Raw genomic sequence first — 72089 nt, forward strand, 5'->3', positions numbered from 1 at the left:
TGGTGGGTTGTCGACGGTGGAAGAATACTCATCGTCGCGCGCGCCATCGACTCTGGACGGTGCACACGTTGAAGCAGGACACCCGCGGGGATCTCCCCAGTGACCGCGTCACGGAGCCACGACGATGGAAGGCCCCGCCACCGCCATCATCTTCCGCCTGGCCGTCGCCCCCCCCCCCCCCCCCCCCCCCCGCGCCCCGTCAACAAAGACGAGAGTGCGGCGGTAGCCGAAGCCTTAGATTCGGTTAGGAGGGAGGAAGGGGGTCGGGAGGAGATCGGATTGAGAGGGAGCTATTTGAAAACTTGTGTTCATCTCTATTATATGTGCTTATCATGCACAATGTAGTCTCCTATCATGGGTGTTTAGAAGCATGAGTTGAAACAGTTGAATAGGTAACCCACAAACTAGATCAAACTCTATCTAAAATTATCCAATTCGGCCAACTAATTAGGAAAGCAGGAGCAAAACATCTTGCACGGAAAAAGCATGTGAAAACAGCAACAATTCAGTGCTTATTATAACTTTTATTTCTAGCTCGGAACCTCTCGAGGGTGAGTGACCTCTCTTGTTTAGCGTCGTCGAGTCGTATACCCTCGAGAACCACGGTGAGCCCCAGGATGAAAGCATGGTCGACGCCTTCGTTGACACAGATGTTATACTTAATCGGACACAAGACCATCCCCCCAGCTTTCCATATAAGCAACGGCGGCGGCGGTGAGGGTGACGATGCGGTTAGTCCAAGGGTACCAAGGGCGGAAGCTGACGAAATCGCTGCGCCTCTCACGACGATGAAGAAGAGCAGGCAGGGCCGGGCCCGTAAAATTCGAGGCCCTATGCTCGACTCTCAAACGGGCCTATCGCGCCTTTCAAAAAAATAGGACTATAATAATCGAGACGACAATCTCTTACATAACTCATGTCTAAGGTTGAATTAAATCCTTCATTCTTTGTTGTTCTTACCCTTTTGGAAATCAGAAATACTTTCTAACCTGATTTATATCTTCAAATACTAAATAACATCTAGGGTAGTTGATGGACGTACAAAAGACAAAAAGAAAATGAATGGAACTTATACATATCAAATAGAAATAAAAGTAGCTACCGACTTACCAGCAAGTTATTTTCAGCTCAGACGTATAACATTGGCAAGGTATGTAGTTGGACGACTGGAGAAACGTAGTTTCGCTAGATGTAATTACCTTCAAATACTCAAAGGCACTGGGGTCAATTGACCCCAGCGACCATACTACAACTTCATCCCTCCTTGAGGCCCTACCTACCGGCGTAATGGCGCAGACCTCCGGTCGCTTCTGAGCACGTCCTCATGCTCTCCTTTCGGATACCGGCGTAATTGCTAAATCCCTCATCGCCAGTTTCTTTTCCTCCTCTCCCATGATGACACCAACGACCACCTCGACGCTGCGAGGCTGCCTGACCGCGCCATCGCCCCTCGCCTACGCCCTGCCGTCCCCGATTTCGTTGACCCTCACCGACGCCGGACCTCCTCGCGCGCCCTCCTTCCCGTCGCCGCGTGTCCTTAAGCCCGCTCCTCGTCGTCGCTGGCCTCCACAGCTCCATTCCCACGCCCCCCAGTGAGCTCCCCATTTCCCAAGCCCCCCTGCTGCCACTACTCCGGCCATGCTCGCCCCTGCTGCGACTGCTCCGGCCATGGTCTCCTGCTACGACTACTTTGTTTTTTGTTGCATAATGAGATGAGATGATATGAGATGAGATGAATAGATAGATGATTTTTTGTTGCATAATGAGATGAGATGAGATGAGATGTATGAAATGTGCTCAGTTTTTTTAGATGTGCTCTGTTTTCTTTCGATAGAGAAACAAATGTTAAATTTTGCATACGCATGATGAGTTTTGAAGTGAATATGTGAAGCTCCCATTTTGAGAGATGAGATGTTTTGTGGAAATGTGCTCTATTTTTGAATTGAAAATATGAAGGTAGTATTTTTGTTAAATTAAAATGTGAAGCAAGTCTTTTTGTGAAATGAAAATGTGAAGCTACGTTTGACAAATGCTTGGGCTTATTATTAGGGACCATGAGGCGTAAGACCTGCAAGGTCTGCCAAAATTCATGTCTCGACAGTCTTGAAACAACAGTGTAGTTCGGGGTATTTTTAAGAAAGGGATTTCAAAAATCAGTGGTAATGGTCTTTAACTTGAATTTGTATTGAATTATGATGATTTGTTTAACTATTTTACTGACTTTATTGTTGACCATTAACTGTTGCACTATGTGTTCCATGCAACATAAGGGAGGACTTCAACAATTCATATGGTAATGTGTTGTACTTTGTGGATGGTGAGGAGCGTGGATTCGAATTGGATCTGCGTAAAGGAAAGAATAAAACCATCATATATGGTGATGGATGGGAGCAGTACAATGAACAATTTTAAAGGAGGAGAACTCGTAGCTTTTTTCCTTAATAGGATATGTGAATAGGTTAAGGACATTATGTGTCCAAAGCAATGATGATGACGATGACCAAGATGACATCGTCAGCCAAGATGACCAAGATGAAGATGAGGATATCCAAGAAGAAAATGAGGACAACCAAGATGAAGAGGAGGGCATCGAAGATGAAGATGATGGTCCTATCCTTTCTGTATTTTTTATCGAAGGATGAAGAAGCTTACTCGGGGATGATAAAGCTAGTGTGAAAGAAATGTTACCATCCTCTTCGGCGTTCTTGGGGAAGCCCTTTGTGCCCCTCTGTGCACCGTCTAACAAAAACAAACATGATGGAAAAAGTTATGGTGAGATGTTTTATATTCTTTCAGCTCTTTTTGGTCATAACCAAGTATGGTGAGATGCCTAACATTCTGTGCTCTCTATTTTCTCGTGGGGTCTTCAGAAGTTACCTTTCAAGATGTTTTCCGGAGTGGACATCCCCGCCATCATCACTGCTGGAGTAATCCATGGACCAAGAGGGCCTGTCACGAACGTCCAATACAAGACAAACGACGACGGGCGCATATCATTCCACAAGGCCGGCTGGCAGGAGTTCATCAAGGGAAAGAGAGAACTAAGGGTGGATGTGTTGGAAATATGCCCTAGAGGCAATAATAAATTAGTTATTCTTATATTTCTTTGTTCATGATAATCGTTTATTATCCATGCTATAATTGTATTGATTGGAAACACAATACTTGTGTGGATACATAGACAAAACACTGTCCCTAGTAAGCCTCTAGTTGACTAGCTCGTTGATCAAAGATGACCAAGGTTTCCTGGCGATAGGCAAGTGTTGTTACTTGATAACGGGATCACATCATTAGGAGAATCATGTGATGGACTAGACCCAAACTAATAGACGTAGCATCTTGATCGTGTCATTTTGTTGCTACTGTTTTCTGCGTGTCAAGTATTTGTTCCTATGACCATGAGATCATATAACTCACTGACACCGGAGGAATGCTTTGTGTGTATCAAACGTCGCAATGTAACTGGGTGACTATAAAGATGCTCTACAGGTATCTCCGAAGGTGTTAGTTGAGTTAGTATGGATCGAGACAGGGATTTGTCACTCCGTGTGACGGAGAGGTATCTCGGGGCCCACTCGGTAATACAACATCACACACAAGCCTTGCAAGCAATGTGACTTAGTGTAAGTTGCGGGATCTTTTATTACGGAACGAGTAAGGAGACTTGCCGGTAAACGAGATTGAAATAGGTATGCGGATACTGACGATCGAATCTCGGGCAAGTAACATACCGAAGGACAAAGGGAATGACATACGGGATTATATGAATCCTTGGCACTGAGGTTCAAACGATAAGATCTTCGTAGAATATGTAGGATCCAATATGGGCATCCAGGTCCCGCTATTGGATATCGACCGAGGAGTCTCTCGGGTCATGTCTACATAGTTCTCGAACCCGCAGGATCTGCATACTTAAGGTTCGACGTTGTTTTATGCGTATTTGAGTTATATGGTTGGTTACCGAATGTTGTTCGGAGTCCCGGATGAGATCACGGACGTCACGAGGGTTTCCGGAATGGTCCGGAAACGAAGATTGATATATAGGATGACCTCATTTGATTACCGGAAGGTTTTCGGAGTTACCGGGAATGTACCGGGAATGACGAATGGGTTCCGGGAGTTAACCGGGGGGGGGGGGCAACCCACCCCGGGGAAGCCCATAGGCCTTGGGGGTGGCACACCAGCCCTTAGTGGGCTGGTGGGACAGCCCAAGAAGGCCCTATGCGCCATAGGAAGAAAATCAAAGAGAAAAGAAAAAAAGGAGGAGGTGGGAAAGGAAAGAAGGACTCCACCCACCAAACCAAGTAGGACTCGGTTTGGGGGGGGAGACCTTCCCCCTTTGGCTCGGCCGACCCCCTTGGGGCTCCTTGAGCCCCAAGGCAAGGCCCCCCCTCTCCCACCTATATATACAGAGGTTTTAGGGCTGATTTGAGACGACTTTTCCACGACAGCCCGACCACATACCTCCACGGTTTTTCCTCTAGATCGCGTTTCTGCGGAGCTCGGGTGGAGCCCTTCTGAGACAAGGTCATCACCAACCTCTGGAGCGCCGTCACGCTGCCGGAGAAGTTTTCTACCTCTCCGTCTCTCTTGCTGGATCAAGAAGGCCGAGATCATCGTCGAGCTGTACGTGTGCTGAACGCGGAGGTGTCGTCCGTTCGGCACTAGATCGTGGGACTGATCGCGGGATAGTTCGCGGGGCGGATCGAGGGACGTGAGGACGTTCCACTACATCAACCGCGTTCACTAACGCTTCTGCTGTACGGTCTACAAGGGTACGTAGATCACTCATCCCCTCTCGTAGATGAACATCACCATAATAGGTCTTCGTGCGCGTAGGAAATTTTTTGTTTCCCATGCGATGTTCCCCAACAGTGGCATCATGAGCTAGGTTCATGCGTAGATGTCTTCTCGAGTAGAACACAAAAGTTTTTGTGGGCGGTGATGTGCGTTTTGCTGCCCTCCTTAGTCTTTTCTTGATTCCGCGGTATTGTTGGATTGAAGCGGCTTGGACCGACATTACTCGTACGCTTACGAGAGACTGGTTTCATCGCTACGAGTAACCCCGTTGCTCAAAGATGACTGGCAAGTGTCAGTTTCTCCAACTTTAGTTGAATCGGATTTGACCGAGGAGGTCCTTGGATGAGGTTAAATAGCAACTCATATATCTCCGTTGTGGTGTTTGCGTAAGTAAGATGCGATCCTACTAGATACCCATGGTCACCACGTAAAACATGCAACAACAATTAGAGGACGTCTAACTTGTTTTTGCAGGGTATGCTTGTGATGTGATATGGCCAACGATGTGATGTGATATATTGGATGTATGAGATGATCATGTTGTAATAGTTAATATCGACTTGCACGTCGATGGTACGGCAACCGGCAGGAGCCATAGGGTTGTCTTTAAACTAACATTTGTGCTTGCAGATGCGTTTACTATATTGCTAGGATGTAGCTTTAGTAGTAATAGCATGAGTAGCACGACAACCCCGATGGCGACATGTTGATGGAGATCATGATGATGGAGATCATGGTGTGACGCTGGTGACAAGAAGATCGTGCCGGTGCTTTGGTGATGGAGATCAAGAAGCACATGATGATGGCCATATCATGTCACTTATGAATTGCATGTGATGTTAATCCTTTATGCACCTTATCTTGCTTAGAACGACGGTAGCATTATGAGGTGATCTCTCACTAAAATTTCAAGACGAAATTGTGTTCTCCCCGACTGTGCACCGTTGCGACAGTTCTTCGTTTCGAGACACCATGTGATGATCGGGTGTGATAGACTCAACGTTCACATACAACGGGTGCAAAACAGTTGCACACGCGGAACACTCGGGTTAAGCTTGACGAGCCTAGCATGTGCAGACATGGCCTCGGAACACATGATACCGAAAGGTCGAGCATGAATCGTATAGTTGATATGATTAGCATAGAGATGCTTACCACTGAAACTATTCTCGACTCACGTGATGATCGGACTTGAGATAGTGGATTTGGATCATGTACCACTCAAATGACTAGAGAGATGTACTTTTTGAGTGAGAGTTCTTAAGTAATATGATTAACTGAACTAATTGTCATGAACATAGTCTAATGGTCTTTGCGAATTACGATGTAGCTTGCGCTATAGCTCTACTGTTTTTATATGTTCCTAGAGAAAATTTAGTTGAAAGTTGATAGTAGCAAACTTTGCAGAGGATTGTCCTCGTTGCTGCGCAGAAGGCTTATGTCCTTAATGCACCACTCGGTGTGCTGCACCTCGAGCGTCATCTGTAGATGCTGTGAACATCCAACATACACGTTTCTGATGACTACACGATAGTTTAGTGCAAAATACTTAATGGCTTAGAAGCAAGGTGCCGAAGACATTTTGAAACGTCACGGAACATAAGTGATGTTCTAAAGAGATGAAATTGTGATTTCATGCTTGTGACCTTGTTAAGAGGTACGAGACCTCCGACAAGATTCTTTGTCCACAAAGTAAAGGACAAAAACTCAATCGTTGAGCGTGTGCTCAGATTGTCTGAGTACGACAATCGCTTGAATCAAGTGGGAGTTAATCTTCCAGATGAGATAGTGATGGTTCTCCAAAGTCACTGCCACCAAGCTATGAGAGCTTCGTGATGAACTATAACATATCAAGGATAGATACAATGATCCTTGAGCAATTCGCGATGTTTGACACTGCGAAAGTAGAAATCAAGAAGGAGCATCAATAGTTGATGGTTAGTAAAACCACTAAGTTTCAAGAAAGGCAAGGGCTAGAAGGGATACTTCGTGAAACGGCAAAACAATTGCTGCACTAATGAAGAGACCCAAGATTAAACCCAAACCCGAGACTAAGTGCTTCTGTAATGAGGGGAACAGTCACTGAGGCGGAGCAACTCTAGATACTTGGTAGATAAGAAGGCTGGGAAAAGTCGAAAGAAGTATATTTGATATACATGATGTTGATGTGTACTTTACTAGTACTCCTAGTAGCACGAGGGTATTGGATACCGGTTCGGTTGCTAAGTGATTAGTAACACGAAATGAAAGCTACGACATAAACGAAGACTAGTTAAAGGCGAGGTGACGATACGTGTTGGAAGTGTTTCCAAGGTTGATATGATCAAACGTCGCACGCTCCCTCTATCATCGGGATTGGTGGTGAAACCCAAATAATTGTTATTTGGTGTTTGCGTTGAGCATGAACATGATTGGATCGTGTTTGTTGCAATACGATTATTCATTTAAAGAGAATAATGGTTACTCTATTTGCTTGAATAATCACCTTCAATGGTTTATTGAATCTCGATTGTAGTGTTACACATGTTCATGATATTGGTGCCAAAAGATACGAGGTAATGATGTTAGTACCACTTACTTGTGGCACTGCCGCTTGAGTCATGTTGGTATAAATTGCATGAAGAGGCTCCATGCTGATGGATCTTTATACTCACTTGATTTTGAATCACTAGTGACATGCAAATCATACCACATGAGCAAGGCCTTGTTTTCATTGAGATGAAATAAGATAGTAACTTGTTGGAAGTGATACATTTTGATGTATGCAGTCCAATGGGTGCTGAGGCACGCAATGGATGTCATTATGTTCTTACTTCAATGATGATTTGAGTAGATACAAGAGTATTTACTTAACGAATCACAAGTCTGGAATATTAAAAAGTTCAATTCTGTTTCAGGAGTGAAGTTCGTCGTAACAAGAGGATAAACTGTCTAGGATATGATCATAGGAATGAATATCTGAGTTACGAGTTTTGGTACGCAGTTAAGACAATGTGGAAATTGTTTCGCAGTTCATGCCACCTGGGACATCATAGTGTGATGATGTGTCTGAACGTCATAGCCACGCACTATTTGGTATGGTGCATGCTATTATGTCTCTTATCGAATTACCACTATCGTTTATGGGTAATGCATTAGAGACAACCGCATTCACTTTAAATAGGGCACCGCATATTTCCGTTGAGATGACACAATATAGACTGAGGTTTAGAGAAATCTAAACTGTCGTTTCTTGAAAGTTTGGGGCTTCGACACTTATGTGAAAAAGTTTCAGTCTGATAAGCTCGAACCCAAAGCGGATAAATGCATCTTCATAGGATATCCAAAACAGTTGGGTACATCTGCTATCTCAGATCTGAAAGCAAAGTGTTTGTTTCTAGAAACGGATCCTTTCTCGAGGAAAGGTTTCTCTCGAAAGAATTGAGTGGGAGGGTTGTGGAACTTGATGAGGTTATTGAACCATCACTTGAACCAGTGTGTAGCAGTGCGCAGGAAGTTGTTCCTGTGGCGCCTACACCAATTGAAGTGAAAGCTGATGATGGTGATCATCGAGCATCGGATCAAGTTACTACAAACCTCGTAGGTTGACAAGGTCACGTACTACTGCACAGTGGTACGGTAACCCTGCCTTGGAGGTCATGTTGTTGAGAAACAGTGAACCTACGAGTTATGGAGAAGCAATGGTGGGCCCGGATTCCGACAAATGGCTTGAGGGAGAGAGGATCCATATATAAAACAAAGTGTAGACTTTGGAGGAACTACTTGATGGTAGTAACACTATTGAGTAAAGATGGATCTTTGTAAGGAAGACAGACGACGACGGTGATAAGTCACTATTAAGAAAAGCTCGACTTGTCGCAAAGATGTTTCTGACAAGATCAAACAGTTGACTATGATGAGACTTTCTCACTCGTAGCGATGCTAAAAGTCTGTTGGAATTATGTTAGTAGTTGCTGCATTATTTATGAAATATTGCACATAGGATGTCAAAACATTGTTTCCTCAACGGTTTCCTTGAGCAAACATTGTATGTGATACAACCAGAAGGTTTTGTCGATCCTAAAGATACTAACAAGTATGCAAGCTCCAGTGATCCTTCAATGGACTGGTGCAAGCATCTCGGAGTTGGAATATACACTTTGATGAGGTGATCAAAGATTTTGGGTTTGTACAAGGTTTATGAGAAACTTGTATTTCCAAAGAAGTGAGTGGGAGCACTATAGAATTTCTGATAAGTATATGTGGTTGACATATTGTGGATCAGAAGTAATGTAGAATTTCTGTAAAGCATACAAGGTTGTTTGAAAGGAGTTTTCAAAGGAATACCTGGATTGCGCTACTTGAACGTTGAGCATCAAAGATCTATGAAGATAGATCGAAAATGCTTAATAGAAGTTTCAACAAGATGCATGCCTTGACAAGTTTTTGAAGGAATTCGAAATAGACCAGCAAAGAAGGAGTTCTTGATTATGTTGTAAGGTGTGAATTTGAGTAAGACTCAAAACCCGACCACGGCAGAATAAAGAGAATAGACGAAGGTCGTCTTCTATGCCTTAGCCGTAGACTCTAAAGTATGCCATGCTGAGTACCGCACCTGATGTGTGCCTTGAAGCAAGTCTGTTAAGAGGTACACAGAGTGATCCAGGATTGAATCAATGATCAGCGGTCAAAGTTATCCTTAGTAACTAAATAGACTAAGGAATCTTTCTCGATTATGGAGGTGGTTAAAGAGTTCGTCGTAAAGGGTTACGTCGATGCAAGCTTTGACACTAATTCGAATAACTATGAGTAGTGAAACGGATTCGTATAGTAGAGTAGATATTTGGAGTATTTCCGAATGGCACGTAGTAGCAGCATCTATAAGATGACATAAAGATTTGTAAAGAACGCACGGATCTGAAAGTTTAAGAACCGTTGACTAAAACCTCTCTCACGAGTAAGACGTGATCAGACCCCATAACTGTATGGGTGTTGGATTCGTTAGAATCACATGGTGATGTGAACTAGATTATTGACTCTAGTGCAAGTGGGAGACTGTTGGAAATATGCCCTAGAGGCAATAATAAATTAGTTATTCTTATATTTCTTTGTTCATGATAATCGTTTATTATCCATGCTATAATTGTATTGATTGGAAACACAATACTTGTGTGGATACATAGACAAAACACTGTCCCTAGTAAGCCTCTAGTTGACTAGCTCGTTGATCAAAGATGACCAAGGTTTCCTGGCGATAGGCAAGTGTTGTTACTTGATAACGGGATCACATCATTAGGAGAATCATGTGATGGACTAGACCCAAACTAATAGACGTAGCATCTTGATCGTGTCATTTTGTTGCTACTGTTTTCTGCGTGTCAAGTATTTGTTCCTATGACCATGAGATCATATAACTCACTGACACCGGAGGAATGCTTTGTGTGTATCAAACGTCGCAACGTAACTGGGTGACTATAAAGATGCTCTACAGGTATCTCTGAAGGTGTTAGTTGAGTTAGTATGGATCGAGACTGGGATTTGTCACTCCGTGTGACGGAGAGGTATCTCGGGGCCCACTCGGTAATACAACATCACACACAAGCCTTGCAAGCAATGTGACTTAGTGTAAGTTGCGCGATCTTGTATTACGGAACGAGTAAAGAGACTTGCCGGTAAACGAGATTGAAATAGGTATGCGGATACTGACGATCGAATCTCGGGCAAGTAACATACCGAAGGACAAAGGGAATGACATACGGGATTATATGAATCCTTGGCACTGAGGTTCAAACGATAAGATCTTCGTAGAATATGTAGGATCCAATATGGGCATCCAGGTCCCGCTATTGGATATTGACCGAGGAGTCTCTCGGGTCATGTCTACATTGTTCTCGAACCCGTAGGGTCTGCACACTTAAGGTTCGACGTTGTTTTATGCGTATTTGAGTTATATGGTTGGTTATAGAATGTTGTTCGGAGTCCCGGATGAGATCACGGACGTCACGAGGGTTTCCGGAATGGTCCGGAAACGAAGATTGATATATAGGATGACCTCATTTGATTACCGGAAGGTTTTCGGAGTTACCGGGAATGACGAATGGGTTCCGGGAGTTCACCCGGGGGGGGGGGGGGGGCAACCCACCCCGGGGAAGCCCATAGGCCTTGGGGGTGGCACACCAGCCCTTAGTGGGCTGGTGGGACAGCCCAAGAAGGCCCTATGCGCCATAGGAAGAAAATCAAAGAGAAAAAAAAAGAGGAGGTGGGAAAGGAAAGAAGGACTCCACCCACCAAACCAAGTAGAACTCGGTTTGGGGGGGGGGAGACCTTCCCCCTTTGGCTCGGCCGACCCCTTGGGGCTCCTTGAGCCCCAAGGCAAGGCCCCCCCTCTCCCACCTATATATACGGAGGTTTTAGGGCTGATTTGAGACGACTTTTCCACGGCAGCCCGACCACATACCTCCACGGTTTTTCCTCTAGATCGCGTTTCTGCGGAGCTCGGGCGGAGCCCTGCTGAGACAAGGTCATCACCAACTCCCGGAGCGCCGTCGCGCTGCCGGAGAACTCTTCTACCTCTCCGTCTCTCTTGCTGGATCAAGAAGGCCGAGATCATCGTCGAGCTGTACGTGTGCTGAACGCGGAGGTGTCGTCCGTTCGGCACTAGATCGTGGGACTGATCGCGGGATAGTTCGCGGGGCGGATCGAGGGACGTGAGGACGTTCCACTACATCAACCGCGTTCACTAACGCTTCTGCTGTACGGTCTACAAGGGTACGTAGATCACTCATCCCCTCTCGTAGATGGACATCACCATGATAGGTCTTCGTGCGCGTAGGAAAATTTTTGTTTCCCATGCGACGTTCCCCAACAGGATGCCCTTGTGGTAATCATTATAAGGAAGAGCAACCGCAAGGTCTATCAGATGATGGTTGTTGTTGACCATGTTTAGGACTATCAGTTGAAGAACAGTTAGTTAATTAATTAGTATGTTAAGATGAATGTGATACATTGATGTTATTTGTTTCTTAAGTTGAACAACTTTCAAGTGATATTGATGGTTCTTATTATACATTGATCATGACGTTGTTGTGTAATGGTTTCTTCATTGCTATATGTAGTATCTAGCGTCGAGTTGAATGAAAAGCATGAAATAAAATGGTAAACACAGAAATAAAAGGGGGAAACACAATATGAAAAATCCCAGAGCCTAGCAGCCGCTGAGGCGTGGCTGCATTTTAGTCCCGGTCGTTGTTACAAATCGGGACTAAAGGTCCTCCTGTCAGGCGTCCCACGGTGGCCACGTGGATCTCCTTTAGTCCTGTTTCGTAACCAAACCGGGACTAAAAGTATTGGGCATTAGTTCCGATCGTTTTGTCCTGGTTGTAGAACTGGAACTATAGGCTCTTTGGAACCTGGATTGATGCCATGTTTTTCACTAGTGTCTACATATCGGGAAAGGGTGGATTGGCATAGAGATAAGGCAGTAGTCAGTCGGACAATGAGAAGCAATCACGTGGCTGTGATGAAGTGTGGTAGGTCCGGGGACGACACAATGGATTGCAGGGGAGGGGTGGAAGTCATAGCAAAGGAGGATGTCATGGGAGTGTGGGCGGCGGTGGAAGGGGGTGCACACCCTAGAATGTCCCTGGCACCAAGATTTTGGTGGATGCAGGGAGCGCTATATTGCCTTCCTCAACGTCCAAAATATGAAGGCAAATAAAATGGGGCGATGAAATGCGGATGCCGATTCTACTAGACCTGCTTTCGACCAAAATCATCATGCGATTGGTTATTATGGTGGTCAAGCCGATGTAGCCACACCGCTAGAGTTGCTCTTGGTGAACACATTGCCCCTGTTTGTTGTGGTCCAACTGTTTGAATACCAGTGGTGGCTCAGATACGATTAGCTCTTGGGTAATTTTGAAACTCACCATGCAGACCACCGATGTGGTGGAGGTGAACCATATAATGCTTTTATTTTTTGATATATTATATAAAGGTTGTTTGAATTAATTCATTGGAGGGATGACATTAATTTGACCACAAGCTAAGATAAGCCCACATCCCACGGCAGTAATGCAAATCCACTTACGTTCTGTCACGCAATATCGTGCAAATCTTGCATACTGGTTAAACTTTACACATTGGCATCGTAATCCCAAGCTTGGAATTAAGTACTACTCATCAATCATGTGAACTTAAGAAAACTCCATACCTCCAAAATGAACACCTAAAAGGTCATGAGACTTCTATTAATCTCCACATAACTCCAATGTTTTAGAGAATTCAGACGTGTGGATAGATCAGACCAGAAGCTGATGGCTCTCCCAGATATATACTCCCCAGCTTAGCTTCTGGTCTGATCATACTCCAATGTTTTAGAGTATGATCGATTTCTTCCTAGAACCAAGTGACGCGACGGTGACTAATTAAAGGACACCTAAAAGCCACTTTTATGTACCTTTGTTGTGAGATACATATCCTTCACAAATTGCTTGTACGCTGTCTTTTGGCCTAAATGCACCTGTTAAATATCCACCCAACACCCATGCACAATGTACTTCCCATTCATTCTCTCAAATCTAAGCAAAAAGTCAGACGAACCACAACCACCGCCATGGCAACCACCCTCACCACCGACCTCCGCCTCTCCATCGCGCACCAAACCCGATTCGGCCTCCGCCTCGCCTCCGCCATCTCCTCCGACCCCGAGTCTGCTGCCACCAACGTTGCTTTCTCCCCGGTCTCGCTCCACGTCGCGCTCAGCCTCGTTGCTGCCGGCGCAAGGGGTGCCACCCGCGACCAGCTCGTAGCTGTACTCGGGGGCGGTGGTGCAGGAGAGGCCGAGGCACTCCAATCACTTGCCGAGCAGGTGGTGCAGTTCGTGCTCGCCGACGCGTCCATCAACTCCGGCCCGCGCATCGCCTTCGCCAACGGTGTTTTCGTCGACGCGTCGCTCTCGCTCAAGCCATCCTTCCAGGAGCTCGCCGTGTGCAACTACAAATCTGAGGTCCAGTCCGTGGACTTCAAGACTAAGGTAATCCCGTTCCTGCTAGTTCTTGACACGACAGCAGGGTTCTTCATGAGTGAATTATTTTTGCTACCCTAGTAGCATATTTATTTACTTTTGCTTTTACGTGGCGGCATGCCATTGTTACTTTGGAGGTAGTAGTTCGTAGTGTTCCGGCAAATAAAAAGTAGTAGTTCGTAGTGGGACGTGGGATTTTCTCAGCCCGATCTGAAACGATCGAGCTCGGGTAACATTGAGAAAAGTTCTAAGATTTTGCAAAATTTCATCATGAAATCTAATTTTTGGATGGCGGCATGCCATTGTTATTCTGGAAGTGCTAGTTAGTAATGCTGATCCAATGGAGAGAGATGGATATATATCCATTGGCAATCCCAAAATCTTTTAACCATACTAGACTATGCCCCCGCGCATTGTGGTGGAACCTTGTTAAAAAAAATAAATACATGGTAGAAAACTAAAATTAATGCAAAAAAATATAAAACTTCCTTACGTGATTTAATTTCCTGTGAAAAAATAATGCATGAGGTGGTATGCTTTGCATCAAGAGGTTAATGAAAAAAGTAACTTATGACTTCATGCATGACTTGATGATGTGGCATTGTTGCATGGAGAAAAAAAATTAACTAATGGGTTGTAGCTGTTTAAGAATAGAGGATTCTAGACTTGTGATTCACTGTATAATTTCGTGCAAATGTTTCTAACAATATTTGGTTGGATAAAGTTATGAAGATATAACGATCTTGATCTCTTTGTTTTGCTGGTAAGAACTAGTATTACTCAAGGAGCGTCCAAATTACTGTCTGTCTTACACAAATCAACTGCCTCTGGGGGACCAGCTGATCCCAAGAAGGAAGCTGTGCTATTCTAAAATCTAGCAAACATAGTTAAAATATCACTACCAAAATTCTGGCCACGATAAACATGAGCAATACAAGTCGTACGAAGAGACCTCAAATGCTTAATTTCACCAACCAAGGATGCAAAGACAGATATGTCAATGTTTTTACCCAAGATATAGCCATCTTGATCTATTTAGGTTCAATTAGGAAGGTATGATTATCTGTAATGATCTGTTTAGGGGCCATTATGAAGATCTAAGATCATGATATTTTAGATCGAAATATAAAGATCAAACAACAGTCATCTTTTTATAGGTATACCTATAGGGTTCTAATGAACATGGTATGTTTAGTTACAGATTTATAAATGTCTAAAATTTGTGATCCATTAATAATCAAAGGATCAACTAAGTCAATAATCGGACCATTCTGGAATATCTACTCACAAAAAGATCTCTCTTTTTCAGTTGAATTGTGCTTCTAATTTAGTATATAATAGAAGTTTTGCGCCGAGGTGCGTATCAAGTCATTATGAATGCCTAGGGCATTCCAAATTTGTGAGTGCGTTTAAATGTTCTACCCGTTTTGAAGTAGGGTGCATTTCATGATCTCTCATGATGAGAAGTTGTGTCATTCCTAATATGGTTTTCATTGACATCATGGGATTCTGGTCTTGTACGAAAGCGTATACAAATAATAAACTAATGGCTATAATAGTGGAAAGATTAGTATCCGTATTAGGGGGGGTGCTTGTAGATGTTGCCATCACCAGTTAAACAAATATGTTTGTGTGAATGGTCTTTATACCAACAGTCGCGTGTATAAAAAAAAAATCTACCTTTAGACCTATTTTATCACACAATATTATAATTCTTTACTTTTATCATTCTCAAAACTGCAACTCACTGAGAGCAGCGTTTCTGCTCTCGGTCTCATCTTCACGAAAAAAATCAAATCAAATTTTAGAAAATTTCAAAAAAAATCCAATTTTGTGTGGTAGAAATTTGATGTGTGAGGAATGCTTCAAATTTCAACTTATTTGGATATCTGAGAAGCTCTCAGCAAAAAAGACAAATCGGGTCTGTAAAAAAGGTTTACTCTTCGTGAGTTTTCTGACCCGATTTGTCTTTTTTGCCGAGAGCTCCAAATAAGTTGAAATTTCGAGTGGACGTCACGCATCAAAATATCTACCACAAAAAAAATGGAGAGTTTTGAATTTTTTTAGTATTTGTTTTTACTTTTTTGTCACCGGGAGCAGATGAGCCTCGGAGCAGACTTGGACTTTCGCAACTCACTTATGTATTCTGGTTTCGTTAGTTTTGCTAAGTGCTAATATATTTTGCCATGGTCCAGGCTCCTGAAGCTGCTAGTCAAGTGAATTCCTGGGTAAAGAATGTCACCGCAGGTCTCATCGAAGAGATTCTCCCCGCGGGGTCTATTGACAATACAACTAGACTAGTTCTTGGTAATGCACTTTACTTCAAAGGACTTTGGACCAAGAAGTTTGATGAATCTAAGACAAAGTATGACGATTTCCACCTTCTTAATGGGAGCACTGTTCAAACACCATTCATGTCTAGTACAAATAAGCAGTACCTTTCATCTTCGGATGGCTTGAAGGTACTTAAGCTTCCATACCAACATGGTGGGGACAACAGGCAGTTCTCCATGTACATTCTTCTTCCTGAAGCACATGACGGTCTCTCAAGATTGGCACAAAAGTTGAGCACTGAACCAGATTTTTTGGAGAACCGTATCCCAACGAAGGAGGTTGAAGTCGGACAGTTCATGCTCCCAAAGTTCAAGACATCTTTTGGATTTGAAGCAAACAAATTACTCGAAACTTTGGGTCTTCAGCTGCCATTCAGTTTGGAGGCCAATCTTTCGGAGATGGTGAATTCTCCCAAGGGCCTATACATCTCATCTGTTTTCCACAAAACGTTTGTTGAAGTAGACGAAGAAGGAACTAAGGCAGCAGCAGCAACCGGCGATGTGATTGTAGAACGGTCACTACCCATAAGGATGGATTTCGTTGCTAATCACCCTTTCCTCTTCCTTATTCGAGAAGACATCGCCGGTGTAGTGCTCTTCATTGGTCATGTTGCCAATCCTGTCGTGTCTTCATAGTATGTTTACCCTAAATCAGTGTCTTGTAAGTTAATTACCTAAACTGTTACATGTAAGTGATGGGTTTCAACATTCAATAATGCCGCCGGTATAATAAATTAAATAAATTGTTTTTAAGAAATGTCTTGATTGTTGTGTGCAAGGTTTGCACAAGGGAAATGATCCATGATTGATGTGGAGCTTTATGCATTGAGATACTTAATACATGAGGTAAGCATACTTATCAAATGGTTCTTGATGAAGTATGAAAACTATTTTTGCATAATTAGGGAGGTCAATCTAAGCTGGTTAGAAAATCATTGATTTGAGCATGGTCGGGATCCTGCTGTTGGCCCCACGAGGATACTACCAAACTGAAAGTGATAGTCTTTGAAAGTTTTTTTCCCTTGCCCCCGCATCGCTCCCCCGTGTGCGACCCGGGCGGCGGAGCCACATCCGCCCTCCCGCACCCTTCTCTGCCTTCCACCGCAGCCGCCGGGGCAAAAGCCCCTCGCGATGTCTGGCGGCGGGGCGCCTTCTCCCCTTTCCCCTCGGTGGTGGTTGGCGCAGGGCAACCAGACTAGGGCAAAGGCGTCAGGCGGACGCGGGGCCCGACGGCGCGTCGGCGGCGGCTCCTGACGGCGGTGTAGGGCAGGTGCTGCGCCGCGGTGGTGGGGCGTAGGCTCGCGGCGCGGCGGCTGCTTGGCGGCCCGCTGTGGCACCGAGTGGGGGGGCTCCCCTGCGGTGGCGTGGGCGTGGATCCGGCCCGGATCTGGCCCTGCAAGTGCGGCCTTGGCCCCCCTGTGCGGCCGGCGGTGAGGCGTTGGGTGGCTGCCTGTGGGTCGTGGTGGCTGCCCTGGTGGCCTCTGCTGCAGATCCGCCGGTGGCGCGGCGGCGGCCAAGGTGGGGCGTGCATAGGCAGGTTCCGGTGGTATCTTGACGGCGGAACTGCCTAGGCGGCGCGGGCCGCGGGCGGCGTGGGTGGTGGCTGGGGTCCGGCTTCGGGCACTCAGCGATTGCGGTTGGTCCCCTCCGTCGCGGGCGCGCGGCGGTGGTGCAGCTAGGCAGATGGCGGTCCGGCGCCTTGGTGGAGGTTGCCGGCGGTGAGCGTGGTCGTGGTGCTTCCACTTGGCGGCGGGCCGGACAGGTCATGTTGCCGCGGCTTTGATGCTTTTTGTGCGGAGGTGAGGAGGAGCGGCATGGACTAGGGGCCGTGTCGCAGACGGCGTGCTTTCTGCAACGCAAAGGTGGGAGCTTTACGAGCATATGCAGTCCCAGCTGGGTCTGTGGCTACGGGCCTGGTTTGCTCCTGCTATTGCGTCCGGTCGGTTACTGTCATTGACGGTGGAGGTTGGGACCTCCCGCGTGCCGACGGTGGTGTTGCCCCCTAGTCCCGGCTCCTCTTCTTTGTCGTGCAGGCCCCTCCTCGCGTTGTTGTGGTGAGACGGCGTGGGAAGCTTCAAGTTCGTGTTGGCGCGGGGTGGTGGTCGGTTTGGTGGCGGGTTCCAATGCGCCTGAGGTGGAGGTTGGGATCAGGAGAAATCCTTGTCGGCCTGGTCGACACCGTCGCAGTGGCGCCTGCGGGTGCCGCCAAACCTCCCTGGAGGGCATCGGGGCTAGCCTTCCTTTCCCCTCGCCGCGTACCGGGGGAGACCCTTAGCAGCAGCGTCATCATCTTCGCGTCCCTTCTTGAAGGTGTTGATTGGTCTCGGAGTCTAGGAGTTTGGTGGGTGTTCATCGGTGGGCGCAGCGGTCACAAGGCTTCTCCGTTTTCGTTGATCCGTCGTTGTCGGTATTTGTTTTTGTTACACTTTGTCTATTGTTTCTTTTAGGCGAGCATGTGCTGTTTCTGCCCCAGCACCTACCGTTGGATGTTTCGGAGTTGGTTGCTTTGTAATACAAAGCGGGAAACCCTTTTTCGATAGGATACTACCAAACTGGGTATAGAGAAGGTACTAAGTTTATAGTAAAAAATGGTAAGTTGGGAAAGAGCTGGGATGCAAATTCAAACTCATATGAAAAATGCCATTGTTGATGTTCAGCCACCAAACATACTAGAAGAATTTCTAAGTTGGTGAAAGATGCGATGTAATCTTCCCATGAATTCTTGAAACTGATGGGTCGGGGAACTACTAGTCCTACTGTAAACTTCCATTGATGTCACCGGATATCTACGTTATTAACTTCTACTCCCTCCGTTTCAAAAAATTTTGTCTTAGATTTGTTTAGATATGAATGTATCTAGTAAAGTTTTAGTATTTAGATACATCCATTTCTAGATAAAGCTAAGACAAAAAAAATTGGACGGAGGGAGTACACAACTAGCGGCAAGTTTTTTTTGATAACACACAAGCTTTATAGATCATGGCATAATGTCCATACATATAGTTTCCCGGATGCATTCCGAGGATACACCACGCCAAACACGACATTCTAGCTGATTACATGATCTAGCCAATAAATGTGCAGCAACATTTTGTTCCCTACGCACATGAAATATAGAATAACTCATGAAGGAACCTCTAAGTTGCTTGATATCCTGAATCACAGGACCACATAAAGATCGATCCTGGCTCAGCGAATTGATGCGCTGGATAACCGTCAAACAATCTGAACCAAGAATAACCTCCTGAAACCCTTCACCCAAAGCACATAGCAAACCTCTCTGAATTGCAATGGCCTCTGCTAGCTCTGGAAGTATCACATTAGGAACACCAATACCATAACAAGTAATGCAAGAACCAGAATGATCTCGCATCACCACACCTGCTCCCATGCTCCTGTCATGTGAGAAAAGGGCAGCATCAACGTTTATCATCACCCTACCTGCCGGCGGCGGAACCCAAGATGCTGTTGTAGAGGGTTCACGCCTATGGTTGGTGGAGGAAATGAACAAATGCTCCACAATCATATCAACATAAGCTTTAATTTTCAGAGCAAGACTAGAAGGATGCTGAGTAATATTTTCTTCACAGAGTTTGTTTCTAGCATCCCAAATATGCCAACACGTGACTGCAAGGACTGTCGCAGCAATATCATCACAACGAGCCAAAAAATCAAAAATCCATATTTTGCAGCTTGTGAAACCTTTCCGACCAAGATGCAGATTGAAGTAATGTTTAACAGCATTCCAAACAGCTTGTGCATAAGGGCAAAAAAAGCAATGCATGCTCTACGTGCTCATCTACAGAACAGTGGACACAAACCTTAGAAGCAGGAATATGTCGCCGTTGTAATTGCATTCTGGTTGGCAAACAATCATGAGCAAACCTCCAAATAGTTATCAACATCTTCCCTGGTGTCTTGATCGCCCATAATCTGTTCCATGAAATAGCATCACCACGAAGATTAGAAGACATACCCCGGCCCGAAACATTGCGGGATGCAACCATCTTTGTCATCCTGGCAAGATGATAAGCAGATCGAACCGAATATGTAGCAGAACGGGTGTGCGGCCACGATACAAAATCAGGATCTCCAAATCGGCTGATGGGAACTTGAAGAATTTGATCCGCGATTGGTTCCTCAAAAACTGATCGGACAAGGGGAATGTTCCAAGAACAACCATCAACAGCGAATAATGAATTCACCCTCTAGCCAACCGAAAGAGGAGCTAACAACCGCAAAAACTGAGATTTAACACCAGGTATCCAATGATCCTCCTGGATCTTAATGGTAGCACTGTTACCCACACCCCAGCGGACACCTCTCTTAACTAGTTCCATGCCATGAAGAATACTCCGCCAAGTATAGGAAGCAGACCGTGGGCATTTAGCATCCCAAAAATCTGAATTTGGAAAATATCGTCCCTTAAGAACACGAGCACATAGGGAATTTGGGTCAGTGAGTAGCCGCCAACACTGTTTTCCTAACATAGCTTGATTAAACAAATTCATATCCCTAAACCCAAGACCACCCATAGCTTTCGGACAGGTCAACCAATCCCATGATCGCCAATGCATCTTCCTTTTACCATCAGCAAAGCCCCACCACTAATCAGCAATGATTCTCCTCATTTGCTCGCAAGTGCCGACAGGAAGATGGAAACAACTCATAACGTATGTAGCAATCGCTTGAATCACTGATTTTAAAAGAATTTCCACACCTTTTCTAGACAAAGGTCGGTCAAACATACCGTTGATACGCTTCCACATCGATCATACAAATATTTGAAAGTCAGAGAAGTTGTTCTCCCCACCTCAATAGGCATGCCAAGATATGATTCTTGTAATGACTCATTGAAAACGCCAAGAATATGTTTCACCTCATCCTTGATCACCTCGGGGCAACCATTACCAAAGAAAATAGATGATTTTTCTAAATTAATCTTTTGTCCAGAACCCTGACAATAAAGAGAAAGTGTATTCTTCAAAGCTTCCACACTCCTCCTATCACTTCTTGCAAAGAAAATGCTGTCATCTGCAAACAGTAAATGGGAAATAGCATAACCAAGTCGACCATTTTTAATGCCATGTAGCACACCTTGGTTCTCCTGTCGTTTGAGCAAACATGACAGTCCCTCAGTACAAAGAAGAAAGAGATAGGGGCTGATTGGATCACCTTGACGAATACCCCGAGTTGGCACCACAGTGTTGGAAATATGCCCTAGAGGCAATAATAAATTAGTTATTATTATATTTCTTTGTTCATGATAATCGTTTATTATCCATGCTATAATTTTATTGATTGGAAACACAGTGCATGTGTGGATACATAGACAAAACACTGTCCCTAGTAAGCCTCTAGTTGACTAGCTCGTTGATCAAAGATGGTCAAGGTTTCCTGACCATAGACAAGTGTTGTCAGTTGATAACGGGATCACATCATTAGGAGAATCATGTGATGGACTAGACCCAAACTAATAGACGTAGCATGTTGATCGTGTCATTTTGTTGCTACTGTTTTCTGCGTGTCAAGTATTTGTTCCTATGACCATGAGATCATATAACTCACTGACACCGGAGGAATGCTTTGTGTGTATCAAACGTCGCAACGTAACTGGGTGACTATAAAGATGCTCTACAGGTATCTCCGAAGGTGTTCGTTGAGCTAGTATGGATTGAGACTGGGATTTGTCACTCCGTGTGACGGAGAGGTATCTCGGGGCCCACTCGGTAATACAACATCACACACAAGCCTTGCAAGCAATGTGACTTAGTGTAAGTTGCGGGATCTTGTATTACAGAACGAGTAAAGAGACTTGCCGGTAAACGAGATTGAAATAGGTATGCGGATACTGACGATCGAATCTCAGGCAAGTAACATACCGAAGGACAAAGGGAATGACATACGGGATTATATGAATCCTTGGCACTGAGGTTCAAACGATAAGATCTTCGTAGAATATGTAGGATCCAATATGAGCATCCAGGTCCCGCTATTGGATATTGACCGAGGAGTCTCTCGGGTCATGTCTACATAGTTCTCGAACCCGCAGGGTCTGCACACTTAAGGTTCGACACTGTTTTATGCGTATTTGAGTTATATGGTTGGTTACCGAATGTTGTTCGGAGTCTCGGATGAGATCACGGACGTCACGGGGGTTTCTGGAATGGTCCGGAAACAAATATTGATATATAGGATGACCTCATTTGGTTCCCGGAAGGTTTTCATGCATTACCGGAAAAGTTTCGGGCTCATCGTTAGTGTACTGGGAGTGCCGGGAGGGGTGCCGGGGACCATCAGGAGGGGTGTCACGCCCCAAGGGGCCTCATGGGCTATGGCAAGAGATAAACCAGCACCTAGTGGGCTGAAATAAGTTCCCACTAAGGCCCATAAGGTTTGAGAAGGAAAAAACACAAGGTGGAAAGAGTTTCCAAGTGGGAAGGTGGAATCCTACTCCAAGTAGGATTGGAGTAGGACTCCTCCACCTCCAATTTCGGCCAAACCTTTAGGTTTTGAGGCTGCCTCCTCCCCTCCCTCCCTCCTATATATAGTGGGGTTTTAGGGCTGATTTGAGACAACTTTTTCAAGGCAGCCCGACCACATACCTCCACGGTTTTACCTCTAGATCGCGTTTCTGCGAAGCTCGGGCGGAGCCCTGCTGAGATTAGATCACCACCAACCTCCGGAGCGCCGTCACGCTGCCGGAGAACTCATCTACCTCTCCGTCTCTCTTGCTGGATCAAGAAGGCCGAGATCATCGTCAAGCTGTACGTGTGCTGAACGCGGAGGTGCCGTCCGTTCGGCAATAGATCGTGGGACGGATCGCGGGACGGTTCGTGGGACAGTTCGCGGGGAGGATCGAGGGACGTGAGGACGTGCCACTACATCAACCGCGTTCACTAACGCTTCTGTTGTGCGATCTACAAGGGTACGTAGATCGGAAATCCCCTCTCGTAGATGGACATCACCATGATAGGTCTTCGTGCGCGTAGGAAAATTTTTGTTTCCCATGCGACGTTTCGCAACAGTGGCATCATGAGCTAGGTTCATGCGTAGATGTAATCTCGAGTAGAACACAAAAGTTGTTGTGGGCGGTGATGTGCGTTTTGCTGCCCTCCTTAGTCTTTTCTTCATTCCGCGGTATTGTTGGATCGAAGCGGCTCGGACCGACATTACTCGTACGCTTACGAGAGACTGGTTTCATCGCTACGAGTAACTCCGTTGCTCAAAGATGACCGGCGAGTGTCGGTTTTTCCAACTTTAGTTGAATCGGATTTGACCAAGGAGGTCCTTGGATGAGGTTAAACAACAATTCATATATCTCCGTTGTGGTGTTTGCGTAAGTAAGATGCGATCCTACTAGATACCCATGGTCACCACGTAAAACATGCAACAACAATTAGAGGACGTCTAACTTGTTTTTGCAGGGTATGCTTGTGATGTGATATGGCCAACGATGTGATGTGATATATTGGATGTATGAGATGATCATGTTGTAATAGTTAATATCGACTTGCACGTCGATGGTACGGCAACCGGCAGGAGCCATAGGGTTGTCTTTAAACTAACGTTTGTGCTTGCAGATGTGTTTACTATATTGCTAGGATGTAGCTTTAGTAGTAATAGCATGAGTAGCACGACAACCACGATGGCGACACGTTGATGGAGATCATGGTGTGACGCCGGTGACAAGAAGATCGTGCCGGTGCTTTGGTGATGGAGATCAAGAAGCACATGATGATGGCCATATCATGTCACTTATGAATTGCATGTGACGTTAATCCTTTATGCACCTTATCTTGCTTAGAACGACAGTAGCATTATGAGGTGATCTCTCACTAAAATTTCAAGACGAAGTTGTGTTCTCCCCGACTGTGCACCGTTGCGACAGTTCTTCGTTTCGAGACACCACGTGATGATCGGATGTGATAGACTCAACGTTCACATACAACGGGTGTAAAACAATTGCACACGCGGAACACTCGGGTTAAGCTTGACGAGCCTAGCATGTGCAGACATGGCCTCGGAACACATGAGACCGAAAGGTCGAGCATGAATCGTATAGTTGATATGATTAGCATAGAGATGCTTACCACTGAAACTATTGTCGACTCACGTGATGATCGGACTTGAGATAGTGGATTTGGATCATGTACCACTTAAATGACTAGAGAGATGTACTTTTTGAGTGGGAGTTCTTAAGTAATATGATTAATTGAACTAATTGTCATGAACATAGTCTAATGGTCTTTGCGAATTACGATGTAGCTTGCGCTATAGCTCTACTGTTTTTATATGTTCCTAGAGAAAATTTAGTTGAAAGTTTATGGTAGCAAACTTTGCAGATTGAGTCTGTAAAACCGAGGATTGTCCATTTTGCTGCGTAGAAGGCTTATGTCCTTAATGCACCACTCGCTGTGCTGCACCTCGAGCGTCGTCTGTAGATGTTGTGAACATCCGACATACATGTTTCTGATGACTACACGATAGTTCAGTGCAAAATACTTAATGGCTTAGAAGCAAGGCGCCGAAGACGTTTTGAAACGTCACGAAACAGAAGAGATGTTCTAAAGAGATGAAATTGTGATTTCATGCTTGTGCCCTTGTTAAGAGGTATGAGACCTCCGACAAGATTCTTTTTCCACGAAGTAAAGGAGAAAATCTCAATCGTTGAGTGTGTGCTCAGATTATCTGAGTACGACAATCGCTTGAATCAAGTGGGAGTTGATCTTCCAGATAAGATAGTGATGGTTCTCCAAAGTCACTGCCACCAAGCTGTGAGAGCTTCGTGATGAACTATAACATATCAAGGATAGATACAATGATCCTTGAGCGATTCGCGTTGTTTGACACTACGAAAGTAGAAATCAAGAAGGAGCATCAATAGTTGATGGTTAGTAAAACCACTAAGTTTCGATAAAGGCAAGGGCTAGAAGGGATACTTCGTGAAACGGCAAAGCAGTTGCTGCACTAATGAAGAGACCCCAGATTAAACCCAAGCCCGGGACTAAGTGCTTCTGTTATGAGGGGAACGGTCACTGAGGCGGAGCAACTCTAGATACTTGGTAGATAAGAAGGCTGGCAAAAGTCGAAAGAAGTATATTTGATATACATGATGTTGATGTGTAATTTACTAGTACTCCTAGTAGCACAAGGGTATTGGACACCGGTTCGGTTGCTAAGTGATTAGTAACACGAAATGAAAGCTACGGCATAAACGGAGACTAGCTAAAGGCGAGGTGACGATACGTGTTGGAAGTGTTTCCAAGGTTGATATGATCAAACGTCGCACACTCCCTCTACCATCGGGATTGGTGTTAAATCTAAATAATTGTTATTTGGTGCTTGCGTTAAGCATGAACATGATTGGATCGTGTTTATTGCAATACAATTATTCATTTAAAGAGAATAATGGTTACTCTATTTGCTTGAATAATCACCTTCAATGGTTTATTGAATCTCGATCGTAGTGTTACACATGTTCATGATATTGGTGCAAAAAGATACGAGGTAATGATTATAGTACAACTTACTTGTGGCACTGCCGCTTGAGTCATGTTGGTATAAATTGCATGAAGAAGCCCCATGCTGATGGATCTTTATACTAACTTGATTTTGAATCACTAGTGACATGCAAATCATACCACATGAACAAGGCCTTGTTTTCATTGAGATGATACAAGATAGTAACTTGTTGGAAGTGATACATTTTGATGTATGCAGTCCAATGGGTGCTGAGGCACGCAGTGGATATCATTATGTTCTTACTTCAATGACGATTTGAGTAGATACAAGAGTATTTACTTAATGAATCACAAGTCTGAAATGTTGAAAATTTCAAAGCTATTTTAGAGTGAAGATCGTCGTGACAAGAGGATAAACAGTCTACGATATGATCATAGAGATGAATATCTGAGTTACGAGTTTTGGTACGCAGTTAAGACAATGTGGAAATTGTTTCACAGTTCATGCCACCTGGAACACCATAGTGTGATGATGTGTCTGAACGTCTTAGCCACGCCCTATTTGATATGGTGCATACTATGATGTCTCTTATCGAATTACCACTATCGTTTATGGGTTATGCATTAGAGACAACCGCATTCACTTTAAATAGGGCACCGCGTATTTTCGTTGAGATGACACAGTATAGACTAAGGTTTAGAGAAATCTAAGTTGTCGTTTCTTGAAAGTTTGGAGCTGCGATGTTTATGTGAAAAAGTTTCAGTCTGATAAGCTCGAACCCAAAGCGGATAAATGCATCTTCATAAGATATCCAAAACAGTTGGATACATCTCCTATCTTAGATCCGGAAGCAAAGTGTTTGTTTCTAGAAACGGGTTCTTTCTTGAGGAAAGGTTTCTCTCGAAATAATTGAGTGGGAGGGTGATAGAACTTGATGAGGTTACTGAACCATCACTTCGACTAGTGTGTAGCAGGGCACAGGAAGTTGTTCCTGTGGCGCCTACACCAATTGAAGTGGAAGCTGATGATGGTGATCATTAAGCTTCGGATCAAGTTACTACAAACCTTGTAGGTCGACAAGGTCGCGTACTACTACAGAGTGGTATGGTAACCCTGTCTTGGAGGTCATGTTGTTGAACAATAATGAACCTACGAGCTGTGGAGAAGCGATGGTGGGCCCGGATTCCGACAAATGGCTGGAGGACATGAAATCCGAGAGAGGATCCATGTATGAAAACAAAGTGTAGACTTTGGAAGAACTACTTGATGGTCGTAGGACTATTGAGTAAAGATGGATCTTTAAAAGGAAGACACACGACGATGGTGATAAGTCACTATTAAGAAAAGCTCGACTTGTCGCAAAGATGTTTCCGACATGATCAAACAGTTGACTATGGTGAGACTTTCTCACTCATAACGATGCTAAAAGTCTGTTAGAATTATGTTAGTAGTTGTTGCATTATTTTTGAAATATTGCACATAGGATGTCAAAACATTGTTTCCTCGACGGTTTCCTTGAGCAAATATTGTATGTGATACAACCAGAAGGTTTTGTCGATCCTAAAGATACTAACAAGTATGCAAGCTCCAACGATCCTTCAATGGACTGGTGCAAGCATCTCGGAGTTGGAATATACACTTTGATGAGATGATCAAAGATTTTGGGTTTGTACAAGGTTTATGAGAAACTTGTATTTCCAAAGAAGTGAGTGGGAGCACTACAGAATTTCTGATACTTATATGTGGTTGCCATATTGTGAATCAGAAGTAATGTAGAATTTCTGTAAATCATACAAGGTTGTTTGAAAGGAGTTTTCAAAGGAATACCTGGATTGCGCTACTTGACCGTTGAGCATCAAAGATCTATGGAGATAGATCGAAAGCGCTTAATAGAAATTTCAACAAGATGCATGCCTTGACAACTTTTTGAAGGAGTTCAAAATAGATCAGCAAAGAAGGAGTTCTTGGTTGCGTTGTGAGGTGTTAATTTGAGTAAGACTCAAAACCCGACCCCGGCAGAATAAAGAGAATAGACGAAGGTCGTCTTCTATGCCTTGGCCGTAGAATCTGAAGTATGCCATGCTGGGTACCGCACCTGATGTGTGCCTTGACTGAATCACTAGCAGAGAGTGATCCATGATTGAATCACTAGCAGTGGTCAAAATTTATCCTTAGTAACTGATGGACTAAGGAATTTTCCTCGATTATGGAGGTGGTTAAAAATTTCGTCGTAAAGGGTTACGTCGATGCAAGCTTTGACACTAATCCGAATAACTATGAGTAGTGAAACGGATTCGTATAGTAGAGTAGATATTTGGAGTATTTCCGAATAGCACATAGTAGCAGCATCTATAAGATGACATCAAGATTTGTAAAGAACACACGGATCTGAAAGTTTCAGAACTGTTGACTAAAACCTCTCTCATGAGCAAGACGTAATCAGACCCCATAACTATATGGGTGTTGGATTCGTTGGAATCACATGGTGATGTGAACTAGATTATTGACTCTAGTGCAAGTGGGAGACTGTTGGAAATATACCCTAGAGGCAATAATAAATTAGTTATTATTATATTTATTTGTTCATGATAATCGTTTATTATCCATGCTATAATTGTATTGATTGGAAACACAATGCATGTGTGGATACATAGACAAAACACTGTCCCTAGTAAGCCTCTAGTTGACTAGCTCGTTGATAAAAGATGGTCAAGGTTTCCTGACCATAGGCAAGTGTTGTCAGTTGATAACGGGATCACATCATTAGGAGAATCATGTGATGGACTAGACCCAAACTAATAGACGTAGCATGTTGATCGTGTCATTTTGTTGCTACTGTTTTCTACGTGTCAAGTATTTGTTCCTATGACCATGAGATCATATAACTCACTGACACCGGAGGAATGCTTTGTGTGTATCAAACGTCGCAACGTAACTGGGTGACTATAAAGATGCTCTACAGGTATCTCTGAAGGTGTTCGTTGAGTTAGTATGGACCGAGACTGGGATTTGTCACTCCGTATGACGGAGAGGTATCTCGGGGCCCACTCGGTAATACAACATCACACACAAGCCTTGCAAGCAATGTGACTTAGTGTAAGTTGCGGGATCTTGTATTACAGAACGAGTAAAGAGACTTGCCGGTAAACGAGATTGAAATAGGTATGCGGATACTGACGATCGAATCTCAGGCAAGTAACATACCGAAGGACAAAGGGAATGACATACGGGATTATATGAATCCTTGGCACTGAGGTTCAAACGATAAGATCTTCGTAGAATATGTAGGATCCAATATGGGCATCCAGGTCCCGCTATTGGATATTGACCGAGGAGTCTCTCGGGTCATGTCTACATAGTTCTCGAACCCGCAGGGTCTGCACACTTAAGGTCCGACGTTGTTTTATGCGTATTTGAGTTATATGGTTGGTTACCGAATGTTGTTCGGAGTCCCGGATGAGATCACGGACGTCACGGGGGTTTCCGGAATGGTCCGAAAACAAAGATTGATATATAGGATGACCTCATTTGGTTACCGGAAGGTTTTCGTGCATTACCGGAAAAGTTTCGGGCTCATCGGTAGTGTACTTGGAGTGTCGGGAGGGGTGCCGGGGACCATCAGGAGGGGTGTCACGCCCCAAGGGGTCTCATGGGCTATGGGAAGAGATAAACCAGCCCCTAGTGGGCTGGAATAAGTTCCCACTAAGGCCCATAAGGTTTGAGAAGGAAAAAACACAAGGTGGAAAGAGTTCCCAAGTGGGTAGGTGGAATCCTACTCCAAGTAGGATTGGAGTAGGACTCCTCCACCTCCAATTTCGGCCAAACCTTTAGGTTTTGAGGTTGCCTCCTCCCCTCCCTCCCTCCTATATATAGTGGGGTTTTAGGGCTGATTTGAGACAACTTTTTCAAGGCAGCCCGACCACATACCTCCACGGTTTTACCTCTAGATCGCGTTTCTGCGAAGCTCGGGCGGAGCCCTGCTGAGATTAGATCACCACCAACCTCCGGAGCGCCGTCACGCTGCCGGAGAACTCATCTACCTCTCCATCTCTCTTGCTGGATCAAGAAGGCCGAGATCATCGTCGAGCTGTACGTGTGCTGAACGCGGAGGTGTCGTCCGTTCGGTACTAGATCGTGGGAAGGATCGTGGGACGGTTCATGGGACGGTTCGCGGGGCGGATCGAGGGACGTGATGACGTTTCACTACATCAACCGCGTTCACTAACGCTTCTGTTGTGCGATCTACAAGGGTACGTAGATCGGAAATCCCCTCTCGTAGATGGACATCACCATGATAGGTCTTCGTGCGCGTAGGAAAATTTTTGTTTCCCATGCGACGTTCCCCAACACACAGGTTCTGTGAGATCTCCATTAACCCAAACAGCATAACGAGTAGAAGTAACACACCTCATCACCGAGCTTATCCAGGAATCAGCGAAACCCAAACGAGAGACATGCACGAAGAAAATTCCACTCCACACGGTCATATGCCTTCATCATATCAATCTTGAGAGCAAAGTAAGGCTTCTTCACTCTCTGAGATCATATCGTATGTAAACTTTCGAAAGCAATAAGAGCATTGTCCGTGATAAGACGACCAGGAATGAAAGCACTTTGATTCTCGGAAATCACCTCTGGCAGAAAAACTTTAAGTCGGTTTGAGAGTACCTTTGAGGCGAGTTTATAAAGAACATTACACAAGCTGATTGGTCGAAAATTCTTGAGATGTTGGGGATTATTAATCTTGGAAATGAGCACAATCACTGAATCACAAAAACCAATCGGAATAGATCCTCCATTCAAAAAACTTCGGACAGCACCACAAATTTCATTCTGTAGAAAATCCCAATGTATTTGGTAAAAAAGAGCCGGAAAACCATCCGTCCAGGTGCTTTCGTAGTACCCATTTGAAACAAAGCATATTTTATTTCATCATCCGTATGATCTTTACATATAACTAGCGGCAAGTTAGGCCTTCACAATGCGCTCTTGTTTCACCGGTACTGCTCGGCCTAATAATAGATTTGTGTCACTTAACAGGAGAAACATGAAGGAAAATCTAGCCTTGCCAAGCGACTGCATGTTGTTTCCTTTTCACTTGGTGACACTGCAGAATTTTTGTATGGTGATGTTTGATACATTGATTAGATAAGGCTTCCAAGATTAAATTTGAATCCACTGATGTTCTGATATTTGATGGTTAATCAAAGAAAATATTCCATGGGGTCTCCAGCATTTCACCGAAAAGTGTACCGCTCTGGGTGACGGACAAGGCAACTCATCGACTCGGGTGCCTGAACCTCACATTCAGGTAGCACAAGTATGAGCGCCTGGGGCTAGGGCATGCCGCATTCAGCGCCTCCCTTTAGGCATAGTGCAAGTATATAGCTAGGGTACTCTCTCGTGTTGTATATATATATATATATATTTGAAAACCATTTTCCACAAAGGAGGATAAACCCGGCTCTGCATCAAGCGATACACACAACCATCTTTATTATATTATAAAATATTGTATTGTAAAATAATTACATAAATCAACCAAAACACCTTTCTACCAAAAATTGTGGCCCTGCCTAGAACTACCTAGAAGGTGGCCCTACCTAGAAGGTTGATGATGTGTCCTGACCTCGCGTCAACACACATCATAAAATCCGATGACCTCATGAAGCCACCCGCCGGCTAGTCGGGAGCACCGGCCGAGAAAACCCTCTACATGCATTGCATGCACACGCTATAGAATCCGTCACCTCCATCTTCTGTCCTCCCATCTTCAAGAGTAATCAATGCATTGACCTTGACAGGCCCATTTGCCGACGAGCCACCACGACACCAGACAATGCCACTCTCCTACGTGCTTTCATCAAATGGTATCCAGCGCTGAGACCCCACGGCACCTTGCCGCCAAGACTCGTCGTCGTCGATATTGTAGAAGCCATGCCTCTATACCTTGATGGCCGCACGAGAAGCATGCAGAAACCTGTGTGTCCTGCTACCGAATCTAAACACTTGTGTCTCCAGCTGATGTTTACGTCCTAAAAGAGGATGGCCCCATGAGGGTGACGATGCAGGAGCCTCGCCATCATTTGATTCGGAATCCGAATTTAGGGTTTCCCCGGGGCTCACAGGAAATGTGAATCTTCCCACAACACCTCCAACGAGGTAACGACACCCATGGGTGCTACCATCGACGGCTACGGATGAGGCCGTACCAAGCTTTTGTTGGCAAACTTGCGCCCATAGACGCCTGGTCCACCAGATCCTCCTCCACCATCACCAGCATGCCCCATGGGGACGACCTTGCCGCCCGGAAAGCACCCATGATCGGATCTGATGTGGTGCCACAGCCCCAAATTGCCGCACTGCCTTGGTGGGTTGTCGACGGTGGAAGAATACTCATCGCTGCGCCATCGACTCTGGACGATGCACACGTTGAAGCAGGACACCCACGGGGATCTCCCCAGTGACCGCGTCACGGAGCCACGACGATGGAAGGCCCCGCCACCGCCATCATCTGCCACATGGCTGTTGCCCGCGGCGCCCCGTCAACAAAGAGGAGAGGGCGGCGGCAGCCGAAGCCTTAGATTCGATTAGGAGGGAGGGAGGGAGCCGGGAGGAGATCGGATTGAGAGGGATCTATTTGAAAACTTGTGTTCACCTCTATTATGTGTGTTTATCATGCACAATGTAATCTCCTATCATGGGTGTTTAGCAGCATGAGTTGAAACAGTTGAATAGGCAACCCACAAACTAGATCAAACTCTATCTAAAATTATCCAATTCCACCAACTAATTAGGAAAGCTGGAGCAAAAATCTTGCACGGAAAAAGCATGTGAAAACAGCAACAATTCAGTGCTTATTATAAGTTTTATTTCTAGCTCGGAACCTCTCCAGGGTGAGTGACCTCTCTTTTTCAGCGTCGTCGAGTCGTATACCCTCGAGAACCACGGTGAGCCCCAGGATGAAAGCATGGTCGACACCTTCGTTGACACGGTCGTTATACTTAATGGACACAAGACCCCCCCCCTCGAGCTTTCGATCTAAGCAACGGCAGCGCCGGTGAGAGTGACGATGCAGTCAGTCCCAGGGTACCGGAGCGGACGCTGATGAAATCGTTGCGCCTCTCACCGTCGACGTGCACGTCGATGTCTCCCGTTTTGCTCAGCGAAGGCCGCACGACGATAGAGAAGAGCAGGTAGGGCCGGGCCGGTAAAATTCGGGGCCCTGTGCTAGACTCTCAAACGGGCTTGTCGCGGTAATGGAGACCACGATCTCTTACATAACTCATGTCTAAGGTTGAATTAAATCCTTCATTCTTTGTTGTTCTTACCCTTTTGGAAATCAGAAATGTTTTCTAACCTGATTTATATCTTCAAATACTAAATGACATCTAGAGTAGTTGATGGACATACAAAAGACAAAAAGAAAATGAATGGAACTTATACCTATCAAATAGAAATAAAAATAGCTAGCGACTTACCAAGTTATTTTCAGCTCAAACGTATAACATTGGCAAGGTATGTAGTGGGACGACTGGAGAGAAACTACAGTCACGACTACATGATCCCTAACCTACCCATCATGCATGCTGCCAAAGAAAGAGAAGAATCTGAAGAAACATGGTGCGACGTAGCACGTACTGGAAGACGTCCTCCGCCCTGGCGACCTATCCATGGAGAAGAGGCCCTCGCGGCGGGGTCACTTGAGTTAGAGCATTCCAATAGCCGCTGGTTTTGCACGGGGATAGACGCTGGCTCCAACAGCCGCGCTATAATGCAGCGCCCGCCGCTCCAGCAGCGTTCAAATATGCAGCGCGCAGCACGCACAAACCACATGTACATTTCAGAAAATAGGAGCAAAAATGATCAAACAAACAAAATAAATCAACAATAAATAGTCATTACAACTCAAACAAATAGTTTATCGTTGAGTACAACAAATAATGCAATAAACACAACCAATAGTTCATGAACAATACAATACAAATATGCAATAAACACAACCAAATCATGATCTTTGTCGTCCATGCCATGCCCACCACTCTTCAATCAGATCCTTCTGAAGATCATTGTGCGTTTCGGGACGACGAATGGCATGATAGGAGGCAACAAAACGGGCTACCCTTTCAGCCCTCCGTCGCACTCGCACGGGATGTCCCAAGAGCTCATACTGTGAGTAATCTAAATCTTGGCCACGCTCATTCTCGATCATCATGTTGTGCATGATCACACAAGCGTGCATGATGTACCAAAGCATTTTTTGATCCCAAAATCTAGCCGGTCCTCTGACAATAGCAAATTGGGCTTGCAAAATCCCAAATGCTCTCTCCACATCTTTTCTAGCAGCCGCCTGAGCATTGTGGAAATCAAGATTTTTCTTACCTTCCGGCTTTTTCAACGGCTTCACGAAGGTTAGCCACTTTGGATAGATGCCATCCGCTAGATAATAGCCATAGTTGTATGTACGGCCATTTGCTACAAACTGCATCGGTGGCAACTCACCATCTGCAATCTTATTCATCAGTGGTGACCGGTTGACAACATTGATATCATTCAAAGATCATCAACTAGATCAGCCGGGATACCGTATGCCAACATACGCAATGCGGCTGTCACCTTCAGAAAGGTGTTATGGCCGAGCTCTCCGGCGGCATTCCTCCTTTGCTGGAAAAACCGGCCATGCCTCGTTAGTTTCTATGCAATGCGCTTGAACAAGTTTGTGCTCGTCCTAAACCGGCGACGAAAATACGACTCCGGATATGTGGGTCAATCCTATCTCTCCAAATTTTCTCCCGACCCATAACCGAACCACCGTGCTTCGGTTTTTTATTGATATGCATAGCTATTATCATTGCAAGATCCTCCTCCTCTTCCATATCAAATTCTTCTTCGGAAGAATCATACGACGAACTCATCTACAATGTTCAATACTATACTATAAAAACTACAATTCAAAACATGCACCAAATTCATAAGTTTGGAGCAATACATACCTTGTAGGCGTTTTGTCGAACACCTTGCAGGCGCGGCGCGGCAGCGAGCGCTCGGGCGCTGTTCCTCAAAACGTCATGGGACTCTAAATACATGGGAATAGGAGGTTCTAGTTGACTCAACCAAGACGGGAGAGCTTCAAATTTTATATTCATCTACACCCTCTTTTACTCACGGGACTCTAAATACATGGGAATAGGAAAAATCTTAGAGTGAAATGTCATGGCCATCTCAATTGTACACGATTTTAAGTTGTTTGATCGCATCATAGGAAAAAATGGGTCTGTCTAGGATATATTTAGATGACACATCTAAACGTGTTTTAACAAAACTGGAAAAATAAAGAATTCTTTCAAAGATGTTTGAGTGGATACTGGAAACCCTTTAAGAAGTAGTGTAAAGAAATCCTTAGGAAAAGTTTGTATAGAATTCAATCCTAAGAATCAACAAACCAACATAGTAAAAATATCATAAGGATTCTAATCCCCCGATATTCCTACCCAGATCCTTTGAATCAAAGGAGTCCCTAACCAACCAAGGCATTGTCAGGTGGTTATCTGATTTCCACCGGACAACACCCTTCTAGAAGGAGGGGAGAGGTATCCTATGGGGAGGTGGATCTTTTTTTTGGCGGATAAAACTTATATCTTTATCTACTAATAAATGACGGATTGCTTGTGCCCATACATCATCGCTATTTTCACAAAAAAGCTTATGTGTTTTTTCTTATTCAACTCGCACTCCAGATATGCTTATGGTCCTACGCTACTTTCGATTTTCTGTTTCTTGAATGGGCCTAGCTAGGACTGTATCGGCCCTATGCACAAATTTCTAATTTACTAATTTATATATGCAGGTATATAGAATAGTCCCATCTTGCTAAATTAAATCAAATCCTACCGACTTATATATGTTCGCCAGTTGCAAGAATCAAGCAAGCCAAGATACAAGGATGAGATATATTGGTCATCTTTACCCTTGAGAAATACTATAAGATAAGATAGGATGAGATGAGATGAGAAATAAAAGAATCCAAAAAAGAAAAGACCAAGGGACAACAGTTTTATAATTTAATCTTCATTTTTGTTTTTTCCCACTTTAAATAATTTGGGACTTAAAGTTTGAAAATTTACAAAAAATGTGATTTTAAACTAAATATTTATTAAATCAAAAATGTTAGTGGATTAAAAACATTCGCTATTTTGTACTAAAATGATTGCTTATTAAACAAATGTTTGAAAACAAATGTTAGGGACATAAAAATGTGTTCATAAATGATCGCTAATCCAAAAAATGATCATGTGTTTCCAAAAATGTTCATTATATCAAAAAAAGTTCGCCAGATTCAATAATTATTCCACCCAATTTCTAGAAAAGGTTCGCCGATTCTAAAAATGTTTGTCAATTCAGAAAAATTGTTTAAAAATGTTCACAACTTATAAAAATGTTTGCAAAGAGCATAAAATGTTCATGGATTCAAAAAATATTGTTGATTTTAGAAAATGTTCATAAATTTGTAACAGTAATTTGTTCGCGATTTCAAAAACTGTTCATGATTTCGCTAAATAGAGAGTGACATTGTATCTTGGTGATGCAACGAAATATGATCATGACAATTAAAAAATAGGAATTTGTTTCTTCCGTTGCAATGCATGGGTCCTTTTGCTAGTTATTACTTAAAACTCCATCTAATAACTACAATCAACCAAACTGAGCTCAACTGCTTCTGAGGGACCCGATCCTACACATACGAGAGTTCTTCCTTCAAAACTAGCAAAGTTTGCTAAATACTTCCTTTGTTCCTAAATATAAGGTGTATTATTTTTTCTAAAACTTAAACTTGTCTAACTTTGACCGAGTTTATAAACCAAAATATCAAGGTCTAGAATACCAAATCATTATCACAAGATTCATCATGAAATATTTTTTATATTTTTTATATTTGGTATTGTAAATCATTATATATTATGCTATAATGTTGGTCAAACATAAACATGATTTGACTTTTTTTAAAACTAATACATCTTATATTTAAGAACGGGAGAATAATTTCTAATCTCGTTTTGGCTAAGATTAATGTGAGTAATACAAGTTTCATGAAGACTGAACACATGCTTTATTTCCTTCACTAGGGCGGCAAACAGGACGACAAGCGAGTCAACCTCCAAGATAATCACCAACTCGGATCTCTGGATGGAAAAGATAAATCATCTATACATTCAAATAGTTCAGCTTCCATTCCATCCCGACATGAGAATAATTTCCGACATGAAGGGAAGATGATAACACCCTCATTGTCTCTTAGCACCATACCAGCCCCAACCCTACTATCACGAGATAATAGCCCATCGGTGATCACGAGATAATAGCCCATCGGTGTTCAGTCAAAGCCAACCAACCCGCGGTTGTGTCCACTTGATCTTCCGCTTCTACCCCTACAAGAATAACTGCCACTGCTGACGATCCCCGTCGGCATATATGGCGGTATGCTGACGACCAGGGAAAAGCCGTAGGCGTAGTAAAGCCGTCAGCATATCTCCATCCATGCCGATGGGGCCGTCGACATATCTTCGCCTATGCCGTCGGGGGCTGCCGTCGGGGGCCGTCGGCATATCGCCGCCGTCGGCGCATAGGTGGTCCCATCAACCCAGGCACAAATGACAAGTTGACGTCGTCATAACTATGCTGACGGCCCTGACGGCGGCCGTCGGCATATCTATTACACTTTTTTTATTTAGCAAAGTCCGCGTGGCAAACTTATGCCATTGTTTGTTATATTTGTTTTATTTCATTTTACATTTTTAATCTTTAGATTTGATTAATTTAAATAAAATTCATATAAACTTAAACATACACAAATTATTTATGAATTTGTGGCAGAATTTTTCATAGATTATGTATATAGGTTTGTTTTACTTTTTAGTATGTTAAAATGTAATCTCATGTACTTTTGCATATAGGTCCTTGTTCTTTTTAAAAATCACAAGTAATTGATGCTTCCGTAGATTTGGACAACTTTTAAATTATTTTTTATCATAATCTTGCACCGGGTCTTCATGCATGTGTGAAAGTATTGTGGCATATGCGTAGTCGCCCTTCTTTAGGCTTCAGGGTGTGGCCCCTCTCCACGGAAGGCACTACCACCGTCACTTGGAGGGGAAAACGTGCGGGTTGGGTAGACCCGGAGGGAATCTAGTGTTGAGTTGGGTCCAACCATGTTCGGAAATGTTTCTATGGGCTGACCTATCGCAACCAGGTGGAAGATACTATTGGTGAAAGCCCTTTCAGGAAAAGTCAAAGGCCTAGATCGTCGGGTTAACGGGGCTAGGGTTAATCCGGTCGACGGGGCTTCTGGGGGTAGCAAAGCCACCGAAACACCGCACTTGGTCCTCATGCATGTCCTAAAGGCTGGAGGTAGGTTCAAAAACACGGCGCCCGGCTACGGGGTGCTACCCCTTCCATGGACGGTGGTAACACCGAGGTGACGTTCGTCGGTTTTGTTGTTGCGTGAATTGTTCTCACGAGTGGGAGCATTATAGATTCATGAAATTTTTACACGGTGTAGATACATGTGATACAAGCTTTGTGGTATTATTTCATAATTTTGAAAGATGCCTAAGTATCTTAATAAACTACTATTCATGAATTGTTCTTCGCATATCTATTAGTGTGGCCGGGGGCCTTCTAGGGTACACAGCTATGCCACCAGATCTTGCGGTGGGTCCTCCTACATGTGTGAAACTATTTTGGCATGCGTAGACGCCCGTCTTGGGGCTCCGGGGTGTGGCCCCCCTCCATGGAAGGCACTAGCACAGTCACTAGAAGGGGGAAACGTGCGAGTCGCATAGACCAAGAGGGAATCTAGTGCTTGGTTGGGTCCATACCATGTCCGGGGATGTTCCTATGGGCTTGCCTATCACAACCAGGTGGAAGAGTCCATTGGTCAAAGCTCGTCGAGGGAAAGTCAAAGCTTAAATCATCGGGTCAACGGGGCTACGATTAGTCCGATCGAGGGGCTTTCGGGGGTAGCAATGACACCGAAACACCGCATTGGGTCCTCTTGCATGTGCTAAATGGTGGCTGTAGGTTCAAACACCCGACGCGTGGCTACGGGGTGCTACCCCCCAACACGGACAGTGGTAGCACCAAGGTAACTTTCTTCGGTTTTGCTGTTGTGTGAATTTTTCTGAAGAATGAGAACATGAAATATTCATGAATGTTTTACACATTGTGGAGACATGTGATACAAACTATGTGGTATTTTTTCCATAATTTTAAAAGATGCCTAAGTATCTTAATAAACTACTATTCACGGATTGTTTTTCGCATGTCTACTAGTGTGACCGGGGCCTTCTAGGGTAGGTATGCCACCAGATCTTGCATGGGTCCTTCTACATGTGTGAAAGTGTTTTGGCATGTGTAGACGCTCGTCTTGGGGCTCCGGGGTGTGGCCCCCCTTCACGAACGGTATTGCCGTCGTCACTTGGAGGGGGAAAACGTGTGGCTCGGGTAGACCCGGAGGCAATCTAGTGGTTGGTTGGGTCGAGACCATGTCCGGGGATATTCCTATGCGCTAACCTACAACAACTAGGTAGAAGAGTCCATTGATCAAAGCCCATCCGGGGAAAGTCAAAGGCCTAGATCGTCGGGTCAACGGAGCTAGGGTTAGTCCGGTCGGTGTGGCTTCCCGGGGTAGCAATGCCACCGACGGCACCGGGTAGTCCTCACCCATGTACTAAAGGGGGTGGTAGGTTCAAACACCTGGCGCCCGGCTACGGGGTGCTACCCCCTACACGGACGACGATAACAGTGAGGTGATGTCCATTTGTTTTGTTGTTGCGCAAATTTGGGCATTCTTTTGGAATTCACAAACATTTGTTTTACTTAGATGAACACTTTTGAAATGCATGAATAGTTTTTAAATTCATGAATTTTTTTTGCTTAGCAAACATTTTTTGATTGAATGAATTTTTAATATTTGGGGAACAAATTTTGAAACGTGCAAAAAGATATTTTTTTAGTATTTTCTAAATTTCATGGATATTTTTTCAGATTCACCGATATGTTTTGAATACAAGATTATCTTTTAAATCATGAACATGATTTTATTTCTCAACATTTATTTTCCAAATTCTGTTTTTTAATATTTTGCCATTTTATAAAATCAGCAACAGGGGCATCATGCACTGCAGGCCGGCCCATGAACATGTACATCGGGGAGGAAGCGGTGAGAAAAAGGAGGGGGGCATTTTTTGAATTCACAATTGTTTTCTTTCAAAAATCACAAATTTTCAAAAGTTGAAAATCTCAAATCAATTTTAAAAGGGTAAAAAAAACTGGAATGAGAAAAGAAAAGAACAGACCAAAAAATAAAGGGGTCATGCCCCGCGGGCCAGCCCATGAATGTGTAAGTGAGGGAGGAGGTGGTGAGAAAAAAAAGGACGGAATTGGTAGAAGCTGGGTTCAAACTCGCGTCTCCAGCGTCCGGCTTTAGCCACTGTGCTGAGAGTGTGTGTGATATATTCAGGATAAAGTGTTTAAAAAATAATAAAGGACGACAACGACTTTGAAAAAAATCAAAACATTATTTCTTCACTTATGGTTTTAGTTATATAGAGTAAATAGCAAGAAATTTATTAAATACTAAAAACAGAAAACAAATTCAGAAAATGCCTAACTTTGATATAAACAACATAATATAGTGTTTTCTTCGTAGAAAAAGTTTGTGATGAACAATCATATTTATGCTACTAAGTCTATGTTTTGGACATATGAGGGTACAAAGAATCGACCTCAAACATGAAACTATTGTGATGTATATTTGCCTCCAAATAAAGTAGAATAAATAGATCCCATGTCAATTGTCCATCTCCATGATCAAAGTAAAATCTGTAAAACGAAACTAAGAAAGTAAGCAAAAGTAAAAAAAAAGGAAAACTAGAAAAAGTATAGCGTGCTTGTTTTGAACCCAGGACCTCTTTCATTTGCCTATGCCATCAGACAACTGTATTAAGATACATTTTTAATACAAAACACACGATGGACTTTTTTATAGTAACTGAATAATTTTTCTAGCCTGCTACGTTCTCATTGGATCTAGCAGACCTCCCACGGATCACGCTTCTCCAACGTCCATTCTTCCTTGATCCAACGGCCCATGCAACAGGCCTTTTTTAGGTCATTTTTTTCGTCGGCGAGGAAAAAATGACCCAGTCACGCCCACAGAAGCCTGCTTTTCGCTGGTCAAGGCCAAATTTGGCCTCGACAAGCCCATCCCGAACCCAGCACGCCGGAGGTCTCCCGGGGGCGTCGGCGGAAGGAAAAACGCCGCGTCGGGCCCCCGTTAGGCGAAAAAACGCCTTTTCTTCTCCGGATCCGCCCCTCGCGCACCACACCTTTCACCACTATGTCGATTCCGGCGCCGTCCACCTACCTACCGCCGCTACAAAGGCCATCTCCCCATCGCCGGTTGTAGGGTTCGTCGCGGCTTTGCACCCTCCACCGCCCCGCCACTTCTTGGCGAGTTTTCCCGACGCTCCGGGCACGTACGCGGCTGCGCATTCGCCAAGCTTGCCAAGTGTTCGGCGATTTGCCTGGGCGATGGACTCCGACGACGAGGAGGCGTTTGCGGTGCTACTGGAGGAGGAAACTGATGCCGACGCCCAGGATGAAGAGCACCTCATGGTCCTCGCCGCTCTGGCCGGCCTGTTCGCGATCAATGCAAAGCCGCGGCGAGGTGGATCGGTGCCAGGACGGTTGAAGGCAAAGCAGAGGCATTGATCGGAAGGCTATTGCTTGCTCTACGCTGACTACTTCGTCGACACTCCTCTGCACGGCGATAAAGTATTCCCGCGTCGTTATCGTATGAGCCGGAAGCTCTTCCTCGGGATTGTGAATTCTATCAAGGAACTCGACAACTACTTTAAGTGCAAAAAGGATTCCACCGACACACTTGGATTCACCTCGCTCTAGAAGTGCACGACATCTATGAAGATGCTTGCGCACGGAGCTCCCGGTGATAGTATGAAAGATTATGGACGCATGGCCGAGTCCACCACCATTGAGTGTTTAAGTTCTGCACGACAGTGGTGGAAGTTTTTGGACCTCAATATTTACGATCACCAAATGCCGAAGACACTGCTCAGATCCTAGCACAGAATGCAGAAAGAGGATTTTCTGGGATGCTTGGAAGTATCGACTCCATGCATTGGAAATGGAAAAACTATCCATTTTCTGGGCAAGGGATGTACAAAGGCGTCAAAGGAGGTTGCAATGTGGTACTTGAGGAAGTGTCCACATATGACCTCTAGATTTGGCACTCCTTCTTTGGTATGCGAGGAACTCACAATGACATCAACGTACCGCAGTGTTCGAATATCTTTTTCAAGCTTGTCGAATGTCATGCTCCTCCGGTTAACTACGAGGTCAATGGGCACTACTACAACAAGGGATACTACCTAGCAGATGGCATCTACCCGAGATGGTCTGTATTTATGAAGACTATCTCAAATCCTGCACCAGGAGACAAGCACTCCTATTTTTCCAAGCGTCAAGAAGCTTACAGGAAGGATGCCGAACGGGCATTTAGTGTGCTTCAATCTCGTTTTGCTGTTGTCCGGTATCCTGCTTAGACCTGGTCGAAAGATCAAATGTAGGAAGTCATGACTTGCTGTGTTGTCTTGCATAACATGATCAATGAGAGCGAGCACGAGGAGCCATTGTTTAACACTAAACCATATTACGGGCAAGGTCCTCTTGCCCAAGTTGATTATCAGCTACCGGCAACCTGGACTGCCTTCCTCAACATGCGTCGGGAGATCCGAGACCCACTGGTGCATCAACAACTGCAGCATGATTTGGTGGAGCACCTATGGAGGTTCAAGGGCAACACCTAGCTCAATTTTTTATTTGTATTGACTTATTAAATTAATTTTTGATTTGTATTAATTTCTATGATGAACTATGTGATAAAAAAAACTATTGGTGTTCAACTTATGCCGAAGCTAGCCGAATATGGGCCAAAAGTGGGCTAATTTTGCGCCAGAACTGGGCCAATTTGCGTCGAAAGCGGCGTCTGGGAACCTGAGCCCCACCATGCCGGTTTTTGCGCCGGCGCATCCCCAGGCGGCGCTATTTCAGGCCCGTGGGGGCCGAACGGGTCGAGATTTTCTCACAGTCACACGCTAGAATAGCCAGCCCGATGAACTGTAGAGTTCATGGCAGTCGAACGCCACGGTCCGTGCGATGGGTCCCCGTTCTCGCAACGGGCCGAAGCACACCGATGAGCCTCGCCTTGCAATGCCCCTCTCTCTGCTCTGCTCTCATGTCTCATTTTGCAGCAATGGAAGCCGAGCGCCCATGGAGTCAGCCGAGCTCACCTCCCACCGGTGCCACGTTCCCGACCTCCCGCAGCGCTATCGTATCGCTCATGGGAAGGGGTGGAGACGGGGGACGCGCGCGCGGGGGGGGGGGGGGGGGGGATCGGTCCCCCTCAATGTCTCAACCGACATACTAGTAGTATTACTCCCTTCGTACCTAAATACTTATAGTTACGGAAAACTAGTCTAGTTTTTTCCAATTACAATTATTTAAGTACGGAGGAACTATATGTTAATACCTTTCCTAATTGGTCGAAGCTAATGGCAGCTTAACTCATCCCATAATCTATACCTAATAATAAAGCGGCTATTGCTTCCGTCGGAAAACCCACCACGCCATTTTAAAAAAAAAAGCCCTGTAATTTTTGTTATTCAACCCGCGCTTCAATTTCTCATTATGGTGGAATTAACAATGGACGGGTTGATTTTTCAACAACATAGGATAGGACTAACTACATTAGTTAGTTAGCTTATTATTTTAATAAATCAAAATAATTATAAAAAAATTAAAAACGTGTGGTATTTTTTTATCTCGTTGCAACGCACCGGCTATTTTGCTAGTTGATACTAATTCGTGTAGTAGTACACAAACCGAAGCCGAGCCCACTTTGACCATCGGTTGTGAAAGGTTGGGAGTCTACATGGAAAGTACCTACCTTCCGTTCATTGCGGCAGAGAGCCCCTGCGCTGCACACGGGGGCGCCCTGATTGGGCCGACTCAGTTTTTCTTGTTACTTTTTTTTGTTCATTTTTTATTTTTTTTCCTTTTATTTTTTTATTTGAAGCAAAAAACATTTTTCGAATTTGAAGAATGTTTTAAAAAAAGGTGAATAAATTTAGAAGTATGGACATTTTGAAATCTTGAGAAAACAATTTTTTTTAAAGAAAAACAATTTTGAAAAACCCCACACAAATTTTGAAGCATGACAAAAAATTTAAAGCACGATTGTTTTATGAATTTTTAGAACAAACTTTGAAACCGGGAATAATTTTAAAGAAAGTTCGCAAATTTGGAAGTGTGAACATTTTTTTAAAGCACGGACATTTTTTGAATCTTGAGAAGTGAATTTTGAAAAGGAGAACAATTTTGAAAAACCGCAAAAAACTTTGAAAGCGCGAACAAAATTTTAAAGCACGCACATTTTTTGAATTTTGAGAACAAATTTTGAAACCAATAACAATTTAAAAAAACATGAAAAAATTCGGAAACACGAATATTTTTTGAATCTTGAGGACAAAATTTTGAAAAGTACAACAATTTTGAAAAACAGCGAACAAATTTGAAAGTGTGTGCAAATTTTTAAATCAGGATTTTATTTGGAATTTTAAGAACAAATTTTGAAACCGATTTTTTTTTAAAAAGACGAACAAATTTGGAAGCGCGAACAATTTTTAAAGCACGAACATTTTTTAACACTTGAGAACAAAATGTTCAAAAGGAGAACAATTTTCAAACCCGAACAAATTAGCAAGCACGTACAAATTTTTAAAACACGAATATTTTTACATTTTGAGAACGATTTTTCAAACCGAGAACAATTTTGACAAATTGTGAACGAATTTGGAAGTGCGGAAAATTTTTAAAGCATGAACCTTTTTTGAATCTTGAGAATAAATTTAGGAACTGAGAACAAATTTGAAAAACCTCAAACAACGTTAGAAGCGTGAACAAATTTTTAAAGCTAGTATATTTTTTGAATTTTGAGAAAATTTTTTGAAACCAAGAATAATTTTAAAAAATTGTGAACAAATTTGGAAGCGTGAACAATTTTTTAAAGCACGAGCATTTTTTAAACAGAGAAAAAAATATTTAAAGCATGAAAATTGAGAACAAATTTTGAAACTGAGAAATATTTGAATGTAAGAACAAATTTTGAAACAGAGACTATTTTTGGAAAGTACAGAACATTCTTACAAAATCGAGAACGTTTCTTGAAAATCCAAAAACATTTTTTTAAATCAAAAACATTTTTTGAAACCGAAACAGAAAAGAAAAAAAGAAACAGAAAAGAATAAAGGAAATGAAAAAGAAAAAGAACTGGTTCAGGGAATCTTCTAAAAGTTTTCGAAAACCGAAAAACCCCGGCTGGGAACCGTTCTCAAAACCGGGCACTGCAATCCCGCTAAGGGGTGAGCCCATTTGAAAACGATCCTTCTCCCCTTCTATGCAAACCCCCGACAAGGCTTTGGATAGAGCGGCGAAAAGGGTTTCCGATCCGAACGGCGGGAGCTCCTATGCGGCGCTCGCTAAGGCAAATTGCCTAGCGGACGTACATGCGATTTCAACTGGGCCAGCCATTAAAGTAACACAACAAAAAATCTCAAAAACAATGCATGAGGGAGGTATCGAACAAGAGACCTCCTGTTTCTTAACCATGCGCCTACTGACCTTTGTTGGTTTAAAATGACGCACGGGGCAAATGACCTTTTCTAAAAGGTTACTGTTTAGATATTTTTTGAGTTTCTGAAACTTGAACAGCTTTTGTATTTATTAACAAAACTTATCAATGGGAATAATTTTGCATTTCTAAAGAGTTATAAAGAAACTAACATTATTTGAATATGTGAACAATCCTAGAAACTATGGTTATAGTTTGAAAATAGGTATATTTTTAAAATTATGATACTCTTTTTAAAGGAGATCATTTTTTTGGAAATACAGATGCTTTTAGAATTTAATATTCAAATTTGTAAAATGGGAACATTTGTTTAATTTCTGAATATTTTTTAAATACACCTTTTTTTTGGAAACATAAACAATTTCTTAGTGATAATCAAATTTGAAAACAGGAGGTTTTTTAAAACATGGAACTTTTTTTAAATTTGTGAACAATATTTGAAACGGGAATTGCTTTTGAACTTATGTACACTTGTTAAAACAGGAACCTTTTTTGAACTTACGTAAATTTTTGAGAAGGTACACAATTTTTAGAAAATGAAGAACATTTTTTAAAACTTATCAGAAAATTTAAAATCGAGAACATTTTTAGAATTGGTACAATATTTGAACAAATTTTCAATTTATGAACAAAATTTGAGAAAAGAGAAACATGTTCCATAACACAGGAACATGTTTTTATAAAACTTTGAAAATAAGAACATTTTTTGAAAACTGTGACCAATTTATGAAAAAGGGAACATTTTTTGAAAAATCGTGCAGTTTCTTGAATATGAGAATAATTTTTGAAACATGAACAGTTTTGAAAACATGAACATATGTTAGAAGCATGAACATTTTTTGAAGCACAAACATTTAAATATAAATTATCCACAGAATTTTGAACAGGAGGACATTTTTGGAAATTCGAAAAAATATTAGAAAATGTCAAACAAAAAATAGGAAAAAGGAAAAAGGAACAAAATTGAAGGGAAAAAATGAAGACCGTTTTTTGAAAAACAGGGACATTTTTTAAAAGCTGGGAACATTTTTTGAATATGTATAATATTTTTTGAAATTGTAAAACATTTTTTGAAGTTATAAATGTTTTTGAAAAACAGAAATTATTTAAAAGTTAGAACAATTTTATAAGAGAAAGAATATATTCCAAATTTCAAGAACAACTTTCAAAGATGAAATTGCTTTCAAAAAAATAACCATTGAAAAAAATAAAAATAAAATAAATATAAATAAAAAAGGGAAAGAAGGAAAAAACGAAACTGAAAAAAGACAAAAAAAAAAAAAAGAAGCAAAACCGAAACTGCCTGCCAAGGAGATGGGCCAGCCTGTTAATCGCACCCCTGTGCGTGACTATTTGACGCAACACTTTGACCATCGGGTTGTGAAGGGCTGGGAGTCTTCATGCACGTTTGCTCTTTTAGTAATTTGGGAGGACCATCGGTTGTCATCTAGGGTTCCTACCGTCGCTCCCACAGCCTCTCTCCCAACCGTAGAGCGTTGCTCCAATTAGCTGGCCGCCTGCAGCCGGCAACTAGCAAACTACAGAGCCTCATTATATGGCGCAGGTTGCTTTGACGGTGTTAGTCACTCTGTTGATTTAGATACGGAGCCTCCTTATTTAGTCGATCAAAGCATTTGCGCGTGGTCTTCGGTTCGGTTTTAAAGGTACACCAACATAAACTCTAGTATTTCCTATGGATGACGACATAGCAGGCTAACTATTTTAGCAAATAAGATAACAAATTAATTTACTAATTAGACGTTTCTTTGAACCTTTTAGAAAATATCGTTACTAATTGTCATCATTCTGTTCATAATTAAATTTATGAACAGCATTGCACCATGAGCTACCAAGGACTGCCACGTGGTATGATAGAATTGGTGTTGGCTTTATAATGGCGTCATCAATAACCGTTAGGTGTAAAACTATGTCGACGTTGTATCTGTGCTCAGGATGGTACGGACACCATCAGCATAGAGGCTATACCAACGGCCTTTCTATGTCAACGGTCGGCTTTAGGTATGCCAACATACAAGTTGTCGACGGACACTATGGGCATAGGTGTTTATTGTGGCAGTGTACAACGGTGTCGCATGTGGTTTTCACAAGTGATTGTAAGAGATGACTCCTTTACCTTTGATAGGTTCGCAGTCAGGTTGATGATGAATACCAATGGGGGAATCTAGATAGCTAGTCAATAACCTTCGGGATACTTCCAGAGGGGGTGCAAGTTTGTGGTGGATCACACTAGTCAAGAATGAGGTGATTACTCGTTAGCCCAGCTTTAAATGAAATCAGAAGCTCTTTATGGAAAACTTGGTCGAACAATATGACCGAAGATAAAAATTAAACCATTATAGAGGTATTGCCTCATGTCTACAAAGATGCCATCATGCTAGATCAACACATCTCATTGCCAATGGAAGTGCTGCACACCCACGTGCAGGGGTGGGCTAGATTTACAGGATTCCGAGGTTGGAGATCTCGAGCACCAAAATGAGGGGGCTGCTGATAGTCACATAAACTAGATTTGAGGTCTGACTCGCCAACACATGCAACTAAGGCCTGAAACTACTGCCACCAATCATCCACACACTAAAGAGTCCACAATAGAGAAACCTCGCCACCTTTTGCTAGAGGCACAGCACCACTGCGGTGGAGCCATCGACGAGGAGGGTGTGGCAGGAGAGGCGGTTGGAGAGTGTGAACGCCGGTCCACCCTAAGTAGGCGACATGAGAGTTGTGTGTGTCTTAAAAAAATGAAGACTTAAAACCGTCTTGCAATTCTGAGGACATGCACTCATATTTGGGGAAAACAAATAACTTTGTATTCTAAAATGCTACTTGTAATTAAAAACATGTTTTTCTACTACAAACTGTAACTTGACTATTTGTTATCTCTACTTTTAAAGGGGTAGTCTGCGGTTGTGATGGTTGGTTCATCCCACCTCCATAAAACTAGTTTATTTTTGTCCCACCTCTCACCATCCCCTCTCATTGATGGGCTCAAACTGGAAGGGGGTGGGGTTTGAAGATGTGGAGGTCACCCCAAAGGCTAGAGCTAGTGGCGAGGATGCGGTCGCCACCGTCGGGTCGGGGAAGACGAGGCTGGCAACGCGGTGTGGAGAGTGAGCGTCTGTGAGGGGAGAAAGTGGGTGGGGATAAGATTAGGTGGGTGAAAAAGAAAATACATTTTTTGCAAATAAAAAATATGTGTTATTCGCGCTTTTGTTTTTACTACATATTATAGATGTTTATATCTACTCCTAAAGGGCAGTTTGCGGTCGTGATGGTAGGTTGGTCCCACCTCCGTAAAATTGGTTTATTTTTGTCCCACCTTTCACCATCCCCTTTCATTGCTTGGGTGAAAAATAAAAATGTATTTTTTGCAAATAAAAATCTGTGTTATTCTCACTTTTGTTTTTACTATATATTATAGATGTTTATATAATGCAGTATAAAATATCTTTTATATTTTATATGTTCCACTTTGTTCATTAGAGATGAAAAGTGATGGATTTGACTGGTATTTCAAAAATATCAACTCACATACACATTCATGTAACGACGACGGACCGGACTGAAATACCATGCGAAGAGATGCATATAGTTAATCCTTTTTGTATGTATGTTATACAAGATAATACAAAAGGCGTATTTTTATATTATTGTTTTTTCAGAATATATGAGAAATAGATATGGATTTTGGAGTGGTTGAAAAAGAGTCCATCAATGAGGGTTCCGAAGCGAAATCGCTGGAAGGGGTTGAAAATTCACCCAATTTTTTATAGAGTTAATTCCATTTTTTACCCCCTCTTTTTTCCTTTTTGTCAGGGATTACCCCATATAAGCGAAATTCATCCATCTTACCCCATTTAAGTAAATTTGTGCCAGAGTTTACCCTATTTTTATTCTTTTGTACATTCTGTTAATTTTTATTTTATTTTTTGCAGCCGGTTGGCACACCCCGCTCGATTGCACACGCAGTTCTTTTTCCGGTTCTACTTCATGCACATCACATCCTTGTCTGCCACCGGCTCCTCCAGCTTGTCGTTCCTCCATCTTGCCACCACACCTCCTTCTTGTCTGCCTCCTCCATCGCTTCTCCTCCTTGCCATGTACGTTATGCCGCCTCTGCTGCCACTGGAACATCAACCGCTTTGCATTTCTCCGAGTTTCCTCTATGAACTGGGTTTTCTTTGCAGATGTTAGCTCAAACAAAATAAATGGCTACTTGTATTGCATCTCATTTCAAACATTTGATAGCTTACACCAAGTTGCAAGCGTCTTTACAAATAGCAGCGCTTAACGCTACGCACAGTATGCAGCATCGCGAAGCACAAAAGAAACAACATGGCACACGGAGAAGACCAACCGGCAACAGCATACACGCAACAGCTAGCCTGCACCTACATCAACTCGCATAGCAAGCAGCAGCTACCATAAGCTGCTAGTGTGGCGAGGTAGCAGCACCAGAATAGGAGAAGGATGCCAAGCATGTCTCACACACAAGTCCATCCTTGTGACGAGACCCCACGAGACCCCCTCGCGTCACCTCCCCTGGGCGACGCCAGGGGACCAAACCCTAGTGCCGCCTCCCCTAATCGATTTGACGGGTCTTAAACGAGGAGCAGCTTCAGATAGATTTGAGTGTATTTTCCTTCATCGCTTGAAGCCGAACCATAGCGAATCGGATGTGTGGTCGTGGAAGGGAATAAAACAGGCTACGGACAAAGAAAAACGCCTACACATCATGTGGGAATCAATTGATAGAATGTGCAAAAATGTAAAGTGGGGTAAAATCTGGCATATATTTTGGTTAAATGGGGTAAGATGGCTGAATTTCGTTTAAATAGGGTAGTCCCTGTCAAAAAGGACAAAAAGAGGGGTAAAAAAAATGGAATTAACTCTTTTTTATAATATAACGGTATGGAAGCGGTGATATCTCATAAAAAACCAATACACATTCCGATTTAAATAGCACAACATAATTTTTCAGTGTTATTACCGATCTTTCCTTCACCATTTTGCATTTTGTATTCAACTAATATGGCTCATTTTTATATTGATCTCGCTTATTTATGTATCATACCGTCGGACTATGTTTATAGCAATAGAGATATTACAATCAGCGAGTCAATCATGTCCGCCCGCAAGAAAACCAAGTGCGTGAACATTGGAGATGCCTAGGTATGAAATGAAGATTTAGAATTCCTTATGAAAGATAATATGTTTTCTGTTACTAATTTACATTGTAAGTGAAGTAGAACCCAATTATTATGAATTGTGTCGGTGTTATATTTGTCTCTAAAGGTAAAATTTAACATGCATTATTTTTATATAATTTCAGCAAAATATTTCAAGAGCTCGTGGCAACGCACGACCACTCTACTAATAGTGTCAAGTTGTGTGTTTTTGTCTGTGTGGGTGGGGCGGGGGGGGGGGGGGGGGGGGGCTAGAGCCCCCACCCATGTCATTGACATTTAATTATTTTAGTTATGTTGGTGTTACATGCAACAAAATGTGTTTAGTAGTCAATGCAAGGGGCAATTTTCTCCTATTCCATTATGTGTGGAAAATGTGGTTTTAGCAAGGCACTACAATGCTATATTGGAAAATGGCGAGGAAATTATTATGAAAATATTTAGTAATAATTGTGGAAAAAGGTATCGAGGAGCTTGGCAATGAAGTAAATTTGGTTACCAAAGTGCAGGTACCGGAGTCTAGTTAGAATTATTGGTCATTGCATTCATGAAGAGGAGAAGCTCATTGTATATTAGTACTTACCAAACAATGGCCAATGCCATCCTTTTTATATGTTCTGTTTCCTTATAACTTGAAATTCTTAGATTGCGAAATGATATTGTTTATAACAAACTTATGCTTTGTGGACATTTAATGATGCTACAATAAGAGCTATTGCTTGATTCGCCGACTATATTCAATACAATTAGTGGGATCGCAAGAGGACTTTTGTATTTCCAAATGCAAATATAGTTCACAAAGACTTCTGAGCAGGCAAAACATGTTGGATGGATAAATGAATCGTGAGATACCAGAATATGCCATGGCAAGGATCTTTGATTGAAACCAGTAACAAGAAAACACAAATCATGTTGCCCCCCCCCCGGGGGGGGGGGGTCTAGAGCCCCCACCCATGTCATTGCCATTTAATTATTTTAGTTATGTTGGTGTTACATGCAACAAAATGTGTTTAGTAGTCAATGCAGGGGGCAATTTTCTCCTATTACATTATGTGTGCAAAATGTAGTTTTAGCAAGGCACTACAATGCTATATTGGAAAATGGCGATGAAATTATTATCAAAATATTTAGTAATAATTCTAGAAAAGGTATCGAGGAGCTTGGCAATGAAGTAAATTTGGTTACCAAAGTGCAGGTACCGGAGGCTAGTTAGAATTATTGGCCATTGCATTCATGAAGAGGAGAAGCTCATCATATATTGATACTTACCAAACAATGGCCAATGCCATCCTATTTATATATTATGTTTACTTATAACTTGAAATTCTTAGATTGCGAAATGATATTGTTTATAACAAACTTATGCTTTGTGGACATATGATGATGCTACAATAAGAGCTATTGCTTCATTGGCCGACTATATTCAATAAAATTAGTGGGATCGCAAGAGGACTTTTGTATCTCCAAATGCAAATATAATTCACAAAGACCTCTGAGCAGGCAAAACATGTTGGATGGATAAATGAATCCTGAGATACCAGAATATGCCATGGCAAGGATCTTTGATTGAAACCAGTAACAAGAAAACACAAATCATGTTGCCCCCCCCCCCGGGGGGGGGGGGGGGTCTAGAGCCCCCACCCATGTCATTGCCATTTAATTATTTTAGTTATGTTGGTGTTACATGCAACAAAATGTGTTTAGTAGTCAATGCAAGGGGCAATTTTCTCATATTCCATTATGTGTGGAAAATGTGGTTTTAGCAAGGCACTACAATGCTATATTGGAAAATGGTGATGAAATTATTATCAAAATATTTAGTAATAATTCTAGAAAAGGTATCAAGGAGCTTGGCAATGAAGTAAATTTGGTTACCAAAGTGCAGGTACCGGAGTCTAGTTATTATTGGCCATTGCATTTATGAAGAGGAGAAGCTCATCGTATATTGATACTTACCAAACAATGGCCAATGCCATCCTTTTTATATGTTATGTTTCCTTATAACTTGAAATTCTTAGATTGCGAAATGATATTGTTTATAACAAACTTATGCTTTGTGGACATTTGATGATGCTACAATAAGAGCTATTCCTTTATTGGCCGACTATATTCAATAAAATTAGTGGGATCGCAAGAGGACTTTTCTCCAAATGCAAATATAGTTCACAAAGACTTCTGAGCGGGCAAAATATGTTGGATGGATAAATGAATCGTGAGATACCAGAATATGCCATGGCAAGGATCTTTGATTGAAACCAGTAACAAGAAAACACAAATCATGTTGCCGGGGGGGGGGGGCTAGAGCCCCCGCCCATGTCATTGCGATTTAATTATTTTAGTTATGTTGGTGTTACATGCAACAAAATGTGTTTAGTAGTCAATGCAAGGGGAAATTTTCTCCTATTCCATTATGTGTGGAAAATGTGGTTTTAGCAAGGCACTACAATGCTATATTGGAAAATGGCGAGGAAATTATTATCAAAATATTTATTAATAATTCTAGAAAAAGGTATCGAGGAGCTTGACAATGAAGTAAATTTGGTTACCAAAGTGCAGGTACCGGATTCTAGTTAGAATTATTGGCCATTGCATTCATGAAGAGGAGAAGCTCATCGTATATTGATACTTACCAAACAATGGCCAATGCCATCCTTTTTATATGTTTTGTTTCCTTATAACTTGAAATTCTTAGATTGCGAAATGATATTGTTTATAACAAACTTGTGCTTTGTGGACATTTGATGATGCTACAATAAGAGCTATTGCTTGATTGGCCGACTATATTCAATAAAATTAGTGGGATCGCAAGAGGACTTTTGTATCTCCAAATGCAAATATAGTTCACAAAGACCTCTGAGCAGGCAAAACATGTTGGATGGATAAATGAATCCTGAGATACTAGAATATGTCATGGCAAGGATCTTTGATTGAAACCAGTAACAAGAAAACACAAATCATGTTGTTGAGACATTTTAGATAACTATGCAATCCTTACACTATCATATTCATGGTGTAGTTGAACTCAACATCTTGCGTGTCTCGCTGTTGAAACGATTGAAACAGTGGCTATATGTCGCCACAATATGTGGTGGAAGGTGAATTTTCCATCCAATTGGACATCTATAGCTTCGATATCTTTATGTATCATAAAATTACATCAATTCAATAAAAATAGAATAACTTGATTCAGTTATTCTATTGGCTCATACTTGGGAACTTTGGGAAGATGGAAAAGCAACCAAATTTGTGGACCATTTGTTATATTATATTTAATATGGGATAAAGTTATCTTTGAGATATGTGTCAATTATCTTTAGTCTTTAATATGGATCTTCATGGGTTCTATGAAAATAAGACATGGCGACGGGGGGGGGGGGGGGATGAAGCATACACCAACTTATTCATTCAATTATGTCAACCCCAGTTTAGCCCACTCTCGCATTAAAATATAGTCCTTTTACAATACATCAAACAATGATGGGATGTACATTATTATCACCGTGAGGATTATGATTCACCAGTCAATATCAATATTTATATCTATACTATTAATAAAGCAAGGTGGTGTGTTTCTCTAGTTTTTTCGTTCGTTCGCCTCAAGTTTTCATCTCTCTCGTACGTGAGGTGGTACTAATTCGATAATCAATCCACAATCCTGAAAATAAATTAAAAACAGTTCAGCTATCCTGGTCCAAAAAGTAATAAATTTAAAATGGTTCATACAGTCCACAAAGCTGGGGCGCAGCAGCCCAACAACACAGTCCGGAGTAATGTATACCTACTAATAAAGAAAATAGGTATTCTTAGTCCGTCATGTTATTTTATAAAAAAGGCCTCATGTTGTTGACATTAAATCCGCGATACATATAAAATTCTATATCTATATATATATACGTACTAATAAAGGAAATAGGCATTCTTAGTCCTTCATGCTATTTTATAAAAAAAACTCATGTTGTTGACATTAAACCTGCAATACATATCAAATGTTTTTAAAAATACTCATATCTTCTAAACCGTAACTCCAAATTTAACATTTTATATAGAGAATTTGATTAAAAAACTATGTAGAATATGAATATGATGTTATTTTACTCGTTAACCATTTAAAAAAAGTACTATCTTGGATGCAATCCTAATCAATAATGCATTATCTCTCTTTCTTTCATACCGGCACTAATCCAGATTGTGGATGAACATCTCAACAAAATTAGGATTGGAGATCAAATTGAGGATCACTTACCCGTTTCTTTGTACGTATTAAATCTACATGCAAGCCATATTTAAAAGACCCGTGGAATCTTGAACTACGTTTTATAGGATAAGATGATCTTCGTTTGGGTCATAACTACAAATAGTCAGATTATAAACCTTTTTTTGAAAGGTTAAGAACGTGTGGTATTCTTTTCTTCCGTTGCGACGCACGGGCCATTTGCCAGTATATCTAATATATTTTCCACCCGTACTGGGTCACCTCCTACGGACCGAAAGCCATATGCGTGGACTTAAAATTCAGCGAAACATATTTGGCTTTTCTGGAGTATCGAGCTTAAAATCTCTCTCCCCGTAAATAACATTACGACCAACTCGTCAAGCCATTGGTTGTGCTTCAGTAGCATTTGTTTTATACTCCCTCCGTTTCTAAATATAAGACCTTTTAGAGATTGCACTATAAACTATATACGGATGTACATAGACATATTTTAGAGTATAGATTCACTCATTTTATTCCGTATGTAGTCTCCTAGTGAAAACCTAAAAGGTCTTATATTTTGGAACGGAGGGAGTAATTAATAGTCTCACCTTGCTTCTTTAGACAAAATTATCCTAACTTACATATGTTCGGAACTTGCTACCAAATACACGAGGCACCTTGGGAATCAACAAATCTCTATTCCTAAAGGACGGGTCTGCGGTCATGATGGTCAGTCTCGTACGTCATTCGTTTCGTCTTGTATCGATTCCCTACCAGCCATCAAAGGACCTCCCCGTCCAACGACTTCCTTCATTGCTAGCCCACCTCCCATCTGATTTTTTTCCAAAGAAAGAAAAGCCCACCGGTTTTAATTACTCTGGTTTTCCTCTAACATACCAAAATTGACGATCATGAGAGCCCCACCCAAACATCCATCCACGTACCAATCGTTCCTTTCAAATCTGAACTTTCCTTGGCTAGCTAGGCCACACATTCCTAAATCACAAAATATTCTACAAACTTTCCTTCTTCGGTCTCATCCAGACCTTCTCTTCGGATCTCTTCCTCACGCTCACGCCGGCCAGCCCGTGTCGGCATGTTGGGCAAGGGACGATGCAGCCCGGACACGCGTTGGAGATCCCTGGGAGCCACTCGATTACTACTGCTCTTCCATACCCTCTTGACGCCGATCACTCCCTGCTCCTTTTATCACCAACCGAAAAGGTAATCGTGGGGGACATATGATCCGGTGTAGCGAGGCCGCTGGTGGCCGGATTGTCACCATGGGTAGGGTGGTAGGCGGCTGGATCCCGAAATGGAGATGGAGGAAACGCAATCCATCCACCCCTCCCGCAACTCATTACGTCATCCCTAATTCTCAAGCTCCTGTCGAACTATGGAAACAATAGTTTTACATATGCCTCCTTGCTGATGTGTTTGTGTGTGTTGATGGGCTTGCGGCCATAACTAGGCGTGTTTGTGTTGACATGTTGTGCCACTGCCGCTTCTTTGCCGCTGTGTGTGTATATGCGTGTGTACTTTCTCCAAACTTCAGTGCATACAGCTCTGGTGCAGGTTGCATCTTAGTGGGATATTGGGATTCAGAAAAATCACATAACCAAATGACAAAAAATATATTTTTATGGTGAGTTTTTTTAGATAGAAAGGCTAGTAAAAAACCCATGAATGTGGCTGGAGAGTTGCATAGAAAATTTTGAAACTGAAGGAATAGAAGGAAGAAGATGTCAGTATATGGCAATGCAATTGGAAGTAACAGTGTATTACGTTCAATATATTCATGAAACATATCACCTGCTATCTCGTAGCAATTTACGGGCATTTAGTTTCATGAATTAAACTAACTCATTTGCTTTCTATGGTACTTAAGCCATCACTATGCAACATATCTAATATGTTTGTATTGGTCTGTTTACTTTTGAACAATGTGTATATTACATAGATTCTGAAAGAACAAAGCGATGAAAAACATTTTGTGATGCAACTTTACATTTTTTTGGAAAAGAAGGTTAAACCTTCGGCCTATGCATCAATCGATGCATGCAACCATCTTTATTAATTATTTCACAAAGGTCTAACAAGAGTATACATCAATCCATCCAAAGCCACCACTCATATCTACAAACTCGATAATGTGGAGTGCTCTTACTTCATATATCTAAGACCGGTGTTGTCGTCAATCCATCCACATGACGTATCGGGAGCAACAGCTGGTGCAGCACGCCTAAAACGCACACCTCACGCACATGTTTTACAAGCCGTCATCATCATCGAACCACTGACCCATCTTCAGGAAAGAGATGTGCATCATCCATGCCAGTCCAAACATCCGTCGACGCCACCACGGCGCCCAACGACGCCACCGCCCTACGCTCATCCGTCCAGATGCGAAGACTCCGGAAGATCTGTCGTGCGTAGCACCTGCCAACTAGGCATGACTTAGCGTAGCACCTGTCGGTCAGGCATGACTTGACAGCTCCACCGAAATTCCGTGCAAGACGAAGCCGCTCCACCTCCTGCCTCAGTCTGCCAACGCTGCTCCACAAACGATGCTCTCAAGAGAGAAACGGCACCGCAGTACTGCCATCGTCCGATCTGGAAGACCAGATCCTAGGATTTCCTCCGAAGCAGTGCCCACCACCAGCAACCGTTCAGGACCCACGCAGTGCCCACCACCACTCAGCCCTCTAGGCGACGCCTTCAGGAAGGTCACGACGTCAAGGACGCCATCGCCGCCCACCGGAGTTAGGGTTTTCACCCGAGAGGCAAGGAAGGGGAGCAGAGGAGCAGATGTATACCGACGTCTCCAAAAAGAATAACGGCGCCCTTGAGCGTCGTCGTCGGCACGGCCGGCCTGGGCCAACCAAGGGGTTTCCCCCAATCCGAATCTCCTCCACCGGCTTCACCCGTAGGTAGGGCCCCGGCAACCACGCCGGCACCGCCAAGAATCCGCAGGAGAGAGGCCCACATCAGGGCCGGAGGACAGCAGCCAGATCTGGCGCCGCCGGCCGCCATAGCAGCCACGTGACGGCTAACCAGGCAGCGGCCGACGAAGGGGAGCAGCACACCTCCACAACGACGCTTCCAAGAAAGATAGTGGCACCCGCGGGCGTCGCCGTCGCGGCTCCGATAAGGACCAGAGCAAGGATTTCTCCCGGAGCTGCGTTGAACATCCACCGCCACCGACCGCTGAGCATGGCCGCCACGCACCACCACGACCCCAGGTAGGGTCACGGGTCACCGCAGTCGCGCCTAGCCGACGGCCCATATCTGATATATTGCTGAGGCATCTTGGGAAAGAGGTGTGTCTCGCATCCGCCGGCTATGAATTCAATGAGAAAATCCATGTGACACACGCAGATCAATACGGAAATGGCAAGGCATTCAACTCGACCCATTCATTCTCGACCATACGCCCTTAGCTCCCAACTCTCTGACCTGCCTCCCTTATACTAAGAAGAGAAGTATTTGCTTGCTTGCCGGTTGAAGTCTGCTCGTCGCATTCTAGTCGTGCGTGATAGAATAGGCCCACATAAAGAGAAAGCGGAGACCTTCCCAAGGTTACTCATCTAGATCTGGATAATCACTAGCTATATTATTTCACCATGGTCGCGCGCCCCGCACAAGATCCGGCCATGGCAGCCCCGGATCCACCCTCAGGCGCCGCCGGTGGGCGAGATCTCGCCGGATCCCGCAACCGCCGACGCGGGGCGCCGTCGCCAGAGCCCGAGGGCCGACGCGAGGGGCCCCGCCGCTGCTATCCCCGGGGCGCGCGCGGCTTCGCCGACGTCCCCTCCGGCAGCGGCGAAGCGGGGAGGGGGCGGAGAGGGGGGCCGGTGGCGGCGCGGGAGGGTTGGCCGGTGACGTCGCGGGAGGGTTGGCCGGTGACGTCGCGGGGAGGGGCCGGAGATGGGGGCCGATGGCGGCGCGAGACGACGCCCCCGAGTTGGTTTCTAGGTTCTGATGCAACTTTATATATCTTGAAGTTTTTGCTGTGGAGGGCCCTAACCACCTGTGACAGCCCGAGACCGACGTTCCAGAAGATTCCCCTTTATTTCCGTTTCCGTCGTTTGATTAGATTTATTCGTTGCATCGTCATGTAGTTTGCATCATCGTATCATGCATGGCATCTTGCATCGTCTGTTGCGTGTGGTGTTTTGAGTGTGACGTCGTTTGTCGGCATGACGAGAGTGGGTGCAACAGAGCCGCTTCAAACCCTGTTGCACCGAGGACGTAAACTTTCTCTCCTCTCTTATTCTATTTTTGTGGTGGCGTAAAAGATTTCAGTCATTAAGCCCCCGTCTACAAATTTGTCTTCTTTTAAACCGTCCTTTTGTTAAATGTGGGGGCAACCCCTCTGGGTTTCGTTATTTTACCTTTTGTTTATTTTTTTAAAACAAGAGACCCATTTTATTTAAGGGGTTTGGTTTTATTCTTTTGCAAGAAAAGGGGTTATTTTTATTTTCTTGATAAAAGAGTTTTATTTTAATTCTTCAAAAGGGTTTTGATTTTTAATTCTTTTAAAAAAGGGTTTTATTTTAATTCTTAAAAAGGTTTCATTTTATTTGTTTTAAAATACCAATCTATTTTATGGTTGGGGTTTAATTTTCAAAGGAGCAAAAGCATTTTATTTATTTTTGTTAAACGTTATTCTTTTGTAAGCTTTCTATTTTTTTTAAAAAGGTAAAAACCTCAAGAGAGAGGGGGAGCCCAGCCGGCCAGGCCGAGGCCCAGCCAGCCCCCCTCCCCTGACCTAGCCCAGCCCGAGACCCCCATCTCCCCGTGTGTCTCCCTCCTCCCGATTCCCTCTCCTCCCCCTCGTCATCAGCCGCCTCCAGCGCCGCTCCCCGCATCTCCCAGCGCCTCCTCCTCCTGCCTCCCCTTCCGCATGCCAGCTCCTTCCCCGGTCTCCTCCTGCCCCAGGCGAGTAGTCCCGCGCCAGTAGCGCCACCTGCCCGAGCCGCCATGGCCTCTCCCCGTCGCCCGTCTCCCGCGCGAGCCCCTGTCAGTGCCCGCCTGTAGCAGCTCCCCGCCAGCGTCCCTGCGCGCCAGCAGCTCGTCGCCGTCCCCTCCGTTGCCGCCGTGCTCGCCGATGCTCGACGTCACCCTGGCTCCCGTCCTCGCCGCCCGCTTGTAGGTCTCCCTCCTCTCCTCGCCGCGCCGCCGTGGGCTCGCCATCCCTGCAGCCGCCGTTTTGCTGTGTTGCCTGCTTTGCTTCCTGCTGGCCGGCGTGCTGCTGATGCTGTAGCGTAGACGTGTTCCTGTAGCCAGTTGATTTTGATGCTGCTACTTTTGTCGAGCCCCCTTGGCGTTCCCCTGCCGAGCTGTGCAGTTGTCGTGGTTGCTCTGCCAGTTGCTGTGCCATGCTGCGCTAGCCGATGCATGCTGCTGTCCTACCGCTTGTCGTATTGATGCTTGCTGTTGTGTAGCATGTCGCTGTCGTTTCTTGCTGTTGCTAGCGTTGCCGTGTCGCTTTGCTGTTGCCGTGCTTGCTCGCCGATGGCGTTGCCGTTGCTACCGCTGCGTGCTATGTCGTCGTGTCGTGTTGCTGTAGCTGCTGCCGAGCTTATGCCGTTGCTTCCTGCTATTTGTGTTTGCTTGCTCGCCGCTGTCGATGCTAGTTGTTGTTGCCGCTTAGTTGCTGTTGTTAGCTGCTGCATGGAGAGGCCTTGCTGCCCATGCCGTGTTACCAGCATGCTGCTGCCGTGCCTTCTTGTTGTAGCCGTGTGGTGGCTAGCTTGCCTTGCTGTTAGTTGCATGCTAGGCTAGTTGTCGTAGCTGCTGCTAGATTGCCTTAGCTGTTGCTGCTGTAGCTGTTGCTTTGCTGCCGCCTTGCTGCTTGCGTCGCGTCGTGTTTGTTGTCGCTGGTTACGTCGCCAAAGACCACGAGCACCATCCCCGCTTGTCGTGGGTCGACGACCAGTTCGCCGCGAGTACCACGACATCCTCGACGACCCCGGAAACGAGTTCGTCTTCCTCGACGTCACCGAAGACCCGTGTTCGACTACTGAGGTGAAGACCGTAACCATCGCCGAAGACCGTGTACCACTACTTCAACTACCGATGCGTGTACGACTACTTCCACGACGACCGTTGGTCCGCTACGACCCGATCCCCTCCGATTCACACGCGTCGAAGGTATAACGATGAGACGTGGCCGAGAACCGTATGCATGTGTTGTATGAGTTGTATCGTGTGTTTGCACCGTTTGTATGCCCGTTGCACGTTGTCTTCTTTTCGTCGTGCCCCCGACACATGGGAACCCGGTAATCGGGATCACCCCATTCTTTAATTAACGTTCCCGCACACGCTTCATATACGCTGGCACGATATCTCGATGAGTTATCGGGATAGGAACATTGCCGTGGCATCGTTTCCGTCTTGCCACCATAGTTCCCCTTTCGCTCGCCGTGGCGACATATGTGTCTTCTCTTCTTGCCCGTGTTGTTTGAACTTGCATGCATAACGCATTCATGGCATATGATCTTGTGCTGCATGTTCTTATGCCGTAGCTCCGTTCTTTGTTCCGCGTGTTAATCGACTAGTATGTCAGGTAGAATCAACGCTTCACCCTTGCCATATTAACAACAATTAAATATGGCGGTGTAAATAATCGGGAGTCAATTAAATAATTAATCGTGGAGTTTCGTCGATATGCAACCCGTTGCGTATCGAGCTTCATTTAATGTGTAGCGTCTGCGTGAGGTGAACTGCCATGCCATCCCTTGCATCATTGAACTGATCATGCATCATATTAGGTTGTGCATCATGTTGAGCATCGTGTGGTGAACAGCTGTGTTGATGTATGTTTCCGGTTTGCTCCGTCTTGATAGAGTTCCGCAAGCGTGTCGGAATGTGAGGACCCGTTCGACTACGTTGGTTTGCCGACTTCTCCAAGTTGTTCTTCTTCCAAGCGGGATCTCAGGCAAGATGATCATTTCCCCAGATACCATTACTAACATTGCCATGCTAGTTTTACCGTTGCTACCATTTATGTCTCGTTGCCTACCACATGTTAATTATCAGCCTCTCAACAATGCCATGAAACCTTCAACCTGTTCAACCTAGCAAACCACTGTTTGGCTATGTTACTGCTTGCTTAACCCTGTTGATAGCGTTGCTAGTTGCAGGTGTAGATGCTTCCATGTGATAACATGGGTTCCTTGTTATATCACCATATTTAAATGCTATTTAATTTAATGCACCTATATACTTGGTAAAAGGTGGAAGGCTCGGCCTTTCTAGCCTGGTGTTTTGTTCCACCTTTGCCCCCTTAGTTTCGGCTACCGGTGTTATGTTCCATAAACGAGCGCTCCTAACACGATCGGGGTTGTTATGGGGACCCCCTTGATAATTCGTTTTAGATTAAATATGGTCTGGCAAGGCCCAACTTTGGTACTACATTTTCCTAATCACTAATGAACTGCATAGTGAGTAATTAACCCGAGGATATTTAATCAACCCCCGTCCCAGTGCTCCTCATGAGTGTTGGTCCACCCACCTAGCAGTCGGCGGTGCCACCACGGGGCAACTCGAGGTTTGGTTCCCGTCCACTTTGCATAGACGGTGTGTCCTGAGAACGAGATACGCGGCTCCTATCGGGTTCGTCGACACACCGGGTGGCCTTGCTGGATTAGTTTTACCTTTGACGAGATATCTTGTGCATCGGGATTCCGGTGATGCTTTGGGTAATCTCAGAGTTGAGGTTTTCCACTAGGGAATCTGACGAGATCGCGAGCTTCGTGATTGAGGATTTCTATGCGGTTGTGGTAATTTGTGATGGACTAGTTGGAGCACCCCTGCAGGGTTAAATCTTTTCGGAAAGTCATGCCCGCGGTTATGTGGCAACGTGGAAACTTTGTTTAACACTGGTTCTAGATAACTTGAAATTAACTTAATTAAAATATGCCAACTGTGTGCGTAACCGTGACAGTCTCTTTCGGGAGTTCCTTTCTCCGATCGAGGACACGGTGGGGTTATGCCTGACGTAGGTAGGTGTTCAGGATCATTCATTTGATCATCAGTAGTTCGCGTCCGATATGCGTAGATCACCCCCCTCTTATTTCTTGTACTCGTAAGTTAGCCACCAAAGATATGCTTAGTCGTTGCTGCAACCTCACCACTTAACCATGCCTCACCCATTAAGCTTTGCTAGTCTTGATACCTTTGGAAATGAGATTGCTAAGTCCCCTGTGGCTCACAGATTACTACAACACCAGTTGCAGGTACAGGTAAAGGTTACTTGTCGCGAGCGCGTTGATTGTTCATTTGGAGCTGCTTCTTCTTCTTCTTCTTCTTCATCGATCTAGGATGGGTTTCAGGCCGGCAGCCTGGGATAGCAAGGATGGGCGTCGTTCTTATTTTTCTCGTTTGTTTTCGTCCGTAGTCGGACCCTGCTCTTACTCTTGATGATTATGTAATGTACTGATGTGACTCTGATGTAGCTTGTGGCGAGTGTAAGCCAATTCTGTATATCTCTTCTTTTCAGTACATGTACTTGTAACGATATCCATTCTTGCAACACGACGAGATGCGCTTCTATCCCTGACGAGGCCCTCGTGCCAAATTAAGGATAGGGTCGCATCTTGGGCATGACAGCACCACCGACGACTAACACCACCACCATGAGCTGCCCCACCACGAAGACCAACTAGGAGAGCCCAGGCCAGCCAGATCCATCCGAAGGGCAGCCCTGCACCATCCGGGTCGTCGGCGACCAGATCTGCCCTCGCCAGATTGGGGGTGTGGATACCTCGGGCACGCCCCAGGCACACGCAGACACGAGGGCCACAATAGTCGTGGAGCATGCATTGGAGCCCGCCGTCGTCGCCTGAGCCTATGTCGTCGCACTCTGCCACCAGCGCGCCACCACCCGCCGAGAGGACCGCCCGCGCCTTTCCCATCAACAGAGGGGAGAAGAAGTCCCACCGCCGCCAACGCCAGTGATGGCGAGGAGGAGAGGAAGGGGGGCGAGGGGCCGACGGTGCTAGGATTCCCCCTAGATCGCCACGGGAGCGACGCGAGGGCTGTACGGGAGAGTTCCTGGGCACAATGTGCTGATTTATTTGACTAGACTCGAAAGAAAATCAGGCGCCCATGCGATAGCTGCCCCCATAGTATCCAAAAAAGACACTTTCTGTTCTGCAGCATCAGTTCCATGGATAACACGTAAACTAAGTAATATTGCATCTTTGATTAGAGGTAACATCCCCTTGAAAATACAAGAATAGAGGTAAACATATTGCATGAAAAGTACCCATAAAATTGGAGCCGGCCGGCACTTCAGCTCCTGTGTCGCCAACCTTCGTCGACACGTATCTCCTCCAGAATCACGGTGAGCGCCAGGATGAAAGCGCGGTCGACGCCAGGGTTGACAGCAACGTTATACTCCGGCAGCTCCGACGGCTCCGTCGTACGGTTGATCTTGGCGACGGCGGGGCCGTTGGACCTGCCGAGGGCGACGGTGCACTCGCGCCCGTCCTGTCCACCGCAGACGACGACGTAGTCGACGCGCCTCTCGCCGTATCTGCGGTTGCCGGCGGCCAGGTGCACGTGGACGACGCCCCTGGAGAACACCAATGGCTGCGAGGCGGTGGCGAAGAGCAGCTCCTCCGGGCTCGTGCTGCCCCCCCTGAAGGCCTCCCACCTCGGGGTCACCGGGAGCAGCGACGGGCAGCGCTTCACGGTGACCACCGTGTTGCACGACGCCGCGTCCAGGAGGAGGGAGCGGCGGGGCCAGCACCACTGCCCTTCCACCCGCATCACCGCCGCGCCGTCCGCGTCCGTGATGGTCATGTTGCGCTCCGACCGCCCGACCCTCTTGCGCACGGTGAAGGCCGTCGCGTGCGGCGCGCAGTACCGCGCGTCCACCACCGGCCCTATCGTCGGTGCCATTGTCCTCTTTCTCGATCGGCGGATGCCCTATCGTGGTGAGTCGATCGTGACCAGATCGACGCCGACAGTCGAGGCACAGCCGCCGCAGATCGATCGCAGAGGCCAACAACGTACGCGTACGTACCGATGATTTGTAGTGTGAGACCAAACGGAACGACGGCGTTCCCTGTGTATCGTGCGCCAGACGGAAGAATTAGTAGTCTTTCTTGTTGTACAAGACATTGTCCCATCATAATGCTATGTATTCGCTTGATGTTACATCTTGAGACAAGACATTGTCCCAGTCATTACCCATATAACATCGGTGACATTCTATTCTATCAAGAACTTCTTTGAAAAATCATTTTCAACTCTTGAAGACTTTAGCCCATGAAACTTGCGTCCGGTTGGCTTGAATGAAGTGTAAATTCAATTCAAAAAATATTTATAATCATATGAGCCCCAAAGCCCATGGAGCTTGCCTAACTAACTCTTGTTGCGAGAATAATTAAGCAATTTTTCAACTGCTCCAAAAAGCAATTTTTTATTAGATTTAATCCAGAAAACATTGATAAAACATGACTAATTAACATAATAGAGATGATAATCGAGTGAAGCAACTGATTGTTCAAACTAGACATGCAATCCGAAACAAAAGGGGCAAACATCATGTCGGCACCGATGGATATTGCTAGTAGACCAAAAGCAAAAATAAAAAAATTGCCATGCTCAATTCTTTGCCAAGATTTGTCGTGGTCGCTAATTTTTTTTCCATCCTCACAACAACATGAATTTTCATAAAGAACGTTTGATTTTCCTTGGTTAAATTACCGATTCCAAAAATATTTATAATAATATTGGCCTCAAGGCCCATGTAGGGTGTGTTTGGTTCGGAACGAAGTGGAACGGAATGTCATGGTTCCATTTCACTGGAACGGGTTGGTTCCGTCCTTGTGTTTGGTAGAGGAGATTTAAAGGAACGGGATGGTTACATTTTGATGTTTGGTTGGGGGGATGGAATGGAATGGAATGGATTTGTTCATCTTCCTCTGGTGCATCTCGTCGTCGCCATCACTGCATGCCATGGGGACGCGAGGGACAAGGGATGCGTGTACACCCGGCGGCGCGTGCACCCGGCTGCGCGTGCTCCCGGCTGCGGCACGTGCTCCCGGCGATGCGTGCTCCCGGCGGCGGCGCAGCAGATGCAGGGATCTGATGGCGCAGTAGATGGAGGGGGCGGCGGCGCAGTAGATGCAGGGGGCGGCGGCGCAGTAGATGCAGGGGGCGGCGCCGCAGCAGAACGGGCCCGCCGGCGCAGTGGATGCAGGGGGCGGCGGCGCAGCAGAACGGGCCCGCCGGCGCAACTGATGGAGGGAGGAATTCGGCCGCCGACGCAGCTGAAGGGGGACGCCGGCGCAGCTGATGGAGGGATCCGGCCGACGGTGCAGCAGAAGGTGGCCGGTGGTGCGGCTGAGGGAGGGAGGGGGAAGAGGGCCAGCGAGGTTATGGGAGAAAGGGGGCAGCGTCGGGAAAAATTATGAGAGACAGGAGGCGTTCCGCGTCGTTTCACCGATTCAGAGGTACTAGCGCGTTCCGGATCTCTGAGGAATATGCCATTCCAGGGAATGAGTGGGTTCCGATTGCTGGACCCAACTAAACAGAAGAATGACCTCTAGGGACAGGACGGACCCATTACATTTCACCCGGTGACACAAACCAAACACACCCGTAGTTAGCCCCTTTCCATAAAGTACCTAGCCTAACTCTTAGATGGCCGCTAAGAGTCTAAAAAAAGATGGCCGCTAAGGGGGTGGTGTGGAAATTTTGCACCAAATGGTGTCCCCTTCCTTCCTCGAAAAGTAGGGTTTCCCATCAATATCTAAGTGAATTCATCCAATCGGGACCATCCAATCAGATCTTTGGTCTAAGGTCCCTGGGGCTTGTTTAGAGCGTTCAAAAAGCTTCCTTATATTCCAGGATCAAACAAATTTTGAATCCTTCAAGTTTAGCTATGTTCGTTGAGTTCTCCAAATTATGTCGTCACCTTTGATGCAAGTTTGATATAGTTTCTAATAACAAACCAATTTTTTTCTTAAAAACCCATATTAATGTGTTTACGTAGATATATAAATGTTTATCAAATCATGCACGTGATTTACCTAGTTATAATGCAATTGCTTAAATAAATATTTATCAAATCATGCCCATATTAACGTGGTGCAATTTATAAGTAAATTAAAGTAATTTTTTGCGAGAAGTAAACTAAAGGAATTGATTAGCATATATGAGAAAGATACTGACAAAAGGCATGGTGTGGCACAAAAACTATTGGACGAAAAAAAAACCGATGGAGTAACGTACTAATAACGAAAATGACTATTGATGGAACGTTCCGCCGACAGGAAAAGAAACACTACCCATTTTTAATTATACTAGCAAAAGAGCCTGTGCGTTGCAACGGAAGCAAACCATACAACATGTTTTAACCTAATAATCATGACTTGAGATATTTATTTAAACTTACTGCATAAATAGAATTTAAAAATTATTAAATAAGTAAAATTACATCATATTTAGATTATACGCATCACTATAGATTCAAATTACATTATCAATAGAAATTTTAAAAATTAAATAGGTAAGATACATTAGATTTCGATTCAACACATTTTTTGAATGAAAGTTCATATGTAATAATTTAAAATTAGAGTTACAGTTTAAAAGATATAATTTTTTCAAGTATTTGTTGATTATAACTGGACCGCGGATTAATTAACAACACGGATCAGCCTCGTTATGAAAAATGGATTGTACGCTATTGATTAAAATTACAGCATAAATATTATTTAAAAATTATTAAATAAATAAAATAACATTATATTTAGATTGTGCGCATCATTATTGATTAAAATTACATTATAAACAGAATTTTAAAAAATTAAATAGATAAACTAACATTATATTCGTATTCTACATATTTTTCTAATAAAATTTCATATATAATAATGTAAAATTGCAGTTACCGTTTAAAAGATATAATTTTTTAAAGTATTTTGCATTTATAATTGAACTACAGATTAATTAATTAAAAACTATAGGGGTGTTTTCGAAAACATACGGAAAATGATTGGTTTTTTTACTCAAGTATGTACTCGGGTTTATCTTATGAAAACTGAAGGAGGTTTCTACAAAAAATCCAAAAAACGATTCGTTCTCTCACTGTATTATGTACTGCGGGTTGATTTCAGGAAAGCACAGGGGGTTTCCTATAAAAACGAAAAAACGATTTGTTTCTCATTTAAATCCGGACTGCGGGTTGATTTCAGGAAATTCCAGGGTGTTTTTTTTCAAAACGACGACGACGGACGAAAGAAGCACTGCGTGCTTTATTATTAGTGAGAGATAAGTAGAGAATAACGAAGTTATTGGGGTTCACCTGGACTACATTTGTGTTATTGTTCTATTTAATATAACCCCCGTCTCGAAACGTAAGAGATCTTTTAGGCGTCTTAAAAATGTAATACTCCCTTCGCTCCTTTATATAAGGGTTGCACTATGCGTCGGCCAATAGAGAAGTATTCCCTCCGTTCCTAAATATAATTCTTTTAAAAGATTTCACTAGATAACTACATACAAAGCAAAATGAATAAATCTACACTCTAAAATATGTCTATATACATCCGTATGTAGTCCTATAGTAGAATCCCTAGAAAAGGGAGTAGAAAAGATCGGTCGCCTGGTTGGCCATTGAATGCATCCAATCTACCCACCCATGTGCCTCACCTCTCTTTTGCAACAAGAGCGATGCTGCAGAAAAAAAGGCCATCCAACAGAATGCTTGTGGCAATACATCCGAGCCGGTATTTAGTTTTCTAAAATACAGTATTTTGTGCAACATAATTCTTGTTGCAGAAAGTTCTGTCACAAGCTCTTGTTGCAGTACTTTGTAGAATTTTTTCGTAAAAAATGTCTTGTAGCTGAATTTTTCTGCAACAGAGGGGAAATTTTATATATTTTTTTATAAACGAACGGAGGGAGTATGAGAATAGAATTCTTGCACAAAGAATTAATATAAGTAAAGAGAAAGACTACATGCACAGCGACAAAGGTCAAGATAGCGTGAAAAGGTGTTCTTTGTACCGAAACGTACTATCCAAAACCGTCACTGTATGTTCTTGTTCTACAGAATCATGCATTGGCCGCTTTCCACCATCGTGTAAACTGAATCTAGTTTCATGTCTGAAAAGAACATATTTTTAGAAGAAAAAAAAACATATTTGATGAACTGATCGGAAAATGAGAGGCAAACATCTTGCATAAAAGGAGTACTACATAATTTTGTGGCGGAAAATTCAATTCCTGATCAGCTGGAGCCTGTGGACGCGTCATCCACGAGGTTCATCGAGACGCATCTCGTCCAGAATCACGGTGAGCGCCAGGATGAAGGCATGGTCGACGCCTGGGCTAACACTAACGCTATACCCCAGCCGCCGTTCCGACGTATCTTCAATCTTAGCAACGACGGCGGCGGCGCCGTCGGGCTTACGACGGCGGACGGTGCACTGAGCTGGCCCCCGGCAGACGACAACGAACTCGCGCTGCCTGAGCCTCTCGCTGGGGTCGCGGCCGGCGAGGTGCACGTCGATCTCGCCCCAGTTGAACAGCGCAGGCTGCGCCACGGCTTCGAAGAGTAGATCCGCCGGGCTCGTGCTGGCTCCCCTGAACGCCTCCCACCTCCGGTCGGGCACGAACAGGGACGGCGCGTGCTGCACGGTGACCACCGTGCGGCGCGACGCAGCGTCCACCAGGCGGTAGCGCCTGCAAAAGCTCGCTATCGACGCCTTCACCCTCATCACCGCCTTACCGCGGGCCTCGTCGGTGACGGTGAAGGCGCGCCACGGCCAGCCGTTGGTGATGGTCACGGTGAACGTCCTCGCGTGCGGCGCGCAGAACCGGGCGTCCACCAACGGCTCCGTCATCGGTGCCATTGTCGATTGTCGGATGACCGGTTCCGCGTCGAGGGTCGACACAGAGCCGCAACAGATTTTGCCGTGGCCAACGTGCAGCAGGTACGCACGTATCGAGGCTCGCTGGAACACGAAAGGAAACGACGGCGTTCCCTTGTTGTCGTGCATCGGAAGGGCTATACTACTATTTCCTTGTCGTACAAGTCATTATCTCTGGCATATCATGAGGAGCTTAGCAACAGTCCAACATCGCAAATCAACATGTATTTGATGGTCAGAGAAACGGTACTAAAATTGTCAAACTAATATTTTGCCAAAGAAGGTTTCCCCCGCTTTGTATTACAAAGCAACCAACCGATACAGTCAATAGCACGTGCTGGACGGAAGCAACACAATCACACCCAAAAGAAACGAAAGAGAAACAACAGGAGAAAAATGTCGACAACGGCGGATCGATGGAAACGAAGACGCTTCAGGACCACTGCGCCCACCGAAGATCTCCCACCAAGCTCCAAGGCTCCGGAGCACCGGTACCAATCAACACCTCCAAGAAGGACCGCGACGATGACGACGCTGCTGCCAAGGGTTTCCCCCGGTACGTGACGAGGCAAGAGGAAGGGTCGCCCCCGACGCCCTCCACGAAGGTCCGGCGGCACCCACAGACGTCGTCGCGTCGGTGTCGGCCAGGCCGACAGGGGTTTCCCCCGATCCCAACCTTCACCTCTGAAAGTGCGTTATATCGACTAGAGGGGGGGGGGTGAATAGGAGATTTTTTAGAATTTCATCACTGAGGAAATTCCTTTTGAGGAAATTCCTCATTGATGACTAACTTACAGCGGAAACAGTAAAGGATCAGAAGTGCAAAGTTTCACAACAGCAGTTTTTCAGAGTGAAGAATGTGAAAACAGATTGCACAGTGAGCAGGCACGCATAATACAGATGAGAAACAACTAACGTGAAGAACTTGGGGTCGAGGGAATTCGGAGAAAGTCTTCAGCAAATTCTTCAAACAGTCATAGTGAAAGTCATCAACACATAATACGGGAAAATAAAGAGTTGAGGAATTAGAACCCGTTTCTCAGTGAAGACAGTCGTTGATGACCCAGTTCCAACTCCTGTGACAGTCGTACATCTGATTTGGAGCGGCTTGGTATTGAAACCAAAGGACACCCAGTCCCGGGACACACAGTCCCTACCGTATTCTCCTTGAGCTAAGGACACACAGTCCTCGCCCAACACTCGTGGTAAGTCTTCAGGGCAGACTTCCAAACCCTCACAAATTAGGTCACCCGGCGATCCACAATTGACTGCTGGAAAGCTCTAGACCATGACGCCTAACCGTCTGGAGGATGCACAGTCCTCAAAGGTAAAAGGCTTCAGTCCCACACAGGAACAACTTCTTCAGTGATGCTCAATCACTAGGTTTGGTTTGTGGTTTCGGTGGGTGGTGTATTTCCTCACTGATGATTTACTCTCGAAGGCTCTGAGGAATTTGGGTTGCTCTTATGACAAGTGTTAGTTTCTAACGGAGCAGCCAACCAGCTAGTGGTTGTGGGGGTGGCTATTTATAGCCTGGGAGCATCCCGACATGATTTGACACTAATGCCCTTAAATAATATGACCGTTGGAGTGGATAAGACCAATGACTTGGCGTGGCTATCGAAACGGTCGAAACCCTCAACTGTGAGAGTCCTCATGTCACTCGTATTCCTCACTTGAGGCTTTTGGTAGGATTAGGCTTGGGTTGAGCATCATGAGGAAATTCATTCCATAGTGTAACTTCGACCCCCTTTAACAGTACGGTGTTACTATTACTTAAATGCGAAGAAAGTAAAACAGAAAGTGTAAATCTTAATGCTTCAAATTCTTCAGAATGATTTTCTTCAGGAACCACCGGTCTTCTCAATATTAGTATCTTCATGAGGAATATCAATTTCATTGCAGATTCCTCGCGATTCATTTCTTCAGCTTCAGACCAATTTCTTCAACTGAAGACATATATTTTTAGGGGTCGATATTCTTCAAATATCTCAAACTCCTTAATGACTTATAGATCCTGTGTACACTCATAAACACATTAGATACTTAACTTATAAGTCTTCAAACCACTAAAATCAATAAGGGACACTAGATGCACTTACAATCTCCCCCTTTTTGATGGTTGATGACAATTAGGTTAAGTCTTCAACAGGGATCAAAAATATGAAGTGTAAATACTCATTTGAGGAATTTTAAAACAAGATTCAGAAAGACTCCCCCTAAAGATGTGCATATCTTGAGGATTTTTTGCTTTTCACAGCAAATGCACATTGATGATTTATATGATGGAGATCCCCCCCCCTGAATCTTGTAAATCATGCATACATGTAACATATCATATGAAAAAAATGAAGATGCATGATGAAAAATGGTATCTGACGAATTCCAGCATGCGTGCATTAAAACTTGAGGAATAAGCATGC

At 44.1% G+C, this 72089-nt stretch overlaps 1 protein-coding gene across 1 annotated transcript; it reads left to right on the top strand.

Moving 5' to 3' along the window:
* Positions 1-13322: 13322 nt before the first annotated feature.
* LOC123452970 (serpin-Z7) lies at positions 13323-16894 on the top strand. Its single transcript, XM_045129720.1, has 2 exons — positions 13323-13813; positions 16000-16894. The coding sequence occupies exons 1-2, from the start codon at positions 13325-13327 to the stop codon at positions 16771-16773; spliced, it is 1263 nt and encodes a 420-aa protein (XP_044985655.1). The 5' UTR covers positions 13323-13324; the 3' UTR covers positions 16774-16894.
* The last annotated feature ends 55195 nt before the right edge of the window (positions 16895-72089 follow it).

This window comes from Hordeum vulgare, chromosome 5H (genome assembly GCF_904849725.1).
Source record: "Hordeum vulgare subsp. vulgare chromosome 5H, MorexV3_pseudomolecules_assembly, whole genome shotgun sequence".
In the NCBI taxonomy this organism is placed as follows: Eukaryota; Viridiplantae; Streptophyta; class Magnoliopsida; order Poales; family Poaceae; genus Hordeum; species Hordeum vulgare.

What these genes read in the sequence shown, in the direction of transcription:
- LOC123452970 (XM_045129720.1), top strand. Translation starts at nt 13,325, where the DNA reads ATGCACAATGTACTTCCCATTCATTCTCTCAAATCTAAGCAAAAAGTC. An exon ending in CCGTGGACTTCAAGACTAAG is followed by an intron (nt 13,814 to 15,999) that starts GTAATCCCGTTC and finishes GCCATGGTCCAG; the next exon opens with GCTCCTGAAGCTGCTAGTCA.